This window comes from Condylura cristata, unplaced genomic scaffold, assembly GCF_000260355.1.
Source record: "Condylura cristata isolate star-nosed mole 26May11 unplaced genomic scaffold, ConCri1.0 scaffold00013, whole genome shotgun sequence".
Lineage (NCBI taxonomy): Eukaryota > Metazoa > Chordata > Mammalia > Eulipotyphla > Talpidae > Condylura > Condylura cristata.
The window spans coordinates 34,927,557-34,990,217 of NW_004567114.1; the positions used below are offsets into that span (position 1 = coordinate 34,927,557).

The 62,661-nt window shown below is 37.9% G+C and overlaps 2 protein-coding genes across 2 annotated transcripts; one reads left to right on the forward strand and one right to left on the reverse strand.

Annotated features, from left to right (window-relative positions):
- Window positions 1–11,551: 11,551 nt before the first annotated feature.
- On the forward strand, window positions 11,552–43,470 carry DLGAP5 (discs, large (Drosophila) homolog-associated protein 5). The gene is made up of 20 exons (XM_004682093.2): window positions 11,552–11,614; window positions 14,671–14,909; window positions 15,347–15,359; window positions 17,127–17,307; window positions 18,019–18,081; window positions 19,427–19,511; window positions 19,609–19,731; window positions 20,719–20,777; window positions 21,759–22,033; window positions 22,949–23,076; window positions 23,451–23,574; window positions 25,983–26,068; window positions 27,041–27,201; window positions 31,337–31,429; window positions 34,753–34,972; window positions 37,915–38,104; window positions 39,713–39,773; window positions 40,357–40,609; window positions 41,375–41,424; window positions 43,267–43,470. Exons 2-20 carry the CDS (start codon window positions 14,672–14,674, stop codon window positions 43,405–43,407), a joined length of 2,544 nt encoding a protein of 847 aa, XP_004682150.1. The 5' UTR covers window positions 11,552–11,614; window position 14,671; the 3' UTR covers window positions 43,408–43,470.
- A 2,656-nt stretch (window positions 43,471–46,126) lies between these two features.
- Window positions 46,127–59,386, reverse strand: LGALS3 (lectin, galactoside-binding, soluble, 3). The gene is made up of 6 exons (XM_012724562.1): window positions 59,238–59,386; window positions 52,825–52,846; window positions 51,741–52,220; window positions 50,585–50,673; window positions 47,841–48,006; window positions 46,127–46,454 (listed from the first exon to the last, which is right to left on the reverse strand). The coding sequence occupies exons 2-6, from the start codon at window positions 52,840–52,842 to the stop codon at window positions 46,299–46,301; spliced, it is 909 nt and encodes a 302-aa protein (XP_012580016.1). The 5' UTR covers window positions 52,843–52,846; window positions 59,238–59,386; the 3' UTR covers window positions 46,127–46,298.
- Window positions 59,387–62,661: the final 3,275 nt, after the last annotated feature.

The window sequence follows — 62,661 nt, forward strand, 5'->3', positions numbered from 1 at the left end:
GCAGATCGACGAAATACACTGCTAAGGGGAGCAGCGGGCAGGTCAGGAGAGGTCTGATGCGCCATGTGGGTCACCTGGGGGGCGGGGATCGAACTTGCACTGGAGTGTCTGTGGCTAGCTTGCAGGGCTGTGCTCTATCCCGTTGTGCCACCAGGGAGGGCTCTACTTCCAGCGTTAAGGAAAATTAGTTTATAGGAAATTAATTAATTATTTGATTAATTTTCCATTCAAGCCCACTACCTGTCATACCAAAAACAAGGTTGGCCCAGAGAATGCAGAGATGCTGACAGGATTTGTCCCCTTTCTAACTTTTCCCCATTGTGGTCAGCTGCAATAACAGCCATTTTATCTATCTATCTATTTATCTATCTATCTATATAGATATAGATATAGATAGATATATATAACAGTTTATTTTTACATCATTTTGTACATTTTTTTTCCATCTCAATTATAATCCCCACGGGTTTCCCATCACCAAGTCACCAGTGTGCCATCACCATAGTCCCGAGCACTCCCCTCCCCACCCCACCCCCGTTTTTGATCCCATTCCCCACTCCACCCCCACAAAATGTCTCTGGTATATGGCTAATAACAGCCATTTTTAAAGTGTTTACTACCTGCCAGCTGCTGTGTTAAGCCATTTCATTTAACTATCACAATGACCTAATGAAGTACATGTTACTATTACCTACTTCGGTGACGTTTGAAAACAGAAATTGATCAGCTCCAAGAGGAAGAGCCTTGGTTGGTCAAATTCTAAAACTACTCTCCACCCCTAATATAAATTTTCTTGAATTAAAGGGTTCCTCGTCTTCCTTTTTGGGAATCCAATTTCAAGATTTCAAGACTCCATTTCAAGCCCATCAGATGAAGACCACAAGGGACACACTTGTAGTAAGTAAAAGTTGCTTTATGTATTTGCTGCTGTAAGGAAGAGCATAAGACCTCTCCTGGGAACCCCTGGCATGCCTGGGCACTTGAGGCTTGGGACCAGCTGAATCTGGCTGTGCTGACTGACTCTAAGAAGGGCCCCAGAGGAGGGGTTCTGGGGTTTGGACTGGTGCTGTCAGGAAGGGTTTTCTGTCATCTTTGCTCGGGAGATAACAGAACACAGCAGAGCAAAGCATGTCACTGGTTAAAAAAGAAAGAGTAATCACTCAAAAGGAGACGTATTGTAGCCTGAGAAGAAACTTTGTTTATGTGACCTTGGTCTCTTCTAGTTGGGAACCTTTTTTCAGGCTCTGTAAGAATATTTTAATCTGATGACCTGTTACCTGGGAAACTGCTGTTTAAAAACCTCTTATCTGGAGATCAGAGTTGGAAATTGAGGCTGCTACCTGTGTCAGTGTAGCCCAGAGGAATCAGATCTTTCCAGTAGGAAACTTTCTCTTTTCACTGACATTTCAAGCAATAGCTCCTTTGGAGATATAAGAACCATGGTTTTTCCAGTGATGTATTTCAATGAGAGTGTTCTCATTGATAAAGAGAAGGCAGGTCGACTGAAGTCTGTGGTCAACACTACATTGATTATCACCAACATACCCTACATCATCATGGTGCTGGGCATGTGCTTTGGCTTGGTCTTCACCTGGCTCGTTTGCAAAAGACAAGGGTCCATGGATGAGGGGACAGATGATGAAAGAGCACCCCTCATACGAACCTAACCTTGGCTTAACTTGGCACAGCAACCACGTGAGCTATTCTGCCCTGGACCACAATGTGGAGAAACCACCCGTCTCCTCACAGGCTTCTTGCTGTTATCAAAGGGAGAGAGATGACCTGGTGCTGGCGAGGGATGATCACTTCCTGGCCAGAGGTTGAAGGACAGACTGACATGGTTGGCCAGTAGGCTCTATAAATCCTGTGGTTCCTGACAAATTGTTTTGTTTTTATGTGTCTAACAAGTATTTAATAAACTCTTGTATAATAACTTTTTGGTTATTGGGTGATGGTAGCTCCAGAAGTTTGTGGCCACCGTTGTTGTGGTTATGATGTCTCTATACCACTTGCTAATGTAACCTCATTCGGTATGCTTCCTTTCACCAAACTTTGTACCCCAAATACATACTTACCATTTAAAAAATTTTTTTTTAATATTTGAAATTTATTTTGGTTTCTGTGCAATGATACAAAACTACATCACGATAGCATTGAAAGAAGCTCAGTGAAACATTATATACTGAAAATACTTATCATTAGCCCAAAATAAGCTTTAAAAATAATTAGTTACAAAAAGCTGAGACTATAAAACACTGCAAAACAATGGCAGTCTAATAACTGGCATTTCAAGCAATAGCTCCTTCAGAACTATGATAACATTTTCCAGTAGAAATATATTGCAAAACTACACACACAATGTACATATTTCCAGTATTTTAACTCAACATAATTACAATTTACCCTAACGTAGAATCAATATGAAGATATATCAAATGGTATATTTTACTTTCCTTTTCTGTATAAATTTTCCAAAATTTGAACTTTAGATCTTCATTGAAATACTTGACCCACATTTAGATGTCACATAGTTTACAGTTGAATGACATATTCACACACCCAGGTTCTTCCAAACTTACTGAAGAATTTTTCAATAACCAATTCAAGCACCAGTTTGTAAATTCAAAACTAAACCACCAAAGATTAAGTAAAATTAAAAATTCAGTTTCTCTGGGAGGGATCCAATGCTATAGATAAGTATATGGGTGTGGTGTGCCTATCTGAGAAACCTGTTCTCCTGAATCATATATGGTGCTTTAAACCAATGCTACCTCAAATTTTTAAAAATTAGTTTCTCGGTAACACAGGTTATCAGGGAGGAATAGTGAGGGGCAGACTCTGAGCAGTGTATCTCCCTAAGAGACTATGTCGTCATCTCCATACCTACCAGATCTATGGTGCAAAGGGTTACAAGTGCCAGCATTCCATGAATCTGGCTTACTGAATGGGAAAATGGCTGGGGACTAGGTCTAAGAGCTGAGTGGTGAGCAGACCCTGCTCTCTTCCTCTCTTTTTTGTTTTGGCTCCAACTTGCATCCCTATACAGCCAGAGGGCATCTGGCCATGTGCTGAATTAATTCTCTCTCTCCCCCTCTTCTAGTTCCCCTTGCACATAAAAGCTTTCAAAAAATTTTTCTGCATGTCTGCTTTTGGGTCTTGTCCCAAGTTCTTAAGCATGTGGATGGGGGCTCACAATTTGGGGTACCCCCTTTTTATTTCTTGAGTGGTCACATTTCTGGAGCTCAAAAGCCACATGTGGCTGGTGGCAGCCAAGTTGGACAAGTTGGGTGTATGTTTTTAGAAAACAAATTTTCTCATCACCATGTCCTGGAGAGTAATTAACAAAAGCAAGTATTTTTTAATAGATCCACACTACCCATAGTTATTTTCCCTACTCCACATTTTTGTAACCACAAATCTTCTGCCACATTGAATAAACTATCAATTTTCTTTTGTTTCAGGGTTTTCCTCATCTAAATCAAAGCTCAGGACTGCTCAAGAGTCCTGTTCTCTGCTTTTTTCTGGGATTCCATCATCATTGTGAAATAGGGAGGTTATCTTTCACTTCTTCTAAGTGCATCCCTATTGGCACAAAAGCTTTTCAAAGTACTTTGATGAAATTAGGTGCCATATAACACATACCACAGGTTCCTTGTGACAAAAATAATTAGAAGTGTCCCAAGTCACCAAGTCAGAGTTTTAGCAGGTCACTGTTGACCTGAACAAAAAGCAGCAGGTTATTTCACCAACAAAAAGGGCTTATCAGGAAACAAGAACAAAAAAGGCAAGTTGGAAGAGCAGTTTTATAGGGAGATACAAGCCCCTTTCTACAGAAAAAAAAAAAACTCAAGCCAACTTACAGAGAATTTAGAGGAGCTGTTGGAACCAAAAAAGGTCATTGGAGGAAAATGGGAGTTTGGTGCATGTGTTATGGTTTTCCATTCTTGGTTTATGGCATTCTCGCATTGGCTGAGCCAACTGGTGGAAACAATGAGAAACTTTCCCTTTAAGATGGGCCAGCTCCTTTAAAATGAGGGCTTGGCTTTGAAAAATCAGCTACTGCACCTGCTGACTCTGCAGTGCTTCCTTTAGACCCAATGTGTATGTATTAGAATCATTGTGGAGAACTTACATTTTACATACATGAGGATGAGGCAAGCTTCAAACACAAGCCTAATGAGTTTTACATTCATGGAAAGGAACATTAGACTATCATTTGTCAAGTCATTTCATTTCCCCCATCTAAACTGTAATCAAATGTTGTTAAGAAGTAAATACAGGGCTTCCCTTATGGCAAAGGGGTTAAAGTCTCAGAGCTATCAAGCTTTTGCAGCAGTGGTCAACCACTGCTGCACCTGGTCACTGCAGCATGAGTTTGATCCCCAGCCAGGGCACTAACCTACATGGCGCAGCAGACCTCTCCTGTCTCATCCACTGCTCCCCTCAGCAGTGTATTTCAGTAAATATGCCTCTTCTGCTCCCCAATCTGTGAGAGGAAGTGAATCCTCTCATCACCACATCTGGCATATACTCCAGTTCTTATACTCATAAATAAGTAAAAATAAATCTTTTTTTTTTTTTTAAATCAAGAGAATGCATTTGGCATATTCATTGAAATATTGGCTAGGGCACACCCTAGTGGCACAACTGGTTAGGACACAGCACTGCAAGCCAGCTGCAGCCACTTCAGCTTGAGTTCCATCCCCAGCCTCGGAGGTGACCCACATGGCCAGCAGACCTCTCCTGTCTTCACCTGCTGCTCCCTGCCTGTTGTCCATCTGCCTGTTCTGCTCTCCACTATGTCTCTGGTAAATCCTCTCACTGCTCCTGCACCTCTGGCCTGTACCTCAGCTCTGTATGCAAATAAATAAACATTTAAAAAAGAAATATTGGCTGACTGCTATATTATTGACTGTAAAACTTGAATGCTCAATTTTAAACGGTTTTATAATTATAAAGCAATTTAGGTTCATTATAGGATAATTAGGAAAATATGTAACATATAAAGAAGAAAATGAACATTATTCATTACTAAGCTCTAAATTTAAGAATGATAGAAATTTTGAATTTCCTTCAAGTATTTTTTTGGTTGTTCATTTCTATGTGTTAACTGGGGTAGGTCACTTCAGGGCAAACACTGAGTATGTCTACAATTTACAGTCATTGTGATCTTTCTTATCGTGGACATTGTGAAACTATTTTTTTAAACTTATTTATTTATGCATACAGAACTGGGGTACAGGCTAGAGGTGCAGGGGCCGTGAGAGGATTCACTAGAGACACAGTGGGGAGCAGAACAAGCAGATGGACGAAGTACACTGCTGAGGGGAGCAGCGGGCAGATCAGGAGAGGTCTGCTGCACCATGTGAATCACCTCCAGGGCGGAGATCGAACCCATGCTGAAGTGGCTTTAGCTTCTTAGTGCTGTGCTTTAACCCACTGCGCCACCAGGGAGGGCCCATGAAATGATTTTTAACATAATAGTAATTGTAAAGTAACAGCATCTTGAAAAGGAAAAAAACAAATCTCTCTCCACTTTAACCTTTTAAATTACTATAATTTTGGTATAGCTCTGTTCAATTTTTTCAATAGTGAGCAGGTAACTTTTATGTTGCATTTAACACTAAAACTATGCCACATGTATTTCTCCTATGTTGTTATTTGATTTTCATATTCATGTTTTGGTGATTGTATAATAAGCCATCAAAATAAATTAGACTCTTTACTAAACCATTTCCCCAGGGTAACATTTATATTGCTTCTGGTTTACATTGTCAGGAAACTGAACAACTTGAGGCATATTTTATGGTCAATTATTGGATATGACATTTTGGGGTCAAAAAGGCACTATGGGTTTTATGCTTCTTGGCACATACTGCCAAAGTTCTTTCCAAAAGAATTATATTAATTTGCACTGTCATCAGTATAAAAAAAGAATTCACAATCTACACACCTCAATTCATTGTTATAATTATATTTTTGGCTTAATTTCTCTGCCTCTAGAAAATCAACAATTTATTTGTAGCTTTCCTTCTCTTTACACATATTCATTTACCCAAGACCACATAATAATGGAATTTTAATATATTTTAAGCAGCACTATGACCTCTTTTCTACAGTTGCTTTCTTGACAGTTTTTTTATGCAGGGTTTCTATAATTAGGGTAACTGCTTATTCATTAATTTTCAATACAGAGATACTATTCTGATTTTAGGTCATTATTTTAGTCTAGAATGTATCATAAATGTTGCACAGTTCAAGTTTTTAGAAATGACAATAATTTTATAGACCATATTTAATAACTTAAAAATGTGTCTTCAGCTAGGAAGAATTTATCCTTCTGGTGGTAAAAATGTTAACTAAGTGAACTATGCTATTTTTGCCAATTTGATGTAGAAGTGCTTACATATGATGTAGAAAAGTTTCATAAAAATCCCTTCATTCCTTTGTTCCAGAGGCCCTCTCTATTCCCTTCTAAACTACAGTATTTGTTGAAGCTACCAAAAGATGTATGCATTTATTAAAAGGAATAATTAGCTACAGATAATCACTGTTAGGAACATAATTTCCAAAGACAATATCAGAAGACCCTTGTTAGTAATATTGGAAAAATAGTGTAAACAGACTGTTGTTTGTGAACAGCATTTTCTTTTTCCTAATTAAAAATATTTTAACTATAGACTTTATCTATAGATTTACAGTTTTTAGAACATTTTCATATGCATTATTTCTCTTTTGTCTTTAACACAACTCTATAAAGGATTATGTAGCAAGTCACCATTTCCCCAAAGATAAACATCTAGTAAGTGGTATGGATACGACTGAAATACAGCTATCACCATTTCCCCAAAGATAAACATCTAAAAAGTGGTATGGTTAAGACTGAAATACAGAAATTTTCATTTTACTATAATACTATTACATACTTGAACAACTCCTCCCTGGTTTTGTATGTGCATTTTTCTCAATTAGATATTAAGGTTCTCATGTTGTACCAAAATGTGATTAAAGAGCAGATCCACTTATCTATTTTGATGGCCTTCTCTCAATTAGATTATTCCACAAATCTCAGGAAAAAGTGGATCTTCAATTAGGAAACAGGCAGCACAGGCCAGTGCAAGAGAAGTATTAGGTATTGTCTAGACATGTAGGAGCAGATGCTAGGTAGTACATTTAATAGAGTTGCCCCAAATATGAAGAGAGACAAGAAGGTGAAGGGGAGAAACAGGCAAGGACTGTTTTATTTTTCTGGGTTCCCCAGGTCTGAACCAGATATATAGAAAATTAAGATTCTCTTCTGTGATTCTTACTGGAAAACACCTAATCACAGGATAATGATGGGGTATCTACTTTAACTGAAGATTTTGGGAGTGAATATTTCATCAAATTCCATATAGAATTCACATTTTATGATGAAAATGCATCACTGTGATTTTTAAGGAAAACATGAGAATTTGACTGGATTTAGAATATGATGGATCGGGCAGCACTGTGAAGCTAGCCACACCCACAGCCACTTCAGCTTGAGTTTGATCCCTGGCCAGGGAGGTTGACCCACATGGCGTTGCAGACCACTCCTGTCTTGCCCACTGCTCCCCTCAACAGTCTACTTCATCAGTCTGCTTATTCTGCTCTTCACTCTGTCTCTGGTGAGTCCTCTTACCATACTTGCACCTCTGGCCTATACTCTAGTCCTGTATGCATAAATAACTAAATTTAAAAAAAAAAGAATATGATGGATCACTTTGGGCTGCTGTCTCAGGCTACTAGGTAGACTATGAATGTTTGTTTTACCCTGAGCTATCCCTAATGGAAAACATTTAAGAAATACAATATGACAGATATTTTCTTTTCATAATCCCCTAGCATTTAAAGTGAAGTTCTGTTTAAAATAAACCACCCTTGTTTTAGCTATAAGGAATCAGTGGGCAGACCACATGGGCTAAAGACCCTAAGGGCTGCTATATTTCAGGGAGATTAAGTTGGTGATGCAAAGATCAGTTACTCACATTTACAAAGGGGATCTTAGAGGTTGTAGGTTTTATTTATATTAAGGAAGATGGCATTCTTTATACATGCTTTCTCTCTTCTATTGAATTTTGCCATCAACAGAGTTGGAGGAAGAACCTATTGACTTTATCTGTAAAACCATTTGGGTCTGGTGTTTTCTATGGCAGGGGGTGGTAGAAATTAACCACAATTCTAACTTCTTTAATTATTTGTAGGGCAATTAAAATTTTTCACCGAATTTATCCATTAATCTAAGTTTTCAAAGTTGGCCTGTTGCTCTTGATGGTATTTTCTACTTATCTTCTAATACTTTATCTGTTAGTATGCTTTGCTGTGGATTGCTAAAAAGGACTCCCAATGAATCATTCCTTCCTATTCCCACTCCTCTTTGAATGTGACTTTCTTGCTCTTTCCATCAAGACTTAGTTGAATCTGAGATGGCCCTGTGATTTGTATTAACCAACAGAATGAGGTAGAAGTGACATTGTGGGATGTCCAAATTCAGGTTTCAAGAAATCCTCCACATATGCTGGGAAGGAACCCAGTGGGCATGTAAAGAAATCCAAGCTGTCAAAAGGGACAAAACAGAGTATCTGTTGGAGAGAGCAAGACAGAGTAGCTCCATCCTTGTATTTTTCACTTTATATCCTTATGCTTTGGGTATATATTTCTTATAAACAGTATGTTTCTGGATGTTTAAAATCCAATTTATCTTCCTACTGTGAGTTTTTTCATCTGTGCTTATTGTAACTTTTGCAATACTTATTTATGTTTTCTAGCATTTTTTTTAAAGATTTATTTATTTATGCATGCAGGAATTGGAGTACAGGACAGAGCTGCTGGTGGTGAGAGGAGTCACCAGTAACAGAGTCGGGAGCAGAACAGGCAGATCCAGGAAGTACACTGCTGAGGGGAGCAGCAAGCTAGACAGTAAAGGTCTGCTGTGCCACCTCCATGGCTGTGGGTAGAATACACACTGAAGAGGCTGCAGCTTGCTTGTAGTGCTGTGTCCTAACCCTTTGTGCCAGGGAGGACCTGTTTTCTCGCATCTTAATTTGTAAATTTTTTTGTTTTATTTTTTCTACATTTCCTGTTTAAAAAGCAATATATGTAAAGTCCCCTTATAAGAGAGAAATCATAACGCATTCTCTTATCTTGTGTTCCCTTCATTTTTGTCTTCCATATCTATATATTATCTAGACTTAATTCCAGGTTATTAGTAATATATGTTCTCTTTTCCTTTGGTCTTTTAGCATTTTGTAAACAATAGGAAATTTCACAAGTTTTGCTCACTTAGAGGTTCTATTTTTATTTTTCTCTTTGTGTCTCCAATTTAGATAAGAACAGGCAGAGTTTGTACCAAGAGAATGACAAGGGAGAAGTAAAAGTCAAACTCTAAACATTTCTTTCCTGTTTCACCTTCCATTTACCTTCTTCCCTTCTGTCCATATCCTTTATCCCATAAGCACCAGTTCAGAACAGCCACAATGTCCAGAAATTTCTGTTTTCTCTCTATTTGGGTGTTTATAAGCAAGCACCCAAGGAACTTTGTAGTTCCTCTAAAATTGACCTTATGGAAAGGAGCCAGTCATTTTACTTGCCAGCCTATTGGTAAGAAGCAGGACTGGAACAAATTAATTTAGTTTACTCCTTCTGACATCCCATCAGGTAATGAATGGAGATTCAGAGGAGTATAGAAAATTTGACCAGCGTTAAGTGGTGAATTTAAAACATAACTATTTAATTCCAAAACTGATGATCTTTTCCATTCTTAAATCAACCTTGAAACAAGCCATGTTTCCAACCAAAAATACCTAGGTTGCTACTTAATTGGCTGTGGTAACTTGTACAAATTATTAATCTTCCAAAGTCCTTTCTATCACTAAAAATTTTGCCTCTCTGCCAGTCTTTCAGTAATTTCCAATGAAACTTTAATTCATTGCAGTATGATTTTTGCCACCATTGTTACACTGCAATTGTTCTCACTAGTGGTGCCAATCTCACCCTTATTGCTAAGTATTGAACATGCAGTGTATCTTTCCCATAGGTTATGCTTTGTTTCATATTTCTTAATACACTAAATTACTACAACTTCAGTTAACTCAGGAAATCAACTGAGGGTTACAGAGAAAATTTAACCCACAAACATCCACATATTTAGATTTCAGTTGCATGTAGTGCTGGACAATACATTAAACAAATAGAAAACAATTGGAGATAGCACACATGAAACAATTTGAGATGCATCATCGATTTAACAAGAGCTAAATAGGTAAGTTCTTGGTCTTGTGGTAGCCAAAATACTTCTTAGAAAGGAGACAAAGCAAAGATAAAAGAAAAAAACGATAAACTATTAATCTTAACTCTCCGCATCTATGATGCTGCAAAGAAAAGGAAAAAGCATCTAAGAGGCAGGTTTTCCACTGTTGGAGTAGAAGGAAGGAAAGGAGCCTAGAATAATCTGCGTAGTAATGGATCAGAGTTTGGGGACATTGGGATGAATCCATGATTAGCTTAACAGATGGCCAATGCTGAAATATTTATAGATATGTTTACACCTGTAATACATACGCAGGAATATTTATTCTTTCTGTCAGCCAAGGGAAAAGTAGCAACAAGCATATTTAGCGCTCAGATCTTGTTTTCAAGTACTACCATTCTCTAATAAAAGGAGCCAGGGTAGCTTGGAGAAGTGGTTGACTCTCATAGTGGGGCAGAGGAAATACAAGATGAACCTGGAGCATCTTGTAGTTCAGAAAGTAAGATAATTGCTAAAACAAGAAAATAAGTAACAAAATCCATCGTGAAGGAGCTATGTCAAGGTGACAACAAACTCAAAGAGCCAATGGGCAAAGCTAGAACACCTTGAACCATAAAATAAAGTAGTATGGGAGTATAATCCAAAGTATAAAATCATTCATTCCATCGATTGTAACAAATGAACCATGTGAGGTGCATATGGAAATTTACCAATTGTACACTTAAACGATGATTTTCACTGCACTTAAACTTTATTTCAATTTTTTTAAATGGGGTAGAAAAAGAATAAAATAATCAGCGATGCTGGGAACACCAAACTCTGCAAGGAGAAACATGGAATGGTAAGCCCTTTCTTTAAAACGTTAAGAAAACATCCCAATGCTCCGCTAGGTTTATCCCATTAAATAAAGATATTAAAAAGCCCTGCAGCCCCTGGCCCCCTCTCTAGACTTAAGCGCCTCAGTCGGTTCCCGGCGCACCCAGGACCGCGCCAGCCGAGCTCGCCCTCCACCTACCCGTCCGGCGGGGCCACAGGCACCGCATCGCCCAGCCCACCCTCCGTCGTAGACCCGCCTATTTCTTTCGCTCACACCCAACCACGTGCGAGAACCGACTGTTCGCCTTTCAATCAATTCAAACAGCGCAAGGAGCGAACCAATCGGAAGCCTTATCAAACGGGAAGGGGCGTGTACTTTCCCCGGAAGTTTGGTTAAAACCTCTCCAATCAGAGGCGCGGTGCGCGAAGTTTGAATTTTGCTGCGGTCTAGGCTGTGGAGCCGCGGCGGTCTTCCAAACTCCGAACCTTTAGCACTTGGTTGAAATTTCACGCTAGAAGCCGCCTCAGGTGGGTGGGTGCTGGGGATGGGGTTGGAGAGCGGGAGGGAAGGTGGTGGCCCCCTTTCTCCTAGAAGGTCCGGAAGGTCTGACGACTTGCTTGCTGCCGCCAGCTGGACGCTGCTCTCGGGAGCTCCTCCAGCCTCACCGCGTTACCTGTCGTTCCCCAAAACGCAGACACTGCCCCCTAAAAGAGTAAATAAGTGTTGCCGTGATCTGTATAGTAGCGTAGCCTACCCGGCTGTAATGGACTTTGGGGCGGGGCAGGAAATCAGCTGAGGCCGTTTAGCACTCTTGGCCCCGACATTCAATAACATAAATCCTCCCAGGTAGCTAAAAACGTCCGGGTTGGAAACCTCAAGGCAAGCAAGACCAAGGCTTTTTAGACTTTCAAACCGGGGGAACACCAGTCAGCTCAAGGAGAGCTCAGTGTGAGATGCCAACTGCTGGCTTGTGATCCCAGATCCAGCGTTAGTTGTGCCACTGTGGGCAGTTAATTGAGCTCACCTGTGGCATTGCGAGCATTGTAACTACCGTTTATTGTCATCATTACATATGCTTTTAGTGTAGAGCGAGCTTTCTCTGCTTTGTACAGTGTATTTTTACAAAAACTAATACGTTTAAAAAATTAAACGAGGTGTTTTTTTAAAAGTGAGCTAGCATTTTTTTATGACTGCATAAGTTTCAAGTGTACAACTTGATATTTTGACATCTGTGTATGCAACTGAGATTAGCACCAGGCGTCTAGTTTGCATCGGCCTTCATGCCATTGACGTCCCCCTCCCCCAACTAGTTTTAGCCATCCTCTTATCATACCCTTCCTGTTTGGTAACCACCAGTTGACAGAATTTTAATAAATCTGCTTTATTTCATTTGTTCATTTGCTCTCTTTTTTTACCTTCCACCTAGGAATGAGATTACATTTGTCTTTCTACATCTGCTTTGTTTCACTTAGCATAATCCTTTCAGCGCCCATCCACGCTGTCGCAAATGGCATGAGTTTATGTATTTTTATAGTCTGGTAGTATTCCACTGTATATATGTGTAGTTTGATATATGCCACATCTTCTTTATCCGTTAGTGTTTTCATATTCTTCAGATAAATACCCAGGAGTGGCATGATGATCATATAGTAATTTTAGTCTTATTTATTGAGAAATCTGCTGTCCTATTTTGTATCTCACTAATAATCACTGAGAATGAACATCTTTCCATATACCTGTTGACCGTCTGTCTGCTGCTTTTGCTGCCGCTTTTGGAAAAATTCTATTCAGCATCTCTGCCCTTTTGGGGGGGGGGGGTTAGGGAATCTGCCCATTTTTTAATTGGATTTTGTTAAGCTGTATGAGTGTTTATATATTTTGGCTATTAGCCCCATCAAATGTATGATTTGCAATACCTCCTCCCATTTAGTAGATTGCCTTTTGGTTTTGGTGATGGTTTTTTCATAGCAGGAATAATTTTAGCTTGATATAGTCTCATTTGTTTCTGCTTTTGGTTCCCATGCCTTTGAGTGAAATCCCTAAGGCCAGTGTTAAGGAGTTTAACACTGTTTTCCACTATACATTTTATAGTTTTAGGTCTTCAATACATTTTTAGTTCATTTTTATATAGGGTATAAGATACTGGTTTGATTTCATTCTTCTGTATGTGGCTGTCTTTTTTTTTTTTAATATTTAGCAAATTAATGCTCCTGGGATGTGCCAAAACAGTAATAAAAAAAGAGTTCTTGTTGATAATAGCACAATCCTTTGTCATTTCCTGTGGGCTCTTAGAATTTTTTTTAGTAGACCTTCCCCCCCCCCTTTTTTTTTTCTAATTAAAATTTTTTTATGTTAAGCTGTCAGAGCATTTTTTCTGGAGTACACTCTTCTTCCTCTGTTTTGGCTTGGCTTGTCCTGTGTTAGCTACATAGATGATCCCTTATAATTTCTACTTATTCTTTCAGTTTGATCCATGCTTTCTTGGGGCTCATGACATCTTTTTTGTCCTTCTCTCTTGTTTGGCTTGAATCCTTTCTCAAGGAGCTTTCTAATAAGAGAAGGGCATGTGCCAAGTAAATGATATGATTTCTTACATGACAGAATATACCTTTATCCTGCCTTCACAAGGACAAACTGATGTGGTTATCGTACTGTGTCACCATGGTAGTTCTTCCTGAATACTCATTTTGTTATTTTTTCCCTTTAGTCTTATATGTTCAGCTGCCTGTGTATCTATCATCTCTACATGTCTAATAGATGTCTCGTGCATTTTGATTTTTGGCTTCGTTTGTTTTTGGCTTCAGGGAAAAAAAATGACTGGCTGCCTATGTTCATCACCAGGAAAAGGTGAAGCAAACTGGTCTGTCTTTTAGTTACTTTCCCTATTATCACCTTCACACTCTAATTTTGCAATGTTTCCAATGGTAAGACAGAGCTTCTTATCTATATTCCGGACTGTAGCTTCTTGGGCTTCAGTTCAGCTGTCCAGCAGGTTTCTATTAGAACTCCCAAATAGGTTGTTTCTCCTGCTTTGAAAATATCTTTCCTAGGCCCTCCCTGGTGGCCAATGGGTTGAAGCCACCACGGCGAGGCTGTCCTCAGCGCTTCTGAACGAGTTCCATCCCCAGCCAGCTCTGTATGTATAAATCTTAACAAATATATATATATATATATTTATTCATGCATACAGAACTGGGGTACAAGCCAGAGGTGTGGGGGCGATGAGAGAATTCACCGGAGAGATGGGGGAAGCAGAACGGGCAGATTGATGAAGTACACAGCTGAGGGGAGCAGCAGTCAGGTCAGGAGAGGTATGCTGCACCATTTGGATCACCTCTGAAGCCTGGGATGGAACTCACAAAAGCTGCTGTGGCTGTGTCCTAAACCATGTCGCGCCACCAGGGAGAGCCCATGAATAAATCTTTTTTTTTTTTAATCTCTTTCTCATTATTCATTGTCACGTTTATTTACTCCATCTTGTATTTTAATATTTGTATTTAAGGAGACTGAGCTGGCACAAGAGAGGCACTAGAAATTTTTTTAAATAGTAGAATGAAGTTAGTTGGTCTCTTTTCCCTGACAGGATGTCTTCATCACATTTTATTGCTCGCTACAGAAAGGATTTAAGTTCTGAAATGATTAGAACTAAAATTGCTCACAGAAAATCACTATCTCAGAAAGAAAACAGACATAAGGAATATGAACGAAATAGACACTTTGGTTTGAAAGATGTCAACATTCCAATCTTGGAAGGGAGAAGTCTTCTTGAATTAAATGAGACATATCAAGAATTTATTCCACAAAAGACCCATAGCAAGTCAAGTAAGTAAAGATCTATTGTAATTTTAACTGTTTTTTTTTTAGAGTGTATAGTAGTTGATTTAAAAAAGAAATCTGACCAAAAGAATGGAGTTTTGAAATATTCTAAATAATTTGGTATTTTTCACAGCTAATAATTTCTCCTATTTAAGTCAAATTCCCTATCTAGGCTAACCCATTCACCTATGAAGTGTTACAACAGTTTATTAAATCTACATTGCCTTATAAAAATCTTAAAGTTCTTCTGGAGCTTAGGTAAGCTAAATGATGACAAGATAAATTGACAGGGGACATAAAAATAGAACTAATTGAAGCATACATACAATGAGAACACTTTGCCAATGGAAACATTTCTTAGAAGAGTTAAAGAATTCCTCCTTGCAGTTTGACTGAAAAGTTGTATAGTCAGTAGAAAGGAAAGGACCAGTTAAAAAAGAAAGGGTCTCAGAAAAGATAAAAATACAATAATATGTGTTAGAAGGCAAGGGATGCTACAAGGAACGAGAAAAACTGAAAAATGACTTTTGCATCTAAACAGGGGTCTGTGGATTCCTATCTACTTATGTGTATGTGATAGGCTCTTGGAGCTAGGTTATAGTGAAATAGGGCAAGTATAATGAGGAGCAGTTAGGAGACTATTGCCGTTATTAATTCCAGTAGATTAAGTTAATTGATTAGTGTGGTAGCAGCAAAGATGGGTAGATACATTTTGAATCTACTTCAAGGTTTGAACCAAAAAGATTTCCCAGTGAGTTGGATGTGGGTTGATATAGAGGAGAGGAGATGATTTGACGATGTTCTATCTAAATTAAAGTATGGCGTGGCCATTTATTAATTTGTAAAAGTCTTGATAGAGGAACAGATTTTGGGGGGTGGTAGGATTAAGGATTAAGAATTCAGTCTTGGATATGTTGAATTTTGAGATGTCTGTGAGACATGTAAGAACAGATGATGAAAAGGTAGATACAGAAGATAAGTTTAGAGAAGTTCTGAGCTAGAGATATCAATTTAGGACTTACAGGTAGTGTTTGGAAAGCAGCCACACTTGCCACTGTAGCACTGATAATCCACATGGGATTTGAAGCTATAAGACTTCTGTTATTATCAGACTTTTGGTTGGAAAGTGAGGAGTAGGCACTCTAACCTTTAAAGTGTGAAGACATGAGGGGAAACTAACAAAGAACTGAGGAAAAATGCAAAATAAGAACGAGCAGAAGATAATGTTATCCTAGAAATTTCACCAACTGAAGCAGGCAAATCTAGCAGGGGAGACTGATCAGTGATGAAGTATCAGTGATGTTTGTCGGGTCAACTAATATTAGAAGTGAGAATTTGAACTTTACCACTGTGGAGGTCAGCGGTTATCTTGATGGTAGTTTTTTGGTGAACTTCAGGGAATGAAAGCCAGGTTGGGCTGGGTTCAAGAGAAGAGCAGCATCACCTGGGACTTGCTCTTACCCCTAAAGTTGAATTTGAGTGTAATGAAATCCTTAAATGTCATATTCAGGTTATAGAAAACATGAGGGCTAAAGTAGTGAGTGAAAAAAAGGAGGGAAACATACATATATAGGGGACACTGTTGGACAGTTGAACATCTTGTCAACAAGAGGATGGTATAAGAAGAGAGAATCTGGGCCCTCCCTGGTGGTGCAGCGGGTTAAAGCACAGCACTGAGAAGCTAAAGCCACTTCCACATGAGTTGGATTCCTGCCTGTCCCAGAGGTGACCACATGGCGAGGCAGACCTCTCCTGACCCGCCCGCTGCTCCCCTCAGCAGTGTACTTCCTAGATCTGCCTGTTCTGCTCCCCACTCTGTCTCTGCTAAAGCCTCTTGCCGCCCCTGAGCCTCTGGCCTGTACCCCAGTTCCGTATGAACAAATCTTTAAAAAAAAAAGAATCTGTTTGAGATCAAAAGATAAAACATAGCCAAATACAAAGTATGGATCTTGCTTGGTTCTAATTTTAATTAACAAATGATTAAAAAAACACTTGCCTGAAATAGGGAAGTTTTAATTTGATCCCTACAGATAATGCAGAATTCTAGATTTGTTAACTGTGATAATGGTGTGGTTATGAAAGAAAATGTCTCTTTTAGAGGTGCATACTGAAGCATTTAGGGGTAAATTTTTGTGAGTAGAAATTTTAAAATAGGAGTTGAAATACTTAAACTTTTTAACGTGAAACATTTTATGTACTGTCTTGTTTTCCTTTTTGGGTCACTGTTGTAGGTGATCTACGAAAACAAATGCTCCAAAAATACAAAGAAGAAAAGCAACTTCAAAAATTGAAAGAGCAGAGAGAAAAAGCTAAACAAGGAGTATTTAAAGTAGGACGTTTTAGACCTGATAAGCCTATTTTTCTTTTATCAAACAAGAATGTTGTGAAAACTGAACCAACAAAGGTAAATTTAGTAAACTAACTAAATGAAATTTTCAACGAGCTTAAATTAACTGTTTTTCCTTAGCCCTTTAACTCATTTAACTAGTTGCTAGTAGGTAGTAATAATGTAATAGTAGCTCAGATGATGAAAATCAGGTTTTGATGTAGGTAAGCTAAGTTGAGGTAAGAAATAGCCAAGAAAGTGAGCAGAGCTAGGTGGAAAAAGTAATGTTATACATAAAGATTTGGCATTATCTTGAAGGTGGTGAGCCAAAGGGCTTACAAATTAATATTGTCAAACTAATAATTCAGTAAGGTTACCCTGGCCTTGAAGATTATAGTCTGGGTAGGGAAGCATCAATAGATATGAAGACTACTTGTGAGACTATCATGTCAGTATAGGTGAAACAGGGTAAATAGATAAGGCAATGGGTTAAAAGAAAGAATTAAGTGCAAGACAAATCAAGAGGTAAATTTGACAGCTGGTGATGAATGAAGGAAATTGAAGAATCAGATATAAGATGATTTTAATTATATTAGTTTGAACAACTATTAAAGCATGCTGCTTCTAAAGGAGATGTAGCAAATAAAAAGAGAGACCTTCAGGTAGACAGAAATGAGACACCAGTGGCTAAAATTTAGACTTAGGATTAAAACTTTATTATATAATGAAACATGGAAATAAACTGAACCGTTAATTTTTTTAATTTTCTTTTCCTTTTGACTCTTAAAGGCTTTTCAATCTTCTGTACTGATTACAAGGTCAAAGGCCAAAGAGCAAATGGAACAAACTAAGGTATAGTTGATAGTAGATACTGCTACTAAAATGACAGATTGTACTTTTTTTCTTGGTAAACAAATTCATTTAAAATCTATTATCAAACTACATCAGAGAGGAAAAAGCATACATTGTACAAAAATGAAGTATTATGTAAAATATTTAGGACATTTTAAAAAATTTCTTTTTCTATTACAGCTTCAATGACAGTGACTTATTGTATTAATTACACCTAAATTTGGCTAAATGCTAGTGAAATATTGTATTAAATTAAACATAAATTTTGTACATAATTTTGTGCATAAATTATACATAAATTATATTGTATTGATTATACATAAATTTGGGTAAATGCTAGTGAAATATTCTTGAGAGTGATCCCAAAATTCATCTTTGTGTCATGCTTATTTTTGTTTGTTTACTGGACTTCTATTATGTATTCCATGTTACCATCAGTCCTCAAAACACTAGTATGGATAAAGTTAGTAGGAGGGTTACTAAAATAAAGTGGGAAAGGAGGGAAGTTCTTTGCTTTGTTTGATAAGGAAGCTAAGTTTCATATATTTAATACATTTTTTAGTTAACTATCATGTTACTCTAAACTCTGGAATATAGTAAAAATAAGTATATACAATGTCAGTGTGTCATATGTATTTTGGAGGATTTTTTGTTTTTGTTGTTTCTGTGATAAAGAGTATGTAGTTGTGGGTGGGATTTTGATAGACAATAAATCATTCTAGTACCAATTTCTGATGTAGGTAGGAGGTTCATTCACATGCAATACTCGGCATCAGCTTGGTGTCATACAGTCTGACTCAGTTCTGGCACTATCTACCCAGATTAGGTACCAAATTTGGCAGGGGAATCTCACTGAGATCGTGGCATTTTGAATGAAGTCTTTGAGTGGAAGAGTGAACCATGGGAAAGAACTTTCTACCCAGGAGAAGAATTTTTCTAGGTGAAATTGAAAGTTCTTAAGGTGAAAACACATATAAGGTGTTTAAGGACTCAGGGGACATATAGTCAGCTGTCATTTAGTAGCTTAAATTATTAACACTTTCTAATTTTTCTCCCAAATTTTACGGATCTGCTGTTTATGTAAGAATACAACTTCACACCTCCAGATGTGCATATGCTTCACTCACCACTTTTTTTTTCTCCTAAATTCTAGGATCTAAAGTTTCTAGGAAATTTATATAATGAAAAACTTGTTTTCTTATTTTACTTGAGGTAGTGGATTTTTTGCTGTGTCATTTATAATTGGCAGTGTTCAAATGAGGGTAATTTATAGACTTAAAAATGTGGTAGCTTATTCATTATATAGCTTAATTAATTATAATTAAATACATAATCTTTTAAACAGGTTAATAATGGGAGTGATATTCGAGCAATCAGACCTGGACAAAGAAAAACTTCTGAAAAGAAAGTATTGGAAAAAGACAATAAAGGTAGATATATTAGCAATTATTATATCTCTGATGCTACCACACAATACTTCAATGATTCAATTAAAAAGCATTTGATTCTGATTATTTTTTCCCACAGTTGTACAACCAGTAGTGCCCACATCCATGAGAATGACTCGATCAGCTACTCAGGCGGCAATGCAGATTGTCAAAACAGTCACATCCACTACAGCAAGAAAGCCGGTCACAAGAGCTACTAATAGTAAGACTGTTTCTTGATCAATGACTAAATTACAGGTCCTTGAGGGGTTTTTTTTTTTTTGTACTTAACTTTTTGAGTCTTCATATACTTTTTTGAGTAGGAGAGAAAAAATAGGGAGGTTTAAATTCCTGAAGGTAGGTTTTATATCTCCATAGCATCCAGTTAGCAAGTAGTAGGTGCTCAAATGTTGAACTACCTGAACTGGTATAAGCAGCACTTCAAAGTGAAAAATTAATGGCCCAAATTAACTAGTTAACCTGCTGATGGAATGGAGTGTAACCACTTAAAAACAATGTTGTAAAAGAACATTTAAATCTCATGGTTCTTGATATACTTAATGAGCAAAGAAAATTGGTTCATATTATGAAAACCATATCACAATTAAAAAAATAGTGTATGACTATGTGAACATACCATCATGTGATTATATTACATAGTCATCTTTTTCTTAATTGTTCTTTGTGCTTTTCTTTATTTTCCTAATTTTCTATAATGTTTTTGATATTTTCACATTCAGAGGCAAAATGTAAACATTTTTTCTGTTTTGAAAACAGATGGTATATACTTCACAGGAGAATTTACATTTTTACCCACTTTATAATGACTTTTAACCACAAACTTGTTTAAAATGCACATTCCTGTTGGTGCCTTTTTTTCTTTCCCCCAATTTCCTACTACTATTTTTTTTTTGAGAGTACACCACAGTGATTTTATTTTCTTATTTACTTTTGTGTAGAAGAACTGGGTGTAGGCTGGAGGTGTGTTGGGTGAGAGTGGGGAGCAGAACAGGTGATTTGAAGCAGCAAGGCAGACAGAAGAGGTCTGCTGAGCTATGTGTGGGTTAGCTCCCTGGTGAGGATTGAACTTCCCTGGTAGCAGTGATAGCCTTGAGATGTAACCCCTAGGCCACCAGACAGGCCCATTTCCTAGATAATGCAGCATCATCTATGTAGTTAAAATGGATAATATATTTCATTTTTATTTTAGAAGCAGAAAGTAAGTCACCAAATAAAGGAATACCTGCCCAAAAGATAGAATCTGACAAGGTAAAGTATGGACATAGATACTTTCATAAAGTTGCTATTTTCATAAAGAGATTAAATATACAGGACTACTTAAAAGTTAACCTACATGTATGTTAACATTTCTTGAACTGTAATGACCTATCAAGAGGATTTACTGTTGTTTTTTGGGTATCTTGTCTCCAGATCTGTATAAGTAAAGAAAACAGGTTAATAGAAGACAGAAAATAATTTAAAAGCAGCTACAGACACCTTTGACTAGTATAAAGTATACTAGTATTTTTGAAAGTTACAAAGAAAGCAAATCTTTAAAGTTTTCATCACAAGAAGATATTTAACTGTGGTGATGATGTATATAACTAGACCTACTATGGTGATCATTTTGTGTTTTATATATATATATTGAGTCTTTTTGTGGCTTACCAGAAAAGAATACAATGTTATATGTCAACTACATCTCAAAAAATGTGGCAATTGAACTGGAAGAAGAAAAATGCCACACATTATTGCTAATTTTACTGTGTTACACTGGAAAATAATTTTCCTCACCTGATTATTTATAATTAAGGTTATTTTAAAAAGATTTCATACTTGACAGTAGTATTCATCCAATAAATATTAGGTTTCTGATTTAACCACTAACCATACTTGTAAGCCAAGTAAAAAGATTTGTATGTCTTAGTTTACATGTTAATATGTCTTAGTTTACATGTTAATTTACACTTTAGTTTTCAGGTAGTTTGTTTTAATATTTTAATATCCAAAAATAATTATTCTGTTCTTAACTAAGGATCTTTTTTTTTTTTTTCCTTTTTCTGGATTATAATAATTGCTTGATGTAGCTGTTCTTCTAATTCCACCTATACATTTAATTGTATTTCTTTTTATCTCTTGAATTTTTGTACAAGAGACATACTTCTCAACTTGCACATTTTCAGATCTGTAAAAATTGATTGAATATATCCATAAAAGAAAAATTCTCATTCTTTCTGTTTATACATTTAGGTCATTTCTTTTAAAGTTGATAGTAAAGAAAATACATTGCATTCAACTACCAGTAGAACAGATGGAACAGATCTGGATGGAGCCTTGTCAAAAATGGAAAACTTACCTAAGACAAACACTGCAAAAACGAAAGGGAAGAATTCCTTTGCACCAAAAGATTTTATGTTTCAGCCACTAGATGGTCTAAAGACCTATCAAGTAACACCTATGACTCCCAGAAGTGCTGATGCTTTCTTGACACCCAGTTACACGTGGACCCCTTTGAAGACAGAAGTGTAAGAATGTAATGCTAATAGCAAACTTGCTAAGATCAAGAACAAGAACTATTTTTTGTTCTTGATCTGTGCTTTTTAGCACTTATTATTTAGTTAGTAAACTATGTGAATTAGAAATCATTTGGTCTTTAAAAAGCAATCTTCAGAAGGCTGCAGTAATGTATTTAACAGTTTTGATTTTTTAATATGTTGTTATTTTCATGGTACTGTTTTGGATTCTGGGGATTTCTTTTTCTTCTTTTGAGTTTAGTAAGTGAATTTATTTTAACACTTAGAAATATATTTTTAGAAGAGATTGCTGTAATTCTATAGCTTAGACATGGTTTGGGTTTTTGTTTGTTCTCTTTTGCTGAGTTACTTTAGAAAATACTATCTCTAAAGAAAAACTATTCACTTGTCAGGGCAATGAGGAGGGCCAGGACAATCAGTTGAAATCTTTAAAAGAAAAGGCAAAGTTGTTTTGTAAGATTCACTAGTGCCATATATATTAGAAACTACTCAGAGCCCCTAGATAACTAAGTGCAATATTTTATGAAAAGATCTTTAAAATCTTTGGATTTCATTACAATTAGAAAAGATGGATATTCCTACGACATAGGTATTTGAATTTTATTCTCTCCAGATACATTTTTTTAAATATAATAGTTTATTTTAACATCATTTTGTGCCTTTTTCCATCTCAGTTGTAATCCCTGTGGGCTTCCCATCACCATAGTCCAGCGCACTCCCCCCTCCTTTTTTGATCCCATTCCCCACTCCATCCCTATATAATGTCTTCCAGATAGACATTTTTTAAAGAAACTAGAAATATTTCTATTTGTTTTCACATTTAAAAAAAAATAAGTTTTATTTTGAAATCCTTCAAAAATAGATATGGAGTTCATGTTTCATGAAGTATATTTTTGCTGTTTTTAGTGATAAGACTCAAGGAGCAGTAAAAGAAATTTTGACACAAACAAGTAAAACTTACTCTACCAAGACAGTACATCAAGATTCAAGTAAATCACAGTGTCCTTCAGTTTTTTTAAGAGTTTGCAATAAAGGTATGGTATTTTAATAAAATTTCAACTGTTTTTTGGATTATGATTCATCAGAGATTTGTTTAGAGTCCATTTCCACCATATGGTTCAGGAATGTTACTTCAAGTGAGAAAAAATGGGAAAGCTTGGGAAAAGACATTCTAAAAAATTAGAATGAAGAATACAGACTGAGAAGGGGGATTCAAATGTAAATTTGAAGAGCTAAAGCATAGTGAGGTACAGCTTAGAGGAGATGTGATTGAAATCTATTAAGTAGAAATAAAATTTTGAAATTCAACATTGAAAAAAATTGAAGGCCCAAAAATATTTGTCTTTTTATGGGGGTTTTATTTTAGGAATTACTGCTTGGAAATTTATGTGCCATATTCTCTTCATAGAACCTGTCTTAAATAAAAGTGAAACAACTAAAAGCTCAAATGGCCTCCCAATCAAAGGAGACTCGTCACTTCAAACAAATGAAGAACATATACCTCAGCCACAACATGATGTGCCATATTTCAGGTTTGTCTGTTTTTTCCTAGTGTAAAAGTTTTGTGTTCATGTCTAGACATTGAAAGCTGACGTATCAGTTATTTTGACCTTAATAAATTAGGTATACCTAGGTAGAAATTGCCTTTGGGGTATTTTCATTTCTTTTTAAGATTTACCTACTTAAGCATACAAGAACTGGGTACAGGCTAGAGATGGGGGGATGGTGAGAGACCCACCAGAGACAGTGGGTAGCATGGTGGATTGACTGAAATACACCACTGAGGGGAGCATCTGGTGACACAGGAGAGGTCTGCTGTGCCATGTGGATCAGCTCCCTGGCTGGAGAATCAAACTTGTGCTGCAGTGGCAGTGAACAGCCCCATAGTGCTGATACTCAACCCTCTGTGCCAACAGGGAGGAGCCCACTTATTTTTTAAATTTCAGTTATTTTTCAATAGCTGGTGCATTTTTATGGTTCCTAATTCAATGGGTAGTAACAGATACAATTGGGAAGTAACTTCCTGTCTGCTGATGTTTGAACATTTCATGGAGGCAAGTGTGAATTGATTTTTTATGAATATTTCCAGATAAAGAAAAAGATGTGTATTTATGGATTTATTTATACTACTTTAATGCTTTTAAATTCTGGAGACGTTGCATTTTAGGATATTATGTGTATTTAATGACCCAATGGTATCTATCTGTATGTGCATGTATGTACCACAGTTTACCTAGTGGGTCTCTGTTGCTGGTTATTTATATTGAGTTCAGTCAACTACTATTACAATGAAGGCTTTAGAAAATGCCCTTGTTCGATTTTCACTTCTCATGCGCAAAATATTATAACCTCAATTTATATTCCCTCTAACAAGGTATGGGGATTTCTATTTTCTTTTATCCATTTAAAAAATTTTCCACAAAGACAAGTTAATGTTTGTATTATTAAAGAATAGTGGGAGGTGGTAGGAGGTTCTTTGGCCAGCCAAATTGTGAGATAGGATTCCTCTCTAGCTGTGAAGAGTGAAAAATGAACAAACATTCTGTCTTGAGGAACCTCAACAGTATCACTAGGTCCTTAAAGGTCTTGGAAACAAATGAGATGACTGCATTTGGAGAGAGGCTCCAACATTCCATATATTGAAAATGATTATACATTTTGATTCTTAAGTGAATGTAACAAGAAAATTATACCCTTTCCATTGCATTGATTAGTTTTCTTGAGCTTTGCCAATCAAATAGATGAGAAATATTATCTTGCTAAAATTTTAATATTTTTATGAATGAATTTTACTTTTTATTTGTATTACTTTAAATATTTTTAGAGCATAAGATTTTAGAATTGTAGGGTATTTCAGAGATTAGTCCATTGTTGTTCAACTGAGAGATATTGTGATAAAAAGCAATTTACCCAACTAAATAATGTCCTTTTCTCATTAATTGTCTTCTATTAATGCCAATGGATATAAGTAGCTAAATTTTTCTTCTAAAAAAGAAAACCATCTTCAGGCCCTCCCTTGTGGCACAGTGAGTTAAAGCACAGCACTGAGAAGCTAAAGCCACTTTCGCATGAGTTCGATTCCCGCCTGCCCCGGAGGTGATGACATGGCGCGGCAGACCTCTCCTGACCCGCCTGCTGCTCCCCTCAGCAGTGTACTTTGTCTATCTGCCTGTTCTGCTCCCCACTCTGTCTCTGGTGAAACCTCTCACCATCCCTGAGCCTCTGGCCTGTACCCCAGTATGTACGAATAAATAAATCTTTAAAAAAAAAAAGAAAGAAAGAAAACCATCTTCAGTTTTCTCCTTCCAGGATGAATTTTATGAAGAAACAAATTTACCTTAGGCCATGGCCTTAACCTTAGCACTATTAACATTTTAAACTGAGTAATCCTTGTTGTATGACTGTCCTTGGCAGGTAGGCTATTTTGTAGCATCCTTAGCGGTAAATCTCCTTCAGCTGGTAATAATGAAAAATGCCTCTAGACTTTGCCACATGTTCCCTGGACATCAAAAATGATCCCATTTGACAATCATTAAAACCTAGTAGAGAGAACCTATGAAGCCATATTACTTAATTCCTGATATGCAGTTTTTAGCTTAATCTCACCTTGGTAGTTGGGTTGGTCTTAGTTCCATGGACAGTAACAGAACTGATAATAGTGGTAAAGGATAGAACAAAAAAGAAATTAGATTATATTAACTTGAAAAATTGGCTATTGTCATTAACCTAAATAAGTTTCAGGTGTAGAAAGATGTACATACATAAGGTATCAACTTGTATTTATAGATTTTTTAAAATAGCATAGTTCATAAAAATGATTTTAGGCATTGGCTCTGAGAAATCAGTAAGCCTTTTATATCTTCCTAACATTATTGTGACATAACATTAATCTGTAGTATGAGAAACATTTGTAAAACTGAAATGTTTGCCACCATTTTAGAAATGTTCTCCAGTCAGAAACTGAGAAATTAACTTCACACTGCCTTGAGTGGGACAAGAAACTTCAGTTGGATATTCCAGATGATGGTGAGGGAACATTTTTTTTACATCGTAGCTTTGTTTCTTTTAATATTTATCTGAAGTGTAAAAATCTAATGTTGCCCAGGCGTATAATTTCATTGCTATTCAAAACAGCAAGTTCTTCTATCTTAATATATGTTTGCAACTATGCTAAAATGGTTCATGACTTAAAATATACACACTATTAGAATACTGACTACCTTTGGGACATTGACCTGACCTTGGAGAGCCTGGGGACAGCTCATTCATGTGGTAGTTGCCCACATGAACCAGTCCAACATTATGCCTGGTTACCAAGCATCCCAGTCTGTGTGAGGTCATTCAGCGATGCTGAGAGAGGCAGGAAGACCCACACAGCTCCACTGTGGGACACAAGGGTACGGTCAGACCCTCGACTATGCCATTTCCCTTTCACTGCAATAAACTGCTGAACTCTGTGTGGAAGAGTTTAAAAAAAAAAAACAAAAAGAATATTGGCTATCATTCCTTAGAGTCATACATTTGTCTGTTTTGTTAGATTTTTTTAGATGTGACTTTTTGGATGGCATCTGTATCTGATATTGTTACATAAAAATATTTTCAGAATGCGTATGGACCAGATTTTTTTTTAAATAAAGCTCCTTGATCTTATTTATTTGAGAAAGCAATTTAGGTAAAAATGATGTGTATGTTATCAATGGGAAATGCTTCTTAGATACTGATATACCATAAATTGAGTTTCAATTCTTAAAAAAAATTCAGAGGGGAAGAATGCTGTTTAGAATGCAGCAAGATATATGAAAATAAATATTGTGATTTTTAGCAGAAATTGAAGCAAATAGTTAATGCTCAGTATTTGTTCTAATATTTTTGTTTTCCTTAAAGGTAAGAATTTCTTCTGTAAGCTCCAGAATATCTGAGTTGAGTTGTTCTTATCAATTGGTTAATCTGCAATACTGTTTTGTCCTTTACCTTTAAAAATCTTATATTTTGCTTTAGCTAAAGATCTTATTCGCACAGCAGTTGGTCAAACAAGACTTCTTATGAAGGAAAGGTTCAAACAGTTTGAGGGACTGGTGGACAATTGTGAATATAAAAGAGGTGAAAAAGAAACTACCTGTACAGATCTGGACGGATTTTGGGATATGGTTAGTTTTCAGGTATGTGGGGAAGTATTTTGAGTCTGGGTTTTTTTGTTCGTTTTATTTTTTTAAGTGAGGTAGCAGTTAAACCAGGTAATGATTGCTGCTTTGATATCTATAGCACTAAATGGGATACTGGACAGAACCTAGATTTTATGACTAATGTCCCCACAGGTCCCATATAGTGAGGATAACTTAAATGTAATTTGGAAATTGAGATTATATTCAGTGACTATATGATTCAACATGTGAGAAAATGAGTAGATCTCATCTTTAATAGTTCAGTCCATCAATGCCTGGTTGATAAATAGGAACAGTCTCTGTCCTAGAAGGAGTTTATAGTTCTCTTTGAGTCAGACACAGCACGTAATTCCACAGTGCTATGACAGGGGGGACACTCTAAAAAGATCAGGAACGTTATAGTTTGAGCTGACTTTAGAAAGCTAGAGTTTTTTTTATCTTATTTTAGAAATAAGCATCAAAATACTATTTCAGGAACTTTTAAAAGCCAGCAATCCCTAGATAGTTGAGATGAGTCTAAAAGAAAGCCCAAAGTAAACATAGGAACAAAGAGGAAAAATAGGAACAATTTAGAAAAAACATTTTCTCTGTTTGGAGAGAGATGGGTAATAGGGGTGATAAATACAAGGAGAAAAGAAAATTTTAAATGCAAGTTTTAATATTCTCAAAGCAACCAGAGATGTCATCTACCAAAATCCATCATCTATAAGAACAGCTATTTAAAAAATGAATTCAGAGGACAACAAAAATAGCTTTTTGAAGTTAACAACTATGAAAGCAGAAGTGTGAGATTCAATAGAAAGGGGGAATATAAAGTTAAAATCTCATGTTAAATAGAGTAAAATAAGAGAGACTGGATAGGAAAATCAGTATAATATCCAAATAATGGGAATTCCAGAAGAAAACATAAAAGATAGTGAAGACATAATCAATGAACTAGTTTTTAAAATTTTCCCCAGAACTGGAAAACGTGAATTTCAGATTGAAGGAGTCTAGCATGGTGAGCCAGCACATCATTAAATATGATTATATAACTCTTAGGATAAAGAGAAAAACCTAAATGCTTCCAAACAGAAAACAAGTTTCATGCAAAAGGTCAAGAATCCAAATAGGCTTGGGTTTCTCAGTGGCAGCACTGAAGATTGGGAGAACAATACCTTCCAACATCTGAAGGAAAATAACTTCCATCCTGTAGTTTTATACTCAATTACATGTGAGGGAAGGCATTTTTCAGACACACCTAATACTGAATTTTAACTCCCATATACCTTTCCTTAGGGAATTAAATGAGAATGTACTAAACAAAATGTAGTAACCTAGAAAGGGAGAGTAGGCACTACCCAGGAAGGGGCTGAGGGAATCATTGGGGAGGTGAAAGAAGAAGGCATGCAGTACTTTAAAAAGCAGTAGTTCAGGCTGGAGCAGGAGGGTCAGGAGCCCTGGGAGATCGGTCACTGCAACTGAATGAGCAGAATGGCTGGTTGTCGAAGAGTTACACTTACTGTACAGAATTTAGAGGTGAATTGATAATAGATAAATAAGAAACTAAGCAGAGAAAAAACAAAATCATAATTAAATCTAGAGAAAAAGTGAAGAAAACATAATTAACTCCCAGATGTAAATAGTGTCTGTAGTCATTAGGCATTATTTTATGACCAGTTTTTTTATATTACTACCAACTTTCATGTTGAGTTAGTTTACTCAGATCCTTCTTAGGTGACCAGTTAATATTGTGATTTTTAGTGTCATCATTTATGGGTTTAAAAAACTGATTTGTTTGTATGACTTACAGGTATAATCTTTACCGATCACATTTCCCAACTAAGGTCAGTGAGAGAGAGCCTCTTCAAGTTGGCTCCTGTGACTTTTTTTTTTTAAGAGCTGAATTGAGGTATAATCTACATATCATAAAATTTCCCCACTTTGAGTGTATAGTTCAATAAGTTTCAGTAAGTTTACTGAGTTGTACATCCATTACCACAGTACAAATTTAGAACATTTTATCACCACAAAAATATCCCTCTGTCTGCCCACTACTTAACTCCCAGCATAAAAAACCATTCATGTACCTGCTGTTTTTATACATTTGCCTTTGCTGGGTATTTCATTTAAAATGTGTGGTCTTTCATATGTGCTATCTTTCATTTAGCATGATGACTTTGAGGTTCATCCATGCTATCTGTGTTATGTGTCTTTTTATTGTTTGGTAGTCAGTATTCTGTTGTCATACATTTCTCTTTACTCACCAGTTGGTAGACATTTAGTTTTCCACTCCTTGGTGATAATGAACAATCATCTGTGGATATTCACATATAGTCATAGTGTGGCTGTTTTCATTTCCCTTGGAAACTACTGAGCCATATGGTAAATTTTTGTTTAACTTTTCAGGGAACCACCCAACTCTTCCAAAGTGATAACATTTTACATTCACACCAAGAATGTGTTCAGTTTTCTTTTGTTTCTTGACACCCTCATGTCTTTTTCACTAAAACCACCCCAGTGGGCGTGAAGTATCTTGTTGTTTGCTTTCATTTCCCTAATTAATAACAATGTTAAGCATCTTTTTTATATACCAATTAGATATTCAAATGCCTTCTTTAATGAAATGTTTATTTAAATCTTTTGGCCATTTTTCTAAGTTGGGTTTGGCTCTTTACTGACATGCAATTCTGGATATAAGACCTTTATTAGATTTATTACTTAAAATTTTTTTCCCCCCAGTTTGTGGCTTGTTTTTAAGATTTCTTGATGGTGTCTTCTGAAGTGCAAATGTTTTCATTTTAATAAAGTTTAGTGTATCAGTTTTTCTCCCTTTTTTGTAATTTTAACATCATGTATAAGAACTCTTTTTGCCAAACCACAGACCACAAGATTTTCCTTTTAATTTTATTCTAAAAGTGTTGTCGTTTTTGCTGTTACAGTTAGGTTTCTCATCCATTTGGAGTTTCTTGTGTACCTGGTATAGGGAGGAGTTTAGATTCTTCTTTGTTTTTATGGATATCCAGTTTCCCTAGTTCCATTGAAAAGATGATCTTTCCTCATTGAATTGCGTTGGACAGTTGCTTAAAATCAACTGGTCTTAAGTATAATCCTGAGTCTTTTCTGGCATTTACATTGGTTTTTTTAAGGAAGAGAGGTTGGAAGTATTATGTGTAGAATTATGTGTGAGGGAACTGGAAATATAGTCTACCAAATTGTTGACAGTTATTCTAAAGGAGGAGACTGAAAATACCAGAAGGATTAGAATGCATGCATTCTAATATATTCATCTGTACACTCATTGAATATTTTGAAATAAGATTATGTCAAGAGAATCAGAATGCAAGGCCCTATCTGGGAGAAGATATTTGCAAGAGACCTATCTGATAAAGAATGTCTTTCTAAAATATACAAAGAACTCTTAAAACTCAATCAGAAAACAACCAACCTTATTTAGACAAAGCTGAGCAGACATTCAACCAAAGAAGATATACAGATAGCAAATAAGATAGAAATGATAAGCATCAGATGTTATTTGGAGAGTTGCCAATTAAAACAACCAGATACCTATTAGAATGGCAGAAGTTCAAACCATTTGACTATCAAATCCTGGTGAGGATGTGAAGCAACAGAAACGCATTCATTGCTGGTAGAAATGCAAAATGGTACAGCTACTTTGGAAGACAGTTTGGCAGTTTCTTATCCAGTGATCATGCCCATTGGTATTTGAAAGCATGTCCACACAGAACATGTACACATGTTTATAGCAGCTTTATTTTTAACCACAACAACCAATATGTTCTTCAGTAGGGAAATATTAATAGACAAGTTTCTGTTTGAAAGAAGTAGGGGAGTGGGTTTGTATAATTTCAGATTGCTCTCCTACTGCTGTAGGAGAGATAATTTAGGAAAGTTATTCACATACAGTAGACTTTATGTATTTTGGAGGTTTGTAAGGCCAAAAATAACAATGAACAATTTTACCCTATGTATTTTTTATTTGAACACTAAATTGAGAATTCTGTTGTATAATTTCATATGTATTATATGTAAAAAAAACCAGCCTGAATGAACATTATTTCTTTTTTTATGTTTCAGTTTTGTTTGTTTGGTTAGCATTAATTTGATAAATGTGTGTTTTATTTATTTACAGGTAGAAGATGTAAACCAAAAATTTAGCAATCTGGCCAAACTTGAAGAATCTGGATGGCAAAACACTGATAATACAAGCAAAAATGTCTTTCGGGTAAGTTTCTAGATTTTATATCCAAATTTCTAGTATAGATTTTTTACTTTAATTTTTGGTGTTTTAATCTTTGAAAACATTTAGCTTCAGATGTTTCATCATTTTACAAAGTAAACTCCATTCTTTTTGTGGTAATTTTTTTCTAGTAATGTTTTGAATTCAAAGTTTCTGTTTATTATATGTTCTTATGATGTTTTGTTTGACATTACAGAAAGAATGAGGAAATTATCAGCACAAAATTTCTGGAGGGAGGAAAGTAGAGACTGGTTAAAGTGGGGCACCCACACAGAGAGCTTCTAAGTTACTAAATGCTGGATTCTGTGCGTGTTTGTTTTATCTTTAAATTGTGATTGCACATTTTGTTGTAATTGTAGCAGTGGGTGCAGTAGGAGATAGCTCACATATGCTTGATATGTGCCAAATCTTCTTCCAAATAACCTACATATATTAACTCATTTAATCTTTGTAACAGTCCTTTGATGTGGGTGCTTGCTATTATTTTCATTTTACAGTTGAGAAATCTAAGACCCAAAAACATTTAATCAAAGGTTTCAGGCCAGACTTCCCCATTCCAGATGTATGTTCTAAGCAATGCACTATCTATATGCCTCCTTTCTGATTTAGGTACTCTTATCACTGACGTATTTCAAAATGAAAGAACTTTTTTTTTTAGGAAAAAAAACAAAACAGATTATCTTCTTCTTCCCTGTACTTTTTCTTATACATTTTCCTGTTTTTCTCTAAGATTTTTTTGTGTGTGTGGGTCCATTCTTATCTTTTGTAATTTTTCTTCAAGTAATGTTTTAAACTCAAAAAGTCTCTGCTTCAAATGGATACTTCTCAGACTGCCTTAAGGCATTGCCAGTTTTTCCTTTTAACTTTGGAAAAATGAGTGTGGCTATAAAATCACGTTCCTACATTTTATTATGCTATGTACTCCAAATAAAACTCTTAAATCCTGCCTTAGGGAAGAGGTTAAAATGTAAAAACCTTATTATAAAATTATTTTACTAATGAAATCTCATGACACAGACCCTGAAGACAGTAATGAAATTTAGTAAATTTCTAACCCCCTAACCAATGAAGGATGCTTGAACATTTTGAAACTACTGTGGGTATTTCTCCTTGAGACTTAATCTTGGAGACAGGAATAACATCAGTTGTGCCGATTGTGATTTTGTTTTATTAGAGCCTTGTAATGTCTCCTCTTATCACCAGGTGTCTCCCTCTTCCTATTCTATTTTATGGACTACTGTTAGATTTGTTATGTTTATTCAGTAATCTCTGTACTTACATGTCAGTACCTCTCTCCTATCTCTTATTCATTGGCCTCTCCATCAGCCTTGTTTTCTTCCTATCAGCCTTCAGAACTTAGATATATTTAATGGTCTTTTTTTTTTTTTTTTTTTGAATATTTGTTTACTCATGCTTACAGACCTGGAGTACAGACCAGATTTGTGGGAGGATTCACCAGAGACAGAGTGGGGAGCAGAAAAGACAGACTGACAAAGTACACTGCTCAGGGGAGCAGTGGGCGGGCCAGGAGAGGTCTGCCGCGCCATGTGGGTCAACTCCCTGGCGGGGGGGATTGAACTCATGCTTCAGTGGCCTCTGAGAGCTTGTTAATGGAGTGCTTTTACCCATTGTGCCACAAGGGAGAGCCCCTCTTTAATGGTCTTGTCTTGGTTACATTAAGAAAAAAATAAACTGTACTATACTAAAACTATACTAGTGCCATCCACATCTCCCTATAGTTATCTGTATCCCATCTCTTTACTTTCAGACAGCTTCCTGGAAAATTTGTCTATACTCTCATTAGTTTGATTGCTGCTTATCCTTCCCACTCACTGGAATTCAGCTTCACTCCTTCTTAACTACTCTACAATAGTTATGACCAGGGGTATTTACTTAGTAGTTACTAAAGTTATTAGGGGCTTAATTATAAAATCAAATGCTTCTGCCCCGTTAAATATGGTCTACTTCCTCTTAAAATTATATCTTACTGATTTTCCTCTTTTACTGTGCCCATTTTTAAGTCATGTTTACAAGTTTCTATTTTTCTATTTATCCCTTATTGTAATGTTCAGAATTCTTTCTTCACCTCTTTTCTCACCTTCCATATTCTTTCTCTGCAGTCTTAACCCTGTGATGATTCCCAAATCTGTATTTAAAACCACACTTAGGCCCTCCCTAATGGCGCAGCGGGTTAAAGCACAGCACTGAGAATTTAAAGCATCCTCTGCATGAGTTCGATTCCCGCCTTCCCTGGAGGTGACCACATGGCGTGGCAGACCTCTCCTGACCCGCCCGCTGCTCCCCTCAGCAGTGTACTTCGTTGATCTGCCTGTTCTGTTCCCCACTCTGTCTCTGGTGAGGCTCTCACCACACCTTAGCCTCTGGCCTATACCCCAGTTCTGTATGCACAAATAAATAAATCTTTAAAAAAAAAAAAAAAAAACACACTTAGTACACCTTAAAGTCATTGAAATAATCTCTAAGCACACTAGTGTTTTCCTTCCTCAGGGAATGGTGTTCCCATCTCATCAGGTGCCTGAGATAGAAATCTGGGTATCTTCTTTGGTGTTTTTTCCTTTTTCTCTTTTACATCTTTACCCTGCACACATTCAAGATGATCACTAAGTTGTGTCAACTATCCCTTCAGTTTGTTCACTTTTTCCAGTTCTTTCTCACTTTAACTGCCAACATCATTTCTCTTTATTGCAACAGTCTCCTTCCTTAATGCCTTGTAATCTTCCAGTCCTTTCTCCAGGAGGATAGATATGTATTTGTAAAATACATATCTGATAATGTTAATTTCCTGGTTAAAAATAATCAGTAATCTCTATTCCTTTGTCCCATGTTGCAAAGGATTTTAGAATCTAGCTATTAATAGCCTGTCTCTTACCAGCTCCTCTGTGCTTCCTTTCACTTCTGGTTTGGCAAACTTTCTCTTCTCTCTACCCCTCCCTTTCCTCACCTCTTCTATTAGCCCAGTGAACTATGATTTGAGCTTAGTTACTACTTCCTTGCCTGTCTTTTTTGAGACCTCTGAAGATTGATTTAGGTGTTATCTGTGTTCTCCATCCCCTGAGTTTATCTCTAACATAATACCCTTCTTAGTAGCCTTATCTGACTCTTCTGCTGTGAAGTTGTGAACTCCATGGGGGCAAGAACTTTGTCCTTTATTTTTTTTGACTTCTTACATGTTTAGCACTTGGTTAGGACTTAGTAAGTATAAGATGTTTTATAATTTTTATGTATACTTTTTTTTTCCTCTAGGTGATAACGAATAGTTTTAATAAATGTAATGATTCTCTTTGCAGAAAAAAGTTGTCTCAGGTATAGCGAGTAAACCCAAACAAAATGATGGTGGAAGAATTGCAGCAAGAAATCGCCTTGCTGCCATAAAAAATGCAATGAAAGAGCGAATTAAGCAGGAAGAACTTGCTGCCTCAGCAGACTCAGCAATGCCAAAAGAAGTCGATAAAATAGTGTTTGATGCCGGATTTTTCAGAGTTGAAAGTCCTGTTAAATCATTTTCAGGTTAGTTTTTCTGCTAACCTTAAAAGAAATGTTTGGGTTTGATGAGCACTTGTGGGAGAGTGAAAAATAATTTTCATATGAAAGGGCATGAGTGATACGTGATTTGTAGATAAATTATATATCTTCAAACACATGCAGATCACATTTTGATGGGTATGCCTGTGATTAGATTATCTTGAGTGTGATATATCTTCTAAAATTGCTTTCATATTTTTAAAGTGATTTCATATCCTTTATTGCCACTTAACTACACGATCCTATGAGGTATGGGGCACAGGATCCCACCAGGCTAAGGGACATGATGGAAGCATGGGGAGCTGGGTGATTTTTCTTCAGGTTAATTGGACTAGAATTTAATATGTAAAGGAAATTTAGATGGCAATCCATCATACTTCTTTAGCTTTACTTTAAGGAACATGTGTTTTTGAAATATAATAAATGGATTAATTTCCTAACAGTGACATCAGTTTTTAATACTTCAGGAAGCCATCATAAGATTTTCTCACTGTGATTGTATTTTTCAAATGCTGTTTTCATAGACTATCTTTATTAGATTTCAGTAATTTATCAACCATAGTATAAGAAGTCATAGCTGAAGTAATCTGTCCCCAAATCTTGGTAGGCACTCCCATAAGTGCTTCAACTGCTAGATTATTTTTATTTTTATTTTTTTTAATCCCGTGCATTTCTCTCCCCACCCCCCCGTTTTTGATCCCATTCCCCACTCCACCCCCGCAAAATGTCTCTGGTATATGGTTGTTCATTATTTTTGTTATTTTCTTGCCTGGTCCATTATACTCCTGCTATGAGTGAAACCGTCCGGTATTTTTCTTTCTCTTTCTGGCTTATCTCACCAAGCATGATCTTTGCAGTTCCATCCAAGTTGCTGCAAAAGACAAGCGTTTCTCTTTTTTGGTTGCTGAGTAATATTCCATTGTATGTGTGTATATATATATATATATATATCACATCTTTTTAATCCAGTCATCTACTTTTGGGCATTTGGGCTACTTCCATGTTTTTCCAATTGTAAATAAAACAGCAATAAACATGGGGGTACAGGTATCTTTTTCAATCAGTGTTTTTGTGTCTTCTGGGTAGATACCTAGGAGTGGGATTGCTGGGTCATAGGGAAGCTCCATGTTTAGCATCAACTGCTAGATTCTTATTTTTGAGGAGAAAGGGGCCAAATCCTCTTCAATTACGAATCAGTTGAAGACTGTTTCTCCCTGTTACTTAACTGCCCACTAGAAAGCTTTCTGAAAATGAACCTAAGCTGCTGTTTAACATTTATATTAAAATACAAGTTAATCACCTCAAGTATATTATGCTCCCTGGCTCCTTAGGTAGCACACATGGTGCGAGTTTAGTGTGCTTCCCTTACTCTGAGTGGCTGTCCTCACTGGTACCTGGACTGCCCACTGCATAACATTTCTCCTGGCCCCTCACTGCCCAAGGGCCCCAGGGCTTCCTCAGCTGGAACTCATCACCGACTATTGTTTCCTATACTCACCTAAGTGCTTACAACTAGGGAGACTAAAATTTATGACAAAATGGATCATTTTTAGGTTGAGTTTTTTGTTTTAGAGCAGAGTATATGTGAGACTTGTTATAACACAGTGGTCCTCCAAGAAGCCCCACTTATCACATTTGTCACTCCCTAACAGCACCCATTTTCTAGTCAGTCTTAGAGTTTTAAGTTTACTGAACACTAAGTAAGGTACCGATTTTTTTTTTTTTTTAGGTATTCTTTTGATTTACTCATTTTTGGTTCTATCTGACCTTTCTCATATTTAGCTGTCTGGTGATCATTTACTGCCTGCTGATAGTTAAGAGTAGGGTTCTATATGGCAGCATGTGGTAGAGTCTTTAGTTGGGCAGTTATCTGGACCTTTATGCTGGGACCCTACACATAACTCTGTTTCTTTTTTCATGGGCTAGATTTTCCAGAGAAAATTCTTCAGCTCTTCTGTCTGGAGAATGTAATCCTGTCTGCCAGCCTTTCCAGGATCATAGGGGGGAAGAAATGTCTCATAGTTCATTTGTAAATAGTCATTTAGTTCCCCTATTTTCCACAAAATACCTTATCTTTCTATTGTACCTGAGGCTGTGTTTTACTTTCCCAGCTTTCTAATTTTGATGGTCGGGTATTTACACTTGCCTAGATGTACAGAGAGGAAAAGAATCTGGATTCAGTTGCTCTTTAAACTGACTCTAAATAGTCCTCCTGCTTTTAGCTCTGTTTTTAACTCTGCTCCCAGAGATACTTGAGGTCACCAATCCTTTTGAGGTGCTAATGGTGTAACTTGCATTGATTCCCATCTTTCCTGATGTGTGTCTAGGTATTTTATCTTAAGACTAAGTAATATCCCACCCAGCCATCTACATTACAGCTTCCATTTTTTTTTTATTATTGGTATCTTTATTTCATTTGTCCTTGTATTCTGCCTTTTTGGGTAATCTTTGTTATACTTAGAATAGTGGGATGTCAGGAGAAAGTAATCTAATGTATGTGCTCAGATAATAATGTATCTTACTGAAAAAACCCAGGCATTTGACTTAATCTAAAAAAAAGGCAGGGGGGCCCTCCCTGGTGGCATAGCAGGTCAAACAAAGCACAGCACTATGAAGCTAGCTGCAGCCACTTTGATTCCCCACCAGGGAGGTGACCCACATGACACAGCAGATCTCTCCTGTCTCACTCATTGCTCCCCTGTGCTTCGTCAGTCTTCCTGTTCTGCTCCCCATTCTGTCTCTAGTGAAACCTCTCACCTCTCACTGCTCCTACACCTCTGGCTTGTATCCCAGTTCTGTATGTATAAATAAATAAATCTTTAAAAAAAAACAGAACAGAGCCACCAAGTTGGTGGGGGATAGGAAGCCATTTTCTAATTATAGTGAAAAGTAAATGAAATGAGTTTTTGGTTTCTCTCATCTTTTAGGGCTTTCTATCTCTTCTGAATGTCTGTCTCAAAGACTTACAACACCTAAATCTGTCAACAAAGCTGTATTTGAGAACAAGGCTGATGAGACGGACCTTCCAAAACAAACTGTGTCACCAGAGAATCCTAAACCACAGAATTCCAAAAACAAATGTGTTAAGACTCTCCTATCAACTATTCCTGAAAACAGGTATACCTCTATGTGTTATTAGGAGCATAACAAATGTTGACATTACCTGCCATGTCACATCGTTAATCCAGTAAGAGATATAAGACATGTATTTTTAATTAAACTTCACAATGACCCTAGAACAGATAGACAATATTTCTATTTTATAAATGTGGAAATTGCAGTTTAGGATTTCAGATTAGCAAATAGTCATCAATAGGGAGATAAAATCCTGTAGAACTTGGGACAAATTAAGTAACTCACTTAGCTTTAGTTTCATCACCTACAAAACAATAGTGCTGATGCCTCTCTCTAGGGTCACTTGGACATAGGTACTTTTTACCAGTCTTTCTAGAAAGTACCTTGACATTGTTATGTTGGCAGATGGCACAGCACAGAAAAGAAGCTGATGTCCTGTACAGTTATGGCCTAGACATGTTCTAAATTAATAATGTGTCACCTCATTTAATCTCCAAATGCTTTATGAGCTACTAGATCATCATCATTTTTCAAGTAAGAAAACTTAGTAACTAAAGCTTAATTAGAAAAGGTAGTAACTTACCTAAATTCAACTTATACCTGGTGAAGCTGGATGCTGCTTGCAGTTTTTCTGCTATAGAGTACTGCCTTTGCATAAATGCATCCAAATGACCTGGATAGTCTTTGTGCCTGGAACACAAGTGTCCTGAAATTTGATAGAAAAGGGATTATTTAAAATAAGTATAAAATAAAATTATTACCTGGAGTCAAGAGAGTACTATTGGATTTACTAATCTGAAGGTGAATAACATTCACTACTCAGTCATTCTGGCAAACAGGCTATCAAAAAAATATATATATACCCTGTGAATTGAAGTAGGGAAAGCAAATGAAAGCTTTGTTAATATTTTATGAAACAAATTTTTAAATTTCTGATTTTTAGTATATATCAATGTTCTAGTCTTTATGGAAACTAAAATATTTTGGATGTTTTCAGGGTATGGATTCTAAAATACCTATTTACTATCATCTTAAGTGTAAGTTACTTTCTTTCCTGTGGTTTATCACCTTGTACTGAGATCCATAATTGTATCTAAGTGGTCTTTAATTTTTTTTTTAATTTAGCACTCAAAAATAGTCATGAAAGAGAGTGTTTTTCCAATGAACAATATTATACAATAAAGGTGAAGTGAAATTGAAAACTAGAAAAATAGAGGCTATTTTTTTAAAACACTGATTACAAGAGGTTGAGATATACATAGTTCTGAAAAAAACACACTAAGAACTTCAGGATTAGAACATTTTATGCTGTACATAACAAATATTGTCAATCCCAACTAGATACAATAACTGAGCTGTTGCTTCAACCCCCCAGAAGAAAGCTTGATGTTCACCTTTCTTTAGTATGTAACTAGATTTGGTTGCTTTTCAAAGGGTTGCCGATAGAGTGGCCAGTACAGTAACAGGTTTTTGAACTTTCTGGTGAAGACTATATTAGGTTTGTAAGCTATAGTCCCAAACTAATTATATGGAGAAGACCCAATATTGGACCATGATCCCTCTTTCAACCAGGATATTCTCAAAACAAGCTCAAAAGATACCACTATGTTTAATTATCTGAACACAATGTTGCTCTTTTTCTTTTCTCAGTAACAGCATAGAAGAAGGTGCTCAGTGTCTTGGATTGCAAGTTTTAACTGAAGTAAACCATGTAAGTCCTATTCCCAGGTGGTCTATAACGCCAGGTATATTATCTACTTTTATTGCATATAGTAACTGCATATAGGAATTTCCATTGCAAATGTAAATAAGTCATATAAAATGACAGTTGTATTTTCAAAAATCTTTGACTTATTTGAGACCATAAGCCATTTTTGTATTCTTCAACTCATATCAAGATTATTTTTATGAAGTTTTACTCTAATCTAGACACACACACACGCACACGCACACACACACACACACACACACACATATTGCCTTTGCAATACAACAGAATTTGAGTAGTTATGGCAGAGATTCTGCAGCTCACAAAGGCTAAAATATTTACAATCTAGCCCTTCCCAGAAAATGCCACTCTCTAGAGTATAGGTACTTGCTGAGAAACTTTCCTTCAATCATACTTTTGCTATAGTATTATCTTACTGTTCAAGAAGTAAGAAAGTAAGATTTACAGTGACCTTTATTCTGTGTCCAGATGAATCCTTATGTTTTTCTTATTTCTAATAACAGATTTTTTTTTATTCATTTTCAATTTCTGGTAATTAAATGTAGTAACCATTTTTTACTTCCAGGATGGAAACATAAGTGACATATACTTTGAAAGGAGTCGTTTATCCAGTGAAAGAATGAATTTGTCCCTATTTGCCAGTGAAGTAACATATAATATTAATGCTAATAAAAAGGAAGAAATTTCAGATGCTGTGGAAGGAATGGAACTAAATTCATCAGTTATATCACAGGATGTTTTCATGATTAGCCCTGAAAAAAATACATTACTACAAGGTAACACTTCACAGGAAGAAGAAACTAAAATTTCTCAGTCAGGTGAGATTTTTAAAATATATTTAAATGAAATTTTGTAAAACAAATGAACTTTAGACTCATATATAAATTACAACTATTTCTGGATGTCTATTTCTAAGAATGAAGACTGAAAAATTGGACACTAAGAGTAAATATCTTATAAGAATTAGTTTGTGTTCTTAACACCCCATTCTCTATTACAAACTTTCTTAGGTAGACTTGCTAAAAATCAACAGATACTAACCCACACTGGATATAAAGTAGTATTTTATATTGTACTTATTTAGGATCCTTTATTGTTAATGAGGTTTCAGAATTATAAATATTCCCTATTTTTAATTCTTTTTTTCAATATAAATACTCAAACCTTTCTTCATAATGCCTTATTTTTCGTTCATACCTACTTTGTTGTGGTTGTTCTTCAGTAGAAAATGACATGTGTTATGTGTTTTCTTAATAATATGTGATAGTCTCACCTACTCTTTGGGACTATTGTGATTAGGGCCTAAGGCAAAATAAACATAATCTTGGCAAGACATTTGCCCGCCAGTTAAGATCTTCATATAGTTTTTGGGAGGTACCTTTTATATGACAATCATGAGTTTTGTTTATGACATACCATTACTGAAATTAAGGATAAGATTTTTATTTAAAATGTTATAGAATAAGATGGACTGTATTTTTGTCCTACTATTTGATATATGTAGCTTTTCATAGCTTTTAAGATTTTATTTCTAACAACCTTTGAGAATATTCTTTAAAAAGTTTTATTTTTTTGTCTTTCAGTACCATTTGATAATAAAAGTCTCACTACTGAATATCATCTTCTTGATTCTGTAAGTTTTCCAACTTAATTCAAAAGGTTCCTTTATATTCTAGATTTGTTTTATAAAATGAGTATTACTTATTTTAAAATTCATATGTAAAGCTTATATCTTGCTATTGTTTTCTTTATTGAGAAATCAATTCATTATTCATTCTTATCTGAATGGGAACTGAATTTCATGTTTATTTGCTTTTAAATATAATAGGCTTTAGTATTAAGCACTGAGAGTTATTTCCCTATATAATTTGTGTGTCATGTTGGTTATTTGAATGTGACTTAGACTATACTAGGTATTTCTGAGTGTTACAAGAAACCTACATGTAAGACAATTGCCCATAAGTTCCCTGGCCTTTGCACTTGGTGATACCTTGCCTTTAAATCTAGTCTTTTAGTTCTTTAGCTATTCCGTGAAGGCTTCCTATAAAAGCTCTCATTTCTCCCATGTTAATTTTATATTTAGGCACAGATAATTATAGGGCATATAAAAAACATACAATGCATACATTTAGTCTTGTATTAGGGTAACAACATGGGTATGTTATAGCCATAAAACATAATTTAAGGAACCTATATCCCTTATTTACTATAAATTCCTCTTAAGGCAAAACTGTCTGATTCACCTTCCTGGATGCCTTAACTGTGATGTGAATGAAATAATGCTCTCTTGTCTATAAGTATTTACAACATTGGTTTTCAGTATCTCTCCATATATCTTTATTTCAGTGATCTCAAGTAGGAACTTCATCCAGGTGATTTTAATATATGCCACTGTTGACAACTGTAGTTTACAACCTTATCTTGAATTTTTCCAGGACCAATTGTTAAAATGGGTCAGGGAATGGCTCTGATTTACTAACCTTTGATCTCAGAATGTAAAAAATTTATTAAGGTAAATATAAGATCAAAACCAATAATTTTTTCTAACCCCATAAAAGCTGGCAAATACCAGACTCCCTACAGCCACTAAACCCTTAAGAACCTGTGTATAAAAAAAAAGATTACTTGCGTTATCTTTCAAAGATGTCTTCTGTGTGTTTGACCTTCTGGGCTGCCCTGTATCGCAGGGACAAGATAAGTCATGCTGCTGTGGCCCGCACTTCTGTTCTTGGTCTTAGCTGTCTTTAATCATAGACTGAGATCTAGATGGTAGGTCAGGGACTTCAGCATCAGGGAAATTTATACAAACCCAATTCAATCATTATTTCCAGATCTAATCTCTGAATGATTAGTTCTGATACTATAGTATATGACATAATAAATAAATCTGGAAATTCATTCAATACTGTTTTTTAATGTATGGCAAATGATTAAAAATGCTTCACATTTATCTTCCACAGTATCTTTTAATCTTAGAATTTCATTTCCCTTTGATTTCTTTTCCACTTCCATAAATATTAGAATTTATTTTAAAATAGGTCCTCCTGTCCATCTTAGGCCAAAGTTACTATTCTATGGCATCATTTAAGTCTGAAAGTAGGACTTGAGGAGTAACAAAAAAAAGATCCCAAGAGGATTAGACTGGTAAAAGGCCTACTAAATGCTGTTAGACAGAGTAAGATTTGTGGAATTTGCCTAAGTGACTTAAGATAGGGCCTCAGTTTTATTGTCTTGCCTATGCTGTTGAAGTCATTTACATATCACTAGTCACATTTTTAGCATACATTCTTAACACATCTTTTCAATTTATTATTTATAGTTAGATTCATAGAATAAGTAGCATAATCATTACTAGTAATTTTATTGTTATATAGGAAAAATGTTACTTATATTACTAAAGAATCTGTTTTTAAATTGCAGTGTTAATTGGTAAAACTCTCAATGTATTTTGGTGACTTCTGAATTTCTTTTCTAGCCTGGCCTAGGTACTGCAGGGATCCATTCACAAGTGGAGAAGAGGCATCGGGAATGTGCCAGACATGTTTCTTTTGGTGGTAACCTGATTACCTTTTCACCTCTCAGGCCCCTCAATGGAGAAAAATTAGAAGAACTTTGAATTTAAAATCAAACATCTTTATTCATGTGTTTTCTTCATAATTCTGTGATATATTCTTAGACTATTTGAAAGTTCAAGGCATGTATTTGCATTTACTTCATTTATATAGGTCATACAGTGTTTTAATACAGTTTGTCAAAGTGTGTTTTAGTTATACTATTTCTAGAGGGAAGTGGGTATATTTTTGTACACTAACCATGCAGAATAAAAATATGGTGCCTTGCCTCTCTTGTTTAAAATATATGTTTAAAGTTAAGTTTAAGAACTTATAAACGTTCTTCAGCTTAATCAGGATAATATTAAACACTGATAGATGTATTTGCATACTATATACTATAGTCTTAGTTTGAACTCTTAGATTTGATGATGTTGAAGAGTTTGACATACTGTATTTGCCATATTGAAATTTCTTTAGAGGAGCCCTCTGGATTACAAAATCAGTTTACATGCTGTAGTTTCAAATGCTTAAATTATTAGAAGTGCTTGTTAAATTTGTGTCTTTTTCTTTTCATTTCTCATTGACATGGCTGACAGCCTGTGAAGTAAATGTCTTCCTCCGAGAAAATTATATCAATACTTAATGTGTTTGAAATGCTTCTCTTACAAAATTCTTACCTGTCGAATTGTAGAAGACAGCACCAGTAGAATAACAGAACACCAAGAAGACTCAGACTAGCTAAAGTTTCTAGCCATACCTGGGTCTAGTTATTTGTTTCAGCAAGAGTCGAGGTTGCAGACATTTACGAAGCAAGCAGTAACTTTATGGCTAGCCCCAGATTAGAAGTTTTCAAACAAGGAAAGGAAGTGCATCACGTTTGGTTGTAGGCTTGCTGCAAGGATAGTATCTATTAAAGCCATGTGAGAAGTTGTGGGCTACATGAAGTGCTGGCTTAGAAGAATGTTCTCAGAATGCTTAATCTTAGGGTTTTTAAAGAGTCCAGTAAAATTTAAATGAAATGTCAATCAACATGTAAAATAGGTTGGTGCAAATTAACCTAAGACTAGAATTTTTATAAATCAATATAAACATAAAATATTTGCCCTCTAGGGTAATGAAACATGTCATAAATAGTCATGAAACATAATATTTTTTGGGGGGGAAAGAGGTTAACAAGATGTGGTATTGCTTAGAAAACGTTTGTTGTTAGGCCAGTTTGAGTTCTTTTTACTGTTAATAAGCAATAAGAAAATGTATTTTACAAGTTATGAAGATTCCAGGCACTTGATCAGTTTAATGGTATCAAGCACCAACATTCTCCCAAAGTTAATTCACTCTTTCTTGGTGTTGACTTTTTGTGTACTGCTGGGTAGTCTTGGAGCCAGAAAGCGGCTGATAATGGTAGCTAGAGCTACCCTCTTCCTTTTGGCCTGGCTATCACAGCTAATGTCATATTTTCAACAATAGGTCCTAAGAGTCAGGAGGGGATTGGCTTAAACCATTTGGGATTCCCTACTGCATCTGGGGGCATATGTCAGTAAAACCATGACTCAGGAAGTGGGGAGTGGATGTTGGTCAGGCAGCTATCAATGACCCCTACAACTGTGTTCTTGAGCAGTTGGATTCCAGAATTATGAGGCATTTGGAAAATCTTTAAAGACAAAATGAAAGAATTGCTTGGATAGAATAAGAAACTTTCCAAAATTGAAAGGGAATTTGCATTTGAGAACCTATATGACAAGTCCTTTGCCAAGTATTGAGTGATCACAGTAACCCTACAAAAGAGATTATATTGCCCATTTTACACACAAAGGAACCAAGGTTCAGAGGAATTATTTTGTGTAAACCAGCCATCTTTTCCCCAGAGCTATGTCTCCCCATATATTGCATAATCAAAACCAGAATGTTAGGATGAAGAAATTAGTTTTGAAATACATCATTTCAGTTGCTGAAGACCTGGTAGTAGGTAGCCCTCAACTATCATTCTAGGTAAGGAGAGCCACTCTGCCCTAGCTCAGTTTCCCAGGTTGCCTGGATTCATTGACTATAACTGAAGATATGTTTCTGTCCCCCTCAGCAACTCTGCCAAATCCTGAAATGCCTGACCCCACAGCTATTAATTGCAAGAGCACGCGCTGAATATTCTTCCTGGAGAACCCAACCTGTAGCAATTACCGGTTTAAATTATTTAAGAAGATGATATTGCAGAAACGTTATTTTGGTGGTGTTATCACATCCTAGTTTTGAAATTGCATTCATTTTTTGGGCTTGCTGGTAATAAAAGAACAGAAAAGCATGTTTAAGAATGTTGATCAATGGAATACATTTTTGAAACGGATTATAAAACTATTTGTCCCCTTTACAAAAATCTGGCAATTTCTTAAAAATCAAGAGACCCTATAGGAATAGTCTCTTATCAATATCAAATTCTGATTTGAAAGCAGTGAAGTGTAAGTCTAGAAGGAGAACATAACATTTAAACGGAGTCAGATATACCAGAATGCTAATAATAATTATGAGTCATCTGGGGGTAAAATCCTTATTTTTGCTTTTCACATTTCCTGAATAGATTTACTTAACTGAGAAAATATGAGCTTTCCTTGGTTTTTATGAAACTGAAAGATGGGTTTATTTTTGCATAGTGTTTACTCCTATCCTTAAAAAGAAATTTAGCAAGTACAGAAAACATTGGGAGACCCTAGTGCACTATTAATATTGTTATTTTTTTTTCCATTGAGAACTTTGTACATTATCTAGAATAAACAGCCTCAAAAAGACCGGTGACTTTTAGAATAAGTTTATTAAATGTATGATTTACAATAATTTTCATGAATAGGCATGAAAATGTTCACTCATAGTGGAACATAAAATTCAAATGTGGAAGTTTACGTTCAACTTGTGGAAGTTTACGTTCAACTTCGTTTTTCTTTCAAAGTATCCACACCTTTTAAGGTTATATCATAGTGTGGGTGACACTGGTGAGGTCTATGTCACCAGAAATCCCCACTTTGCTAATTTCCTGGAGGTTTCTCATCCTATGATTGTACTGCAACAAGTGAGCATCATTGACAGCAACCTTGTAGTTTTCAGGTTCAACCAGAACTTGTATCTGAAATATCACAAACAGAATTGTTAGATATGCCCGTTAATTTCAAAACCAGTCTGATCTGAGTTCAAGATGTCCAACATCTCATCTTTACAATCATTTGTGGAACTGACTAAAGGTGAGAAAAATAATTTTGCAGCAAAAATAAGCTCCAGTTTATTCTAATATTTAAAAAGATAGAATTGTTAGGATACTGTAAGTGAAGTCAAAGAAAAAGAATGATTTGCCTTCCAAAAATGTTTTTGTATGGCCTAAAACATCTAGAAGTAAAAACACACTCTAAAATAATAATCTCCTAGTAGAATGATTAAGATTATAAAGATTGATAATCATTTTTGGCAACATACTCTTCCAATATGTATATCTCTTTGGAAGAAGAAATTTGGCAATACCTAAATTTTAAAATGTACAATCTTTGAACAAAATTATTCCTTTTGGAAGCAAAGATTTTTAAGAGTATCACAGTATTTTCATAAAATAAATACAGGTTTTATTTGGCATATTTCCATACTCCAAATTTTTACCAATAAATTACCACGTAAATTGACAATGAAATACTAAGTAACATGTTATGTTTGGGAAGCTGTCCATCCAAATGTAGAATATGGTCCCCATTAGCTTCTGCCTTTACCTCAATTTAGTAGTTTTATTGATAATTCTACATCAACCCTAACCCAACACTGTGGACCTAATTAAAAATTGCTGTATGTCAATAGAAAATACTGGAGTGATGTTTGCCAAGTTGGGAGAGGGACCAGGATGAAAATCCTTAAAAATCTATAAAGTTTTCATAAGATTTGTATATATTAATTTAAATTTTTTTAAAGATTTTATTTATGCATGCAAAACTGGGGTGCAAGCCAGAGGTTCAGGGGAGGTGAGAGGGTTCACCAGAGACAGAGTGGGGAGCAGAACCGGCAGATTGATGGAGCACACTGCTGAGGGCAGCAGCAGGCGAACTCGGAGAGGTCTGCCGCACCATAGGGATCACCTCTAGGGCTGGGGATTGAACTTGCTCTGAAGAGGCTATGGCCAGCTTGCAGTGCTGCGCTTTAATCCACTGCTCCACCAGGGAGGGCTTTAACTTAAATTTTAAATAGTTTTTATCACCATGCCAACTATATCATAAATTTTCCATTTTTTTTAAAGGGAGTCTGTTTCTTATTTCCAGAAAAGCTAAACTCAGGGGTGAGGGGCCTGAATGAATGTGGGGCTGAACCATTCCAGGCATGTTCTAACGTGCTAGGCTTCATCTCACAGAAAAAGTAGAAGTACTGCTTAGTTGTCCCAGGACAGTTAATAAAAACTGATTTCATATGTGCTGAGGTTTTAAAGTGATTCCCTATGAGCAGTAGATGATATTATTATATAGTAGTAGCAATAACTTACTTTGAAAGGTTTACCACTTTCAAATGGGAAAGTGGACTGTCTTTCTTCCTTTCCCCAGACATTATCCATCTTTGAATTGCAAACGATGACCCTCTTGTTGTCTTCATTAAAGCGTGGGTTAAAGTGGAAGGCAACATCATTCCCTTTCTTGAAATCCAAAGCAAGTCTGTTTTAAACCAAAGACCAGGATTAGTAAAGTAACCCAATTTGTACAACTGCAGCAAGTGAAGAACATATAATCTAAAGAGCAAAACGTTTTATAAAATCAAGGGTAATTTTCTAAATGGAAAGCAATAAATCAGAAAATAGGTTCAAAGTGGTAAAGACATTTGGCCAAGTAGTCTTTGTATTACCATAGTATTTAAAAGCAAATAAGGCATCAAAGGCATGGCAAGACTAAGCACTGTATTTGACAGAAATAGATCATCTGATCAAGTGAAGAAGCAATTCTTTCAAAAGCCAGAGATCTACCCCATCACTCTTGCTGAAACCCCTCCTCTCTCAGATGGAACTCTCTTGAATTGGTCCATAAACCTGCCACTTAACCAAAAAATGGGTCACCAAAAAGAAATGAGGATAATATATTTAAACAAAGATTAGAAAAATGACAGAGCAGTGAAGTTTTTCTATATAAGAAAAAATCATTGCCATGAAACAGGAAAACTGTAAACATTGCACCATGAGATTAAAAATAATTGATGAACTGATTAGAATGAAGGGGAAAAGTTCAAAGTAGGAATATAAGACTTGAGCAAGGCCTGGCCACAACCCATAAAAGTGGAAATGAATTGACCCATAAAATAGAGAAGGAGGAAAAGCTGATGATCCAACAAAACAGGCTAACTGCTCTGATTGAAATAGCTTCCTAAATTCTGTATGTCTTTGAGTTTCTATCTGGGCTCTTTTTTTTTTTCCTCAAGCACCAGTAATACATTTTCTTTATTGGTCTGACCAATATAGGCTACCATTCCCTCACTGTTATTAAGAAAAAACCAAGCAAGGTAATGTATGCTGAATATTTCTGTCTTTGGCCACATTCTATACAGTTACAATGTTCACTTTACTGCCTCTGTTCATAAAGGCCCCCCAGGATTTCCTAATAAAGGTTCAGAGTCATTTAGAGGACACAGTCTACCTTACACTGCAGATAATACTATATACCTCCTTCCTGCTAAGATTGCTTTTAATACCTAGTAAACAAGCCAATCACATATCTATAAGCTATCAAACACCTAGGCTTTCCCATAGTTAACTAAAAACCTAGTCCTAGAACAGTAAGAATATGCTAGTAGCATAATAATTAATGTTCGGTATCCTGTTGCTAAATTGTAAAGTCATGCCAATAAATGAGTTAAACATTCCACAATGTAAAGTCAAATAATAGAAGTACTGGTTTAACCTTCTGACCTGGTTCCTTCTTGGATGCTAAGCAAACACAAGTCCTTGTGAAAGGACTAACTGCCCCTCTGTTTCTCAGTGTGCTCCACAGAATCAGCGGGTGCTCTTCATTTAACGCAAGGCCTGCCCTCTAGACTGCTGACAAATGATCCTCTGTATTTTGATTCACCCAGTAACAAATGCAGTCACAAATGTATCTAATATCTAATGGCTATATGTCTTCTGCCATGGAAAGGAAGATATGTCATCTCTACTACTTTAAACATTGCTTCCCCTCACCCCCCATTGTAATTCTTCACATAGCATTTGCAAAACCAACTACAATTTTTGCATTTTACTCTCATCTTAACCATTTCAACTAAAGTAGTTTTGATCTGCCAGTCGCAGTCTACCAGTCTCAGTCTACATCTGTAGTGTCACTAGAGATAGTTTCCGGTACAGTAACTAAATAAGGCACAGACACAGGTGTGCTTCTATAGGATAGGGATTGTGGGAGGAGGCAAGCAGATATGAATGAATTGCAAATTCTATGTGAACAGGAAAAATGTACTAGGTTCTGGTATGTTGCCAGGAAAGATGGCAAAGGGCCAAGGTAGAGGATAGAATATGTTCTATAGCTTGCTGTGAGGGAAATACTATGCCTACAGAAGCTGCCTGGCTGAGGGAAAGAGTTGGTTTAGGGGAATTACTACCTCATAGAACCAGAGGCTGGCTGGAGGTGGAGTCAAAGGGGTATCTGAATATAAAGTGACCAGATCAGAGGCTCAGTCCTGCTCCAGGTAACAGGCTGCTGGTAATTTACCTGACACCAAGGGACTCTGACTCTGTCCTTGTACCCAAGGGGCAGATGAGCATGCAAGATCTGAGACTACACAGTGACCCGCACAGTTGCAGGGAGATTCGTACAAACATGAGGACAGAGCAGTAACATCTTCAAGCTCTTAGAATATCTTAGAACTATATCCAATGATCCAATGGAATCTTTTTTTTTTTTTTTTTGCCTCTAATCTTTGATGGACATCTAAACATAAAGTACACACTGGGTATTCTAGACATTTTATGACTCAGAAGTAGGGTGATGGCCAAACATTACCTTACAAAGGCCCATTTGCCTTTAATTCTAAGACTAACTCACAGGAAGAACCAGCAGAATGGGCCTTTCTGTTTTCCCTCTTTGTTCTCACAAAATAGAACTCTTTTATTCTGGTTCTGGGAGACCAACAAGATTTGGCAAAGGAAACTTTGTCCCTTGGGGGAAACATATACTGACTTAGGGGCTGATGCCTTACTATAGTAATACCAAGTTTTAAATGAACAGTTATGTTAAACTTGTTAGTTTACTCCACCTGTTTGCTTGGGGCCTCACTGTGCCCATAATTGTTATCAGCATGCGGGGCACAACTCCAGTAGGCAAGGTCAAATCATAAGGCACAGTCTAGGAATGAAAAAAATATATGTGTTAACAAAGTCATGTTTTCTTGAGGAATGAAAGAAAAAGATGCCACGAAAACTTAATTACTGTTAACATGGGTGAATACACATGTTTAAGCCATCTTTCAGAATTTTGGGCCATCTTGCTCATGGTCTGAAGAGATAAGGCACCCTCCATGCACTATTGATAAATGAAAATAAGGTCACCAGTAAATTGGTGTCCAAAGCATGAAATACTCCCTTTGGGGGCTCTGTAGCTCTCAATCCAAAGGCCAGCCAACCTACCTTATTCCTACAGATTAGTTTTTTGAAAGGCTTAAGCTAAACCTTGTAATCTACATTAGTATTTTTGTGCCCTCTTCACATAACTCCCTTCACATGGTTTTGCTGCTCCCTGAGGGGAGAGCCATTTACACCGACTACGTAGTCCCACAGGACCTGTTCCACTCTGCTATCCAGTTCTTTCCCCTGTCTACATTATGTTTCCCAATTAGACCATTACCTGGATCCCCACAGCTAGGAGTTTATGCTTAGAATCTGTTTACTATAGTGTGTTCACTGTAAGGAAATCCAACCCTTAGGTCATCATATTGTCTTCAGGTTTTTCCAAAGCCGGATCACCTTGGTCCCCCCATGTTTCCTCTTTGCTCTTGGACCAGTTAGAGAACCCTCCATTTCCCCATGTTCTTGGGTGTATGTGAGAATGGTGAATGGTTATAGGATTAAGCACACTGCTGGCATGTGGAATATACTCACTGTTTATTAAAACTGGTGATCAAACTTCCATGACTATGATCTTAACTTGATTCATGTTAAGGTAAAGCTGCATTATAGATGCCCTCAAAAGAGGTATCTTTACATCTACAGTATACATGCTAAACATAATATGCAGAACAGTTTTCTCACTGAACCAACATACGTTGTAGCTGATTCTTGAAAAGTGGCTCAGCTGTGAGTTTAAAGCTTTAGGTCCCCTGAAGCCCCATGTAGGTCAGTGCTCAGAGCCAGCTGTGGCCAGAGCGCAGCATTAGCTTTGTCACAGTCAAGCACATGAAGTGACTAACTCCTCACCAGTGGTCCAGAAGGGGAACCAAAGTGTCCAGCAGCAGGGAAGGCTCCAGGTCCACTTGGTTGCCCAGGGTAGGCTCCTGGTGCATTTGGTCCAGGATAAGCAGGTGCTGTTGGGCCAGGGTAGGCCCCGGGAGGAGCCTGTCCAGGGTAGGCCCCAGGAGGAGCCTGTCCAGGGTAGGCCCCGGGAGGTGTCTGTCCAGGGCTGGTACTGGGAGGTGTCTGTCCAGGGCTGGTACTGGGAGGTGTCTGTCCAGGGTAAGCACCAGGGGGTGCCTGTCCAGGGTAGGCCCCGGGAGGAGCCTGTCCAGGGTAGGCCCCCGGGGGTGCCTGTCCAGGGTAGGCCCCGGGAGGTGCCTGTCCAGGGTAGGCCCCAGGATAGGCAGCTCCTGGGTAGCCTCCAGCCCCAGCAGGCTGGTTTCCCCACTGCCCAGGCCATCCTTGAGGGTTTGGGTTTCCAGACCCAGACACAGCATCATTAAGCTGAAAAGAAGGATACACATCATTACCGGATAGTCACAAAACCAGAATTAAAAAAAAAAACATAAGCATGTAATCTAAGAAGTAGAGGACTATGGTGAAAGTATGAAATTCATGTCAACTATTTCCCCTATTAACTAACTTTGCATTCCAAAGACTTAAGTTAGAATCTGGGATTGCATATGCATCATTGTCCCTTCATCTCAGATCCGGAGGGCTGCATTCATAATTTGCTGAAGCTGGGAGCTAGCCATCTTGGAGGTCCAAGTGTATGCTTTTTAAATGACAGGAAAGAAACTGTCACAGAAGTTGGGATGTTCAGACTGCTCCACAATCCCCAGTGCCCACATCCTCTCTCAGCTCCTGATGGTGATGTCTGCCACTTCATTTCAGGGGAGGGGGGGGTGTGGTGTTAATCCAGGCCACTCCCACCTGGCTTTCATCCTGAATCTGTTACTGGAAAAACAGGACCCGTTCTATCACGCCCTCATTAGACAGGTGGGGGCAGAGGAAGCCATGTGGTGGGAGAGGCAAGGGGAAGTTGGGTGTAAAATACAAACCCTCAGTCTAGTGGAATGTGTATTTGAATAAGACACAAAACACTTACTGAGAAACTGTCTGCCATTTTCCTAAGAGGAGAAAAAAAAGATAGGTTATCATTTGATCCTTAAAAACTTTGCAGATTTCCATTCAAACAACATCACAAACAGCTGGTTCTGTACTTTTAGCTATCCATGCCTTTCTTCTAGCACAAGCCAGTAAATTCTGACAGTATGCCTGGAGCAATAGTGCGGAACCACAAGAATGTCTCATCCAAGGGTGGGGCTGGATTACCAGCCCGATTTAACTCTTGACTTCCTCAAAATCACTCTGGCCTATGTTCTGGTGCCTGGGAATAGCAGCCATAGGCCATACAGCAGAGCAAAGAATGCAGAGGAAAGAGCCCTCCCCTTTGCTAGGTGAAAAGTATACATAAGCTTGGCTTATCACTGGCTCTCCTCCTTCACCTTTCTTCCCATGCTCTTTCCCACATCCCTCACAAAGCTTTCAGTGTGTAAATATCGCCCACCTTCCCTTCTATTCCCACTAACAGCCTCGGGTCATTGTCTGGGTTCCAGAAGGAAAGCAGAGCTGGTTGATTACAAGAAACAGTGCTTCCAGAGGTAGTTGCTGCCAGTTTTTTCCTTCTTTTGCACCCACTACACCTGCAATGGGCCAGGCACGGTACTGGCTCCTGATGGGGTATCAGGACCACTGGCCGAGATCTGCATGATCAGAGGACCCGCTCAGCCTCCAAGGAGACATAGGTTTAGATGAGGAGCAAGAAGCAAAAAGGCAGGTACAAGGTGCTTTTTGAAAAGATACTTGCTATTCCAAAAAGCTCTGGCAGTAAAACCTCAAGCTAAGGTTAAAAAAAAAAAAGCCTGGCCAAGTGGGGAACATCATTTTGGTTCCAATACTGTCACAGAGTTTGCCTGTCCAAGCTGCCTGGGGTCTGGTCTGCCAGCCTCCTCCTCCTCCTCCTCTCCTTGTGCCAGGTCCCTAGCCTCCAGATGTTTTACATCTTCCAGATGTTTTCATCTGTTCTAGCGGAGGACCACCCAGCGGTGAATGTCCCCTACCCCCACTTTACCAGACTTATTTTAAACCTTAGTTTGTAATGCTGCCAGAGACCTTTTTCTTTCTTTTTTTAATAACAGACATCTTTCAGAAAAGCATCCTTTACCTGCCTTTTTGCTTCCTTGCTCCACATCTAAGTCTTAACCTCTCCTTGGGAGAACACCTCAGGCTGCTGAGGTCTGTGTGAGTTCTTTAGTTCCTCTCTTGTGCTTGACCAAAATTACCCAAACCAAGCCAGATCTCTTTTCCCTTGATTCACCCATTTGTGATACTTATTCAGTTATTTTCAGAAATGATATTACCTCCAAGGGACCCAATAAACAGCAACCCCTTCCTAGGTCTGAAAATGTAAACTACTAAATATTTTTGTGAAGCCTCAAACAGGCAAAGCTCATCCAAAGACTTACTGTTTGCTCACATACCAGGTAGGTTATCTGATTCTGCTACTTAAATACTCCCTTTCACTAAATTTTGCACATTTTTTTCCCCTGGATATTTAAAAAAAATATTTGGAAGCAGTTAGGCAGTGTCTGTCTTCCAAGGTAAGAAACTGCTGGAAACTGGTTTTGGAAAGCGACTCACTTGGGGCTTACATTCACCGTGTTTCCTGCAGTACTTGGCTTTTAATTTATTTTTATTTTTGTGAACTTGGTCTTTTAAAGCAAAAGTCAGGTGCGGTGCTTCTCTGCTTGGACCTCCCTCCCCAAATAGCTCCCCCTTCCCAGAAAAGTGTATGGCAAGAGGAACTTGAAAGAAGATTCATTACAAAACAGGAAAAAAAAAAAAAAGTGGTGGTGGTGGTGGTGGTGGGGGACTGCTAAACTTAGCTCAAGGAAAGAAAGTTGCTTATTTCAGGTGCCAGCAGGAAACAATCTGGAACTTCCCAGTGGGCAGAGAGCAGAGTTCCTTCACTTTCATAAACTCTTCTGCTCCTGGGCAACATAGCAAAGACCCAGCAACAACTTGTGATTCCTTTTATCTATCCACACTGCAGGGGGGCCTATTCCCAGCCTCAGCACTGGCATGTCTCTCTGTCCCACCTGGTGGGCTCTCTCGTTTCTTTTATTGACCCTTGAGACTTAACAAACTCTTTTTTTTTTCCTTACATTTAAGGGAAAAGAACATCGCTAGAAAGATAAAATTAGAAATGCTGGCTACCAGGTAATAGCTAAAGCAAGCTACTTCAGCCCAGACCTGCAGAGGTTTGTGTGAAAAGGGTGGACGTACTGACCCTTGCCCACTCCCCCTTCTGCTCCCTTGTAACTCTGGATAAATACCTCCAGCCTTCGCCAAGGAGCAGGGCGGTGGTCTTTCAAACACCAGTCCACCACCTCCCCCAGTTTGTGGGCAAATTAAACTTCTTTCCTTCTCAAGCTCTACTTCCTTCTGTGGCCAAGGGCACTGAGATGGGCATTCTGGGAACAGTACCACTGATGGCAGGTCAGAAGCCTTTTCTGGGGGAGGGCTGGGAGGAAGATTAGCAGCTTCTGGGCTTCAATACACAAGATGGTAATAGTATGACCCCTCAAGCCCCAAAGTGTGGCAACCAAAAACATCTTCAGACTCAGCCAAATAGCCCCAGGACAGGGAGAGGGAAAAATTGTGTCTGGTTCGAGAACCACTGAATAGGCTGCCCAGCATGTCTGTCCCTACGTAAATGTATGTACATATAAATGTGTATATAACAATACAAGAAGGTCATTTCAATTGTTAAAACCAGCCAAATCTGTGCAACATCGTAAAGGGTCTTATTAACATAACGCCCATCAAACTAAGATATGTGTAAAGGTTGATTACAACCAGAAACTCATGCCAGGAGGACATTTCCAAAATTTAACACTCATTGTTTTCAGAGCCTTTGCTCAAAACATGTTTAGTTTATTTTCCAACCCAACCAAACCAGTTTGAGAAGCTGAGCAGATTTCACTGTGGCCCCTGTGCTGCTTGTGATAGCTGCAGGGCTGTTGTGGATTCTGTGGGAACACATCAGGTGAGCCCAGATAATAGTGACATTCTGTTATGGGGGGGTGCTTTTGGTTTACAAAGCACTTTCACATTCCTTACCTACTTTGAGTCTGATAATAATCATGGGAAGCTGAAAGAGGAAAATTAATATCCTCGCTTTGAAGGTGAAGAAAGTGACACTCAGAAAGCTAATGTGGTGGCCCTATGTCACTGTGCCCCTGGCAGGTCAAGGACCAGGGTCCAAATGCCCCTCCAGGTTCTAAAATACTTAGTGACCTACATTAGTGTGGAACCTCCTACTTGGGGTGTTAAAGTCCTCTGAAGCATTAATGACTTCATTTAGAAATTAGCTCTGTATTCATTCAGAACTACACAGCATGCTGAATTTATAAACAAAAATTAGAAAGATCTTGTTTTTGTCAAAAACAGGCTGAGTGACTCAGTGCACAAGATACTGAATACAAGGATGCCATTTTGCACAGTCACTTTGCTAATTATAACCACATTTAAGCCAATAAAGTGTACTTGCCCCCAAACTGATTATGCCTTGTTTAGACTATGTCAACTTCCAGCCATTGGGTCTCTGTTTTGAAAAGGATTACAGCTAGTGTTCTTTTGAAATCAAGGTGAGCAACGTAAAACTATTGGATCAGAGATCCTTGCAACTTTTAGCTGAAGTTTGCAGCAAAGTCATGTAACAGTAGTCAAGAGACCAAAAATCCATTTGGACAAATATCTTTCTCATTTGCCTGGACATTCTCTTCCTTTTTTAGATGATTTATTTATAAAAACAGACAATCAAATGTAAAGAAAAAAGCCTTCCCCTTCTACAGAGACTATAGATCTGAACTCTGTGCCAGAATTCCCAGAGTCTTGAAGAGCCAGGAAAGAAAAATATCATCAACAGCAAACAAAGAAACAAAAATAGAGACCTACTACCTGGGTTCTCATATTTGAAGAATTTACAGGAAACAATTTGGTTGTTTTGGAACAAGGAATTGAAGCATGAGTCAGAATGTAGATCACTTTAATTGGCAATTTTTTTCCCTTTAATAGAAAGTGGCTACCCACTGTTTGTCCTGTGCTATTCCAGTGCTATCTAGCAATAAAGCAGGTTGCCTGGGTTCCCAAGGACACTCCTGAAATTTCTGCTCACAAAGGGCCCTTGCCATTATACAAGAGGTAAGGGAAGTAGATTGTGAATGTGCTTCCTCAGAACCGTAAGGCACTGCCCGGACTCATGGCCAAAGAGTGGAGGCGGGTGGTCTACTTCCTGCCCTCGCTGAAGCACTGAGCACTTGAGGAAAGGTCACCTGCCTAAGCCAAATCCAGTGATGTTGGAATAAAGGACTTGGGATAAAGGAAACTGATGCTTTCCTAGGATTTCTTTCTTATCATAGCTCCTTAGTTTCAAAGAAGGTAAAGTTTCTTTGTGCCTCTCAGTTACTGGTTCCTTTCCCCTGTGGAAAAGCTGAACCCAGTTAAGGGAGAACACATGATACTTAGTCAACAGCAAACTGGAGTACACAGCAAGCCCTCGCCTGGCAGGCTTACCACTTAATGAGAAGAACAAGTTCAGGCACTTGTACAAAATGCTACCCAGCTGTTCTCGGCAGGAAGCTGTATCCCAAATTACCACGGGAAAGAAAGGCCATGTTATAGATTAGTAGCATGAGCCTCAGGTATGTATGGTTGCAAGTCAATTAGTATTTAAGGCCAATAGAGATTCTGCAGTTACACTATATGAATAAACGTCTCTGCTGTAATTAAGATTTGGAGTCTGTCTAATGAGGGTTTGAAGCAGATAAGTACTTAAATTGTAGGTGAGACCAACATTACTATTTTGATTTCACTAGCAATAGTGAAGTCTTTATAGAGCACCGATGCATATTTACAGAGTGAAACACCACTGAGTAAGGAAACTTAAAGCAAGACTTGCCTATTCTATTAAAAACAGCTGTTTTTGGGGGGGGTGTCATCGTATCTAGGAGTACTTCCCCTCTTCTACTTCTTACATAACCCAGTGAGGCATCTTTCCAACAGTTGTAAATCAAAACACCCAGGGACCACTATCAAACTCCTTTCTGGATTATTGGGTAAGTCTAAATGTAGCCCCTCAAATTACAGATTTTGGAAGCAGTGCCAATCTCTCCAGAATCAAGGATGAGGTACTACCTCATTCTTTTGTCGATTCAAAGTCAGTGTCTGAAAAGGAGACTTGTGGGAAAAAAACACCATTTCCTAGTAGGAAGACAAAACTTGAGGAAAATGAGTCAGAATGTTGCATACTGGTGATGATTTTCTCTCCCATTCTGCGTGTGATTGGTAAATATTTATGGCAACCGAAGTTTCAGAATTTACTGAGCCTGCCTTCCATTTCTTTCCCAGAGTCCTAGAAACAGACTGCGTCACTGGGGTCTAGCTGTCCTCACTAACTCCCAGAAGTCACTTTATCGCGGTGGCTGCAGGTGTGTGCACAGTACCTGGCACGGGAATCGCTGACTTCAAAGGGTTGTCACAGCTCCTACCAATGTGTCCCTGACTCCCTGGCATTGAGCTCCTGCTCCTCAAAGTACACTCATTTTAGTGTCCAGCATCTTGTTGGAGCAACTGATAATCCAAAATAAATTCTCAAACCTGATTTGAAGTCCCATATCCACTTCCCGCCAGTTAGATGCCACACACCACAAATCCCCCGCACAGATCTGAGATCCTTAATGCCCATATTAGCCAATCTGGGCAGAAATGAGTCATAATTTGCAAAAACAGAGTTTGGATCTCTGCCAAGTCGGGCACAGAACCACTTAGTCCCTTTTCGGCATCCCGGGAGCGGCGGCTGAGCTCCTTCACACCCTCAGCAAGATCAAGGTGCCGGCAGCAGAGAAGCCCGCCTCCTAGGGCGCCGCTTAGGCTCGCTGGGCAGTTCCCACCCTGATGGGAGGAGACCCGGTGCCTAACCCGAGCCTGCAGCGTGAGGGCGGGGAACACGCGCGCCCGCGGAGTCGCCCCCGGCGAGTTCCGAAGTGGTGGAACGGCGGGCGGGATGCGGGGCTGAGTCGCCAGTGGCCGCTAAGGGCGCCCGGGCTGGGCTCCGCAGGCACACCCGCGGCCCTCGTTTCATAGGTGAGTCTTTGTAAGACGTTACTTACTTTCCTTGAGTCTCAGACGCTCTCTCCCGCGAGCGAAGGCAGCGGCTCCTCGCCCCGAGCCGCGCCCGACGCTTCACACCTGCCAGTCCCGCTCCGCGCCTGCCCCAGGTCCCCGGGGGAGCCGAGCCCCCTGCGTCGGCTCTCAGCACCCTCCCCGGACTCCCACCTGCGCCCTCCAAAGGGAACGTGCACCGGGCAGAGCCCGAATACCCTCACCCTCGCCTGGCCGGTGCCACCAGCAAACCGGGCCCCCAGCCCCTGGCCCCCGGCGCCCCGCGTCTCTCACCCGGCGCCTCGGTGCTCGCTAGCTCGCTCGCTCGCTCTGGGGCGCTTCCTGGAGAGGTGGTGAGGTCTCTGCAGGGCGGCGGCTGGGTGCCTCCAATATATCCTCTCTGGGCGGGGCCGCCGCCCGTGCCCTCGCGGGCCACTCCCTGGCCACTCTCTGGCCAGGCACTGGAGCCCCAGGGCACAGAAGAGAGCCCTCGGACCCAAAAGCTGAGGTAGGGGGTGGAGGGAGGAGGATGGAAACTGCGGTGGTACCCTAGAGGGCACACTCCCCTCCCCCCAGCGACTCGGGTGTGGCCAAAGTGACTCCCCTCTTTCCAGATTCACCTGATAACTCCTCAGACGATGAGTGAGTGAAGTTTTAAGTGTGTGCTTCTGTGGGGGCTATTTCGGCTTGTTTGCTTTAACTGTTTGCTTATTTCCTGCCCAAATGGCAGCACTCTCAACCATTCAGTATTTACTTAGCTAAACCCCACTGGGAGAGCCTGGCAAGTCATCTGAAGAGCTGGGTGACATGCTCCCGCGTTCTTTACTGTGCCTTCATTTCCACTGAGAGCTGTGATGTGGGGCGCACACTTCTCAGACTGAGAGCCCCAAATTGACTTACTGTTCGGGTGGTCACTGCTTCCCCAGCCACTACCTAATGGCACCTGTGACTGCTCTGTCCATATCTAAGTGGGTGAAATAATGAATAATAATAATGAATAATCACTTCCTAAAAAGCTTATCAATTTGCTCAAAGATTGGGAAGAGTCCTGATGAGAGAAGTGTGATTAGTTACAAAAGTCCTTTTGGTAGAAATGGGAATAGGGCAAAGCTATGACTCTAAGAAAGTTTCAACAAAGGTTAATGCTTTCCAGAGAGATGGTGTTTATTTGGTATTATTTAGCTAAGTGAGGTGGTTAAGGATGTCCAAGATGGATTTTCTTAGGAAAATTCAGGTAATCACTAACAAAAATTAACTTGAATTAGATTAAAGACATAAATATAAGACCTGAAAGTGTACACCTTCTGAAAGAAACAAGAGAAAAGCCCCTTGACATTGGTCTTACCAACACGTTTTGATGACACCAAAGCACAAACAACAAAAGTAAAAAATAAGTAGGACTTCATCAAACGAAAAAGCTTCCTCACAGCTAAGGAAATAATCAACAAAATGAACAACTTAGAAAAAATATTTGTAACTCATATTCATTTCCCAAAAATATAAGGAATTTTTACAAATCAATAGCAATAAAAACCACAAATACTCATATTAAAAAATGGACAGAAGACTTGAGTAGACGTTTTTCCAAAGAAGACATCCAGATGGCCAGCAGGTACATAAAGAGGTTCTCAACATCACTGTCATCAGGGAAACACATTTCAACAATGAGACAGTCCCTCACACATGTTGGATGGCCATTATCAAAAAGATGAGATCAAGTGCTGGTGAGGGTGTGGAAAAGAGGGCCCCTGTGCATTGTGGGAGAGACTGTATACTGGCGTGGTCACTTATGGACAACAGTATGGAGGTTCTTCAAGAACTCCCATAGGGTCTAGTAACCCCACTTCTGGGGATCTAGCCGAAGGGCCTGAAACCACTATTTTGAAGTGATATCTGCACCCCATGTTCATTGCAGCATTGCTCACAACAGCTGCCTAACAAATAGTTCACCTAAGTGTTTATTGATGGATGAATGGATAAGGAAAATATTATACACACACACATCCCTAGAGGATTAATATTGTTATTCAACCACAAGAAAGGAGGAAACCCTTCAATTTGCAATAACATGAATAGATCTTGAGGACATATGTAAAGTGAAACAACTCAGAGAAAGACAAATATAATATCTCTCTTCTATGTGGAACAAAGCTTAATTTGTAGAATTTGTATGGTAGTTACAGGAGCTGGAGAGTGGGAGAAATGAGAGATTTTTAAGCAGCACTGTCCAGAGACTATAAGATCTAAGAACACAGGGCCTCAATCGGCTTTTTTGATAATTATCATTCTAGTACCTGAGGTTGACTGTCACATAGTGAGTGCCCTTATTACATTCACTAGTGTCGTGCTGTATATGATAGCACCTGAGTCCAAAGTGACTTGGATTCAATTTTAACATTTTATAGGATAATCATGCCTTACCTGTATCAGAAAATAGGTGGCTTGGATTCAGTTTTAACTTTTTTTTATATATAATAGTTTATTTTTACATATTTTTGTGCATTTTTCCATCTCAGTTGCAATCCCCTTGGGTTTCCCATCACCAAATCACCCATGTTCCATCACCATAGTCCAGTGTATTTCCCTCCCCCCACTGTTTTTGATCCCATTCCCCACTCCAACCCCACAAAATATCTCTGGTATATAGCTGTTCATCATTATCACTCTTTTCTCGCAGCTTTAACTTTTTAACACCTATAGAATTTCGTGCTTTACCTGTATCAGAAAGTAGGAATGAATGAGGATATCAAATAATTTATTTTATAAATACATGCTCTTTAGTATAAAATGTGCTGAAATAAAACATAACCCCCGAGGGAAAAAACAGAAATGGAGTGATGTTGGTTAAAGAGTACAAAGCTCCAGGATGAATTAGGATGTAATGTATGGCACGGTGACTATAATTAACAATACTGCGTACTTGAAAGTTGCTAGGAGAATAAACCTGAAACCTTTGTTCTCATCAAACACACACACACACACACACACACACGCACACACACATCCCTATACCCACAGGCACACATGGTAACTATGACAGTGATGGGTGTGTTAACTAATTTCATAATAATTTCATAATTTTCACAATAGAATGGGATTGTCTCTGTGATGCTTGGGGAGATGCTGTATCAGAGCCCAAGTGACAAGATAAAGGTGTAAGTTGTAAGGTGGGCATTTGCCCCTTCTGCACGTACCCTGGACTCTACTGGCTTTAAGTAGTTTTCCAGAGCACTCCTGGGACAGACATTAGCATTTCCAGCGGAGAACCATTAGTAGTGTCTTTGGGAATTCCCTCAGCTTGGTGATGGACACTTTCCAAGACAGTGGATACTGTAGCTGACTGGGGCTGGTGCACCAGCTTGTCAGCACAGAGGAGCCCATTTAGGCCACTGGGCAGAGGCACTGAGCAGGGGAGAAGCTAGGAGAGGACCTTGCTCACACAAGACTAAAGACTACGTACGGGAGGCCTATGAACAGCCTCAGTGGGACAAAGGAGGCATGGCCGAACCAGTCATCTGGTGGTGGTTATGTAAACTGGTGAGACAGTGACACTCACTCTGTGTTTTAGGTAATGAGTTCTTGCAGTAAACCAGAATGGAAAATGGAAATGAGGTGTTGGATCATGACACAATGTGACTGCGTTGTGGAAAGTAGTGAAAAATCCAAATTATATTTTACTTTAAAAAACAGGTATTGAGGGCCCTCCCTGGTGGCGCAG

Excerpts from the sequence above, each read along its gene's own strand:
- DLGAP5 (XM_004682093.2), top strand. The coding sequence starts at position 14,672 with ATGTCTTCATCACATTTTATTGCTCGCTACAGAAAGGATTTAAGTTCT. Across the intron at positions 27,202-31,336 it reads GGGATATGGTTAGTTTTCAG|GTAGAAGATGTAAACCAAAA; the intron begins GTATGTGGGGAA and ends ATTTATTTACAG. Across the intron at positions 31,430-34,752 it reads CAAGCAAAAATGTCTTTCGG|AAAAAAGTTGTCTCAGGTAT; the intron begins GTAAGTTTCTAG and ends TTCTCTTTGCAG.
- LGALS3 (XM_012724562.1), bottom strand. Across the intron at positions 48,007-50,584 it reads GTGAGGCCCCAAGCAAACAG|ACTTGCTTTGGATTTCAAGA; the intron begins GTGGAGTAAACT and ends GGTTTAAAACAG. Across the intron at positions 46,455-47,840 it reads AAAGTGGTAAACCTTTCAAA|ATACAAGTTCTGGTTGAACC; the intron begins GTAAGTTATTGC and ends GTGATATTTCAG.